The following is a 72,089-nucleotide window of genomic DNA, read 5'->3' as shown; positions in this document are numbered from 1 at the left end:
ATCTACAATCATTAACAGATACATATGGCGGTAACGTGAACGCTATTGGTCTTACAACCTCACACTGACTGTCTCACTCACGGTGTCTAAATATATTACCATTTAAGTGTAGTGTTTGTACAGCTAAAGGGAAAAACAGCTGACATGAAATTAAATGTGCCGATTGCAGGACAAAGAACTGTCATTGGTTTAAATGTGTGTTTTTTTTTAAATTAATTGTCAATACATTCCAACCGTTTAAAAAAAAGTGCGAATAATTATCAGTCAGTCAAGGAGACGCCAATATGCTATTGGTCGATTAAGGTCACCCGGTCTCACTCACGGAGATGCTATTGGCCGGCGTCACACGTCAATCACAGAAATGCCGATATGCTATTGGCCGAACGCCTTTATCTAGCTTGATGGGACAGGATGGAAGGAAGTAGAAAATGAGTGAAAAACGGAATGTTTTGAAGACTTTGCAAACTTTATCTGTTAGACATAGCTTCTAAAATTACTAGCAGCGGTAAAGGAAGAAATAAGAGGATGATGTTTTAGTATCTCCGTGATTTGCACCATGACTGAAAGAGTTACTGTAACACTGTAAGACCAATAGCCTATATGCGTTGCCGTATTAACTCAAGAGGTTAATCTCTGCACCATGTTACGAGTGGTATTACAGTGCCATCTAACGGTTGATTGGCAAAACTGTATATCATGTTAGTCGACGACCTACCGACAAGCTTTAGGACAGCGCCATTCTTGCAGTTCTGTGAGCTGTAGCCAAAGGTGAACTGACGCTCGAACAAGCCATAAGTGTGGTGCCTAGTAAATACAACACACACAACCTCCCCTCCGCCTCCACCCAGCTCAATTCACGTCGGGAAAAACAGCTGACATGAAATTAAGTGTGCCAATTGCAGGACAAAAAATCGTCACAGGTTTAAATGTGTTTTAATCAATAAGATGTCAATACATTCCAACCGTTTAAAAAAAAAGTGCGAATAATTATCAGTCAGTCAAGGAGACGCCAATATGCTATTGGTCGATTAAGGTCACCCGGTCTCACTCACGGAGATGCTATTGGCCGGCGTCACACGTCAATCACAGAAGTGCCGATATGCTATTGGCCGAACGCCTTTATCTAGCTTGATGGCACAACTGGTTGGGATGGAAGGAAGTAGAGAAAACCCTGACTGAAAAAGTTACTTTGACACTGTAAGACCAATAGCATATCTGATTTACCGTATTGACTTCGAGCATTCATCTCTGCTCATCTCTGCTTATCTCAGCACAAGTCACGTCTTTCCAAAGGTAAAAGTCATTTTTCCTTTGTAATTGTTATTTAATTCAACTGTACAGTAGATTATGTCACTCAATATTAATATATGTATACAGCGTGATGATTTTACCTAAGGCTTCTGCGCGCGTTGCACGCATTCACGAATTAACATGGGTTTGGATTGCCCGCTATACGAGCAATTCGAGATACGAGCGTAGCCGCTGAACGGATTAAGTTCGTAACCCGGGGGCCCACTGTATAATATATATATATATATATATATATATATATATATATATATATATATAGATACATAGCACTTACTATACTATTTTGGTACAAATTCTTTATATGAATGTACAATTATGTTTTTACCCAGAGTTCTAAATGCATTAGCTATTTGACATCGGTTTGGATTGTCCGCCATATGGGGAATTCACCTTACGAGCCCAACCGCGGAACGGATTAATCTCGTAACACGGGGGCCCAGTGTATATAGAAATTCCTCCAGTCTGCAAAATTAATGTGCTGAGCAAGATTGTGTGCAGTATGCAGTTCAGTTCATTAAAGCGCTGCTCAATGCAGGACAATTTCTGTCTTAATGGTAGCTCCTGCATACTAATGCTCCAGTACTCAGTCAGTTACACCTGGGCGCATGGATGTATGGTTGCTTTCTATTTAATTGTGTTTACACTTCAATGCACCCAAGTATATGGCAGTTTTACAGGCGGTGATGATTACAATGACGGATTAAAATGACAGACCACATGTACTTTTCCGTCGTTTTTGATATGTCTTCAACATTCGGCGGTCAAGGGACCGACGTACGGTTCGTCAGTGTGGACAAACTACCCACCTCTGATATTTGCAAGTACTGTATGTCCAAACATATTCGAAAACATGTCCGACGGTATTTTAAAATACATTCAAATTTACACTTGACCATGTTTCCAAGTACTATTTCAACATGTTCAAATGTTCTTTTAAATGTGTTCAACTGCACTTGCAGAGAACGTTTAGGTTCAAACAAGTTTACCAATAAAAAAATTCTTCACACCGCATGGGCAGCTGCTTGCTTCTATTGGAGGAACCCCATATGACACAACATAACGGACTTTAGCTCTGCATTTCTAGCTTCAATGCTATTTGTTTGCAAATTACCGGTGATTTATTGAGGCTGGAGTTCACTTCAGCTCAGATAGTCACCTGTTTCCCTGTGTCCCTGCAGTGGATAAGCAAAATAGATCGTAACAAAGACCTAAAACTGCTTTAGAAACATCTTGCAGCATCCCAGTCATCTAAATTTACAAAATGCTTTTCTCATGTGCTCATTACTGAACCCAGATGCCGCCACACACACACTCAATGCAGGTAAGAGGCACCACAAATCTAAAGGGGCCTCGGCAAGGGAGGCCTAATGAGGACCTCTAACAGGTGTTTCTCATTAAAGTGGACCAAGCGAATCTTGTGAAAAGAAAGCACCGAGTGTGAAGAGTGAAGGGGAGGAAAGTGATGAGCTCAAATATTCCCGCATTATTCATTAGTGTCTTACAGGCTGCTGGTAATAATTATTCGCCGTTCATAACATTTTGCATTCCCTTTTACGTTTGTATATGTTTGAAATGTCTTGCTTTTTTCCCCCCATTGCAACTTTTTTTTTTTTTGCGGCTGTAATCTGAATTTGAAATTATGTTTGAGTGTTATGGGTTCATGGTTTGCTTGTCATATACTAAATTATACTATTCTGTCCTATAAGCGTGATGTGCAGTTTGGCAGATGGCCAACACTTTTTCAAAAACAGTCAAAATGTGCTTGCTTGAAGCTGATATTGCTACTCTCACTTTAAGTTTACAGTGAAACTACATGAAATAGACATGCTCTTAAGAGTTGATGCAAACACGGAGCTAATGCTAACACACCATGCAAAACACTTAGGCTAATGAATAATGAATGAGCTACTACCGCATGGAGCGGTATGAACCTTTACATGCATATTCAAATGTAAACTGTGCAGCAACATACAGCCGATAGTAAAAATACACTGGTGGATATATTCTTTTTACTGCAAATAAACTAGTCATATTGTTGCAACTTCTTTGTAGCATTCTTTTCTATGTGCATGTGCTACACTTTATAAGTGTGCATCCAAAGTTGAACATGTACTTCTCAAAGAAGTGGAATTCATTATTCGAGGTGTATAAGCAGGGGTACACATTATTTTGTTCATGGGTTTCTCACATGAGTACCAGGTCATATTATTTTGTACTCAACCCCCCCCCCCTTTTTTTTTTCATTAAAACAGTCTTCTCAATCTTTTCGTGCCGGAAATCGAACATGTAATTTCTTATGTACGCAAGGGTGACCCTGGTTAAGACAGCCTTTACAAAATAAAAGCATATTAATATTGTTTAAAAAAATACATTGTTTGTGAACACTTAACCAATCAATATAAGTAAAATTTGTTTTACAAGATTAAAACCTTGTGAATTAATTTGTTATTATTTTATTTGTATTCATTTTAAATGATTAAAGTATATATCCAAATTTGCTTGTAGTGAGGTAACGCCGGTGACTCGTGACCACTAATGCACGGATGACTTTTTCCTTCTTGTTCCTGTTCTTGCTGACAAAAGCGTAAAATCCAGTGGCGGTCGGTGCATTTCGCACTTAGGCCTTCAGTGATTGGACCCCTCATGCGCACACGTACGCATTACTGGGCTACGCAGGCTATTTTTCAGAGCATTTAAACATCAATAAACCCGCATCAGCAATTAAAATGTATCATTCTACATGCCAAAACTTACAATAAGTAATAATAATTTCAAATTATTTGTCCACAAAGTTTTATGAAGTTCACCAAGAGCAGGCGAGCTTTATCAAGATCGTACGCTAAATTACTAATGGCAATTTAATATCAGTGTCACGTCTGGGCATGGTGAGTTGGGAGGAGGAAGGAAGGGGACACTAAAAATGCTGTAAAACTGAGAAATATGTGGCTCAAAAAAGGAAGTTTTAACAAGGAAATGAGGCAGGACCGAACTGGGAGCAAAACTGGACAAAGTATCACCAGACAGGCGTACCAAATCAAACTAACGAGAATGCAGACAATGACGGCAGACGCAAGTGGAACAGAAACATGAACAAAACCCCACAAACTCACAATAATTAAACCCAACCAAACATGATAATTGAGTATGAGTGACAATTAATGACAAAAACCTATTAACTCACCCAAAACGGCTGTCCCCAAGATATTTCAGTACAAAATCCATTCATCTTTTTTTCCTCAGAAAGACCCTTATGACTTGCTTGTAGAGTTTGTCTTTGCGTTTCATTTCCAATAATAAATCCTTTTGTATTGACAAAGTTGCTGAAAAGTCACGTTGGTCCATTGACTGTTTTTCACATTTTCAGCCATTGTGGGTTTAAAAAAAAACAAAAAACGTCTGCAGGTCTGGCTTCGATCTACACTAACGCTAACGTTAGCTGGTTGAGCAATATGTGTTTTTCTTTATTTAACTACTTCCACTGTTAAACATGGTGGATAAATATAGCACCACCTTCCTGCAGTCTCGTAACCTCATAATTTGGTAACTTAAAACATTTTTAGAGGTGTCCATCCCTCACATATTTGGTCGCTCACCCCAGGGAACAGCGACAGTTCACTGTGTGTACATTACTCTTTTTTTGTGCAATGATTGTCTTGTGGCTTTCTAGATTCATTCTGATTTAGTAACTAAAGTCCTGGTCACTTGGGCAAATTGCAAGACCGTATTTTAATCAAACTGGGAGGAGGCATTAGGACAGACCTATAGGTTCAGCTGGACTTCGTCTCACAGGTAGCCTGGGAAACCCTGTGCTCTCCGCCAAGGCTGCTGCCCATGCGAGCTAGACCCGGATGAAAACGGAGGGATGTTCATTCTGTTGAGAAGCCCATCTGGTCTTTTGTCAACTTGCAGATGCTTTGTGTTTTCCTTTTTGTCTCTTCTAAAAAGTTACAGTATCTTTCACTCACGGCGCTTTCTCTTGATGTCCTTGCTGCCGTCTGTGTCCGTCTTTTCCACAGCAGGAGTAGGTCAAACCTAGAACATGCTGCAATTGATCAAACTGCAAGCAGCAGGACGAGACCGATGTTGTCAAAGAGACGCTGTGAGTGCAAACGTACACAAACACACTTTTAAGTCACAGCTGGCACGATGTGCTTTTCACCCAAGGTTACGCATTTTTCCACTGCAAGTCTACCGTTTCAAATCAATCTGCTGGAGCAATCCATCACCATGGGAACTGTGCTGATTAACCCTCAACACATCAACCTGTGCCCCCAAGAAGCCCTCTCACCCATCACACCTACCTCACTGGCCAGCTAGCCAGCCCTCCCCTACTCCCTCTCTCCAAGGTAGCCTTTTGTTGCACAAGGATGCCTTTGCTCCATTAGCATTAAACTGGACTTTCTTCAAGTGCAAAAGTAGGAGAAAGGAGGAGGGTGGGGCTTTCATTAAACACCTCAAGCACTCGACAGACTCGATTACAGTGATGCATTGATTTGTCAATCGTTCCAGAGTTGCTTACCCAAGGCATCCGGACGTGCCGTGAAACTGGTGTGAACATGGAGGGATTAAATAAGAAACGAGTGGGAAACACAGGGGAGACCGTAAGGAGTGAGCAAAAAAAAAAGGAGAAAGAAAGAAATGTAATTAGGTAGTTGTTAATGAGTGCAGGAAATGCTGAGGAAATGGAAAGCCGTGTATAGTGAGAAATGTGTACAGGGAAGACCAAGTGAATTGGAACACTTTTTTTATGGATTGGATTCTCACCTGCTGTTATGGATTTTAAATAAAACAATTTTTACAATCTTTTGTCACCTTATCAAAAACATGTGTGCTCCCATTTTTGTGGCGGTCATACTGACATATTGCTATCATTTTTTTTATTTTTATTTTTTTTTATTTCTTTATCCGTCAATCTGGGTATTTTGCTGTATTAAAAATGTGGCAGGTAAACAACAAAATCTCATTATTTACTTTTAGCATTTTGCAACTTCCTTGGTGACATTCATACGAAGTTGGGGCAGAGAAAACAAAGTCACTGTCTCTGGTAATGAGGCATTGGTTCTACAACAGACTGTGGAGTATGAATAGATGCCTATTCAACCTGGCAACCAAATATATTTTTCTCCTTCAGTGGTGATGTTGAAAGCATATTTCTAGAGGCATGCCCCTTATATATCTTATGGTGGCACATGCACAAACACAGAGAGAGAACCAGCGCACAGTAAATGAAACCGACACTCTGTCAAAAGTGCAGCCGTGAAATTGAATCATTATCAGCATAATTCTTCTTTGTATGCAATGATAGAGATAGTGAAGTGTAACACTTTTGACAGAAACAATGTTCAATCGATTGCTTATAGTTCATTTCTTCAATGCCCTCCTCAACCAGCAACTGGTCATCTTCCTCTCACTCTTTTATTAGCAGGGAAAGTTCCAGGCCCCTTCCTGACCCAGACTAGAATATGCATTATAGGAAACGGCAGGATGGCTTGAATGCATATATACCCCCCAATAAAACATTGAGTTTCCTCCTACAATTAATATTTCATATTGGGCGCTATATGTTTCCACATATTCCATTCCATTCTGTTCAGCCTTTTAGACACCTCTTGAGGGCAAGTCAGACCATCTCAGTGCAGCTCCCAAGCATGGATAAATTGGGAGGTTTGGTGTTATGAAGGGCATCTGTCTGGAAAACGTCCAGAACAACAACCCCAAATAGGGAAAACTGAGAAGAAGAAATCTTTACCAGCTCACTTTGGGTGAGAGGCAGATTATACCCTGGAGTGAACGTCAGTCAAATGTGACATTGCCCGAAGACCAAGTCAAGGCAAAGAGTCTAAAAGGCAGCTGTGTTAATGCTTTTGGGTATTTGAAAAATCTAAAAATGTGTAAAAGACTCGGCATTAGGCCATTTGTTATGAGAAGGATACTTATTTTGGGGTAAGAAATCCCTCCATTCATCCCCACGGGAACATTTCCTTTGCGGTCTTGATTTCTTCAGCACATGCATACATGCAGCACATCTGTCAAAAGTTGCATGATAATGTGTGTCCAAACTTTTGATTGGTGGTCCAGAGTGAATGAATCATGTGGACAAGAGTAAAAGGCACCCCAAGTGGTGTTTTAAAATGGACATAGCACGTCAATAAACTCCTTTTGCCCCTTTTCTTTGTACGTAATAAACTCAGCAGACACTGACAAAGATCTTCCATCTCGGGCTTTCCCTTATTGTCTCTCTGAAGCTGCCTTTACACAGTCAAATTTGTAGTGAACGCAGCTGATTTACCGGGATTCTACTTGCCGTAAGTGATTAAAACAGGCAATAATACCCGCATTTGTTTCAGGGAGGAGTCTCACCATATCTTTAAAATCAATCCAATTTTGGCTGTGGAAGTAAATGCAGGCGTGATTTATCAACTTGGCAATTGGTTTGCGGTTTTGTGATCCTCAAATCGCACATCAGGAGAGATGAGATGGTGCCCGTGAACTCAGCTTGAGGACACGGACAAGCCAAGAGCTTAGGACTGATGCTGAAAAGGAGCAAACATGCACACACTCACATGCGCACGTACACTCACACACAGAGCAAGATAAAAAAAAGAGAGGAGGCGCTAGAGAAGTGTGTGTGAATAATTTGTCACCGAGATGACAAACTGGGTTCAGTTCCTGGCGTTTATCTTTCTGCATTCTTGCAAGTACCTCCAAAGAGGAGACAGCAGCTGCCGTTGGCATGGGTACTTTTTCCTATCCACTAAACTAATTTATCTTGTGTGTGTGTGTGTGTAAGTGTGTTTAAGTGTGTTTGTGTGTAGGTGTATGGGTGTGTGTGTGTAAGTAGGACCATATATATATATATATTTTATATATATATATATATATATATATATATATATATATATATATATATATATATATATATATATATAATTTAAGAACAATTAATTATATGTGTGCCAGCCTGTTCCTAATTCACTTTGAAAAGCGCCATTCAATATTGTTTAAAAAAAACAAAAAACAAAAAACTAGACAAAAACAAACAAATGTCATTTGTGTGTTTTTGTCTAGTTTTTTGTTTTTTGTTTTTTTGTTTATATATATATATATATATATATATATATATATATATATATATATATATATATATATATATATACGCACATAACAAAAATCTTCAATTTATGTAACAATAATTGGGTTAGGGTTTTTTGTTTTTTTTTGTTTTATATATATATATATATATATATATATATATATATATTTATGGTTATTTATGGTTATATATATATATATATATATATGGTTTACGGTAGAGTCCTTCTACTAACATTGAACATGAAAATGCAATAGTAAACGACTACAGTAATAATTGTAAACTCGCCGTTGGTTCTTTGCAACATTTTTTGTTGCAGAAAGGCTGTGGAATTGCATGATACATTACTTTGAATCGCATAATATGCAGACTAGTTGCATAAAATTAAAAGCTTAGCTCCTTATTTAGGCCCTCTAACCAAAAATGTTGGAAAACAAGAACAAGACAGATAAGATCAGTACAGTGATACCCTAGTATCATTTTTGAGTGTGTATGTGGATGTGCGCGTTTGAAAGATGTCAGAAGCTATTTGGAAGCCCTCAGTGTGGTATGAGTTAATCTGGTATTACACGTCTCTGTGTGATATTCACCGTGCTCCGCTCATTTTAAGGCCTCCAGCGCCGATTATGCCTGCTACTTGCATACACACAAAACAGCGGCAACTGGCACACACGCATGCACACACATACATTTTAGCAGAACATTAAGGCCTCCTTGCCAACAGCAAGCTGTCAAACCACAAGTCCTTCAAGTGGCTAATGATCCATTACACAATCAACAGCGCAGACCAAGAGCGAGATTGATGAAGCACAACAAAACGGGGTTACCCCCCTCCCCTCACAAACTTGACTTCCGTAACAGTAAGAAGTGAGGTGATTGGTGAGGTGGACATTGTAATGGCTTAAACGCTAATCATGATGAGAAAAACAGAAACAAGAAAGATTAAATTAAAAGTTCAACAAAAATGTCACCGTAAAGCAAATGCTGCTGTCATGGATATGTTGTCAACGATGTGGCAGTGACTACCAAAGCCTTTTACACTGAATACTACACTGCAAAAATGTCTAAAAACTGGAAAAAAAAAAAGGGTTTTTTTTGGTTTGTTTTGAGCAAAAAACATCTGCCAATAGGGTAAGACTTTTTTTTCTATCTAGAAAAAGCCCCATTCAAGACGTTTTTCCTAATGGTTTTAACATCAATCTGAGCGCAAAAAATTCAGAAAATGTTGAATTAAGTAAGCTGCAAATCAAATTTAAGTAAATACGGTATTTCTCCGTGTACATGTCAAGCTTGTTTTCCTCATTTTCAACCACCATGTGAAGGGGGTTGACTTATAGCTCTTAACACAAAACAGATCATTTTTTCCACATGTTTGAATAACATTAATTTGAATGCAAAATGGGTAATGTGTCATTTACAAGGCTTAAAATGATTATATATACACCTGTCATTCAATATCGTATGCAAACATTTTAGCGCGTTTGCACAAAACATCGCAAAAATGCACTTTCGTCAAGTGCCGCCTTATTGCCTATTTGTTCCCAACAACGAGGCTGCGTGGAACATTTTACGCATCATGAATAGGAAAAGATGGATTGAATTGTTTCCTTCAGCCCTCGAACGTGTGCTTGAACAAGCCAGCATGGATGTCGGCAGGTGGGGGGAGAAAGAGAAACGGGGAACCATCCACACTCTGATCGTCACACAATAATCGTCACTTGGGTAAAGAACGTCCCAAGTAAGAGGATCGGCAAATCATCTCCGAAGACCTCCATTTCAAATTGGACGGGTCCAAAGATGACCACCTGTGGAAGAGTAACGGGGTCGTGTGCGTAAATGACGAGCAGGAAGGAGAGGACGTCCGGGATTTAAATGGAAGGAGCTAATTGGCGTGTCAGATACTGAAGATGACTTTTAGGGCTTTTCGACAAATTGATATTCAGCTGTCTCCAAAAAAGAAATCATTGAAACTTCAAATCATTTTATTGTTGCAACATTTCAGTTTTGCATTTTGCAAAGTTTCAGCTTTTGCGTCTACGTGCACATTGACTCGCATTTATCTTGTTTCAACCCCCCCCCCAAAAAAAACTGTAGTATGTAATTCGATATACCATGAAGAATTACATCTAAAAGTACCGTAATTTTGTCATTTTAATAACACGCAGCATGTGTTTTAATTGGACAGCCATGATATGTGTAGCCACTAAAGTCAGCGGTAGACTTGTATGTAGGTACGTATTATAAGTATGGGGAGCTGAAAGCAAAACATCTAACAACGATGACCAGGGTTAACCCTCTTTTTTTTCAATAAAATCCAATATTGCGTTTTTGTGTTAGTTTCAAAAGGTTGTACGCTGAAAATGGTTAACGATAAAGGGATGCAGTAAAAGTTGCTTGGTGCATTTTCACTACTGTGATACTTAACCCTGGAGAACCCAAGAACCCTTCTAACAAAAATATCATTAGAAACTGACCCCTTTCACAAAACTTTGTTTTATGTCTGCATATCGACAAGCATGACAAGGACACTTGTTTTCTCTCCAGTGACACAAATTGAGCATTCAACTGGCAAACATGGATGATTTTTTTCTGTAATGACAGATATACAAGTGCTAGCTTTAAACATGTTTAACAATTTACAAGTAGTTGAGAACATATGGACGTCATCTTCGATTGCATGGCTTGTGACTGGCTAGGGACTGTGTGTACATGTGCCTAAATATACAATCAGACGGCATACTAACGTACTGTATTAATCAAGTCTACAACACAGATAGCTATACCTAAGCATGGAAATCCCAATGTGGAGTAAACAATTTTTGCCTGGCAAATGCAGTTGATTATTATTGCAAAAACGTATGTATTTAAATTCATTTGAACAAGTTTTAAATGCGTTCAAACGTATTTACAAAATAGGTTCAAATGTATTGATAACATGCAGAAAGACATCTGAATATTATTTGTAAAACGTTTCTTAGTAAATTTGCAAAGACTTTTCCCCTTACTTCGCTGATACTCATGTATTTGCTATCTATACTGAGCGAGTTACTGTTGCAATGGATCAATCAGTTCAAGTTTAGTGTTCGAGTACAAATGAAGAAAAGGAAACGGGTTCAAAGGGAAAAACATAACTCAAGAGAAATTATCACAGAGTATTGTGTCATCCCACCAATTCTATTGTATGAAATTGAACATCCAACCTTGGGTGTATGTCTGATGATTAAGCTCAGTGTTCATTCTTTCTGCTTTTTATCCCTGCCAAAGGCCGCTTCCGCCTGTCAACTGGCACAGAACCTCCACTTAGTGCTTCAGCACCACCTGCACAGTCAAACTGAGCGACACGGGGATGCGGAAATGCTCCGGCACATACAGATTGATTCAATCAGTTGCAAAGCAGACATGGCGAGCGAGATATTGGCCAGTAATTCAGCTCAGTGACACATTTAGAGTGTAAAACAAGATACAAATCTTATCTTTCCAAAAGGCCTCTATTAAAAGTTCTTATTGCCAAAGCGAGTGAGAAGTTAAAATCACTTGCATGCTTCATGTTTACATTTGTCTTGCCAAGTGTTATTGGTCCCACCTGCTCTTTAAATAGGTTTCATTAATCTGACAGACTGCCAGGGCTCATGAAAAGCCAACCCCAGTGGCCTAAAAAGGGCTCTACGCTGCCCCCTGTTGGCAGACTTGATAGTAGCTAAATTGCATCAAGCTTTATGCCATTGATATGCACTGACGCCAATTCTTGTGTGTTTTGGAACATGAAAATAGAAATAGAAAAAGAAGATAATCCTGAGGATTGGGAACAGAGAAGAGATGATAGAAAATACAGTATATCATTGTGACACACACACACACACACACACACACACACACACACACACACACACACACACACGCACACACACACAGTGTTGGGCAAGTTCCTGCAAAACTGTAATGCATTATTTATTACTGTCATTTCAAAGTAATTATTTCCATTACAATAATACAGTATTTGAGATGTAATACATTACACTACTATTGCATTACTTTTATATTACTCTCACAACCATAACTGGAAATATAGTTTTGCCATTCTAAACATAGCTCATTACATTCATTGCACATCCAATGCAAGGTTGGCTTAGGCCAACACTAAACCAAAACAAATCGTTTCATCTGTATTGTATTGTAAACCTTTAAAGACAAGATAGAAAAATCGTTTTTTTTTTTTTTTGTATTTTAATTTCTTTATACCTTAGCTTCACAGCACAGTGATGCATTGTTCATGCTGAAAGCAAAAACATTTAGTGCATTTCCCAATTTCAATGTTAATATTCAAATTCAAGATCAGTTGGCTAGGTTACAGACATATGTTTCAAAAATAGGTGGTTTCAATCAGGCTAACGTTAGCAGCTAGCCTACATCATTGTTATGGTGTTTAACGAACTGGCTAACATAAGTTTTATATGTTTCATCTTTATACACATTGACTAGAATAATTTATATACTATTATTATTAGCAGTTGTACAGCGAATATTAGCGTTAGCTTACCTTGCCATGTATACTGGTTGCAACAAGGATCTTGCTGACAAGATTTCTGAATGCTGATGAATCCACTGTGGTAGGCGGCAGCATATCTCCTTATGAATCTTCTCACCTCTTGAGGTCAAAGTGTCATCCCTGAGAAAGAGTGCAATCCTCCGCAATCCTCCGCTTATTTTTTTTCCACTAACTTCACGTTACTATGGCCCCACTCTAAGTGGTTTGTCAAATTACTGGGCCTATCCTGTGAAGTAGGCAGCTTTTTTAGGTTATATTTATAGGTTATATTTTTCTTGTCGTTATCTCTTACGAACTCAAAGAATGGTCGTATGTCCATCTTGTGTACATATTGTCCATAATCCACCTGCTGTTTCATCTCAGCTGTAGTAGATCAGCAAGTACATTTTGCCAGAAATTTCTCTTCAGATCTCACGGTGATTTGGATGAATTGGGGGGGGCACCACTTTCAAGCTAAAAATGCGTTTTAATGCATTACTTTACTGTCCTTTGTAATGAGTACAATATGACATTTTTTTTGTCTGTAATACAAACCGGATTCAGTTGAAGTTGGGAAATTGTGTAAATTGTCAATAAAAAACAAAATACAACGATTTGAAAATGCTTCTCAACCCATATTCAATTGAATACACTACAGACAACATATTTAATGTTCAAACTTAATTGTTTTTTGCCAAACAATAATTAACTTAGAATTTCATGGGTGCAACGCATCCAGTAGAAGTTGGGAAAGTACATGTGAAGAAATTGACAATAAAATTGACACACATTATATATATATATATATATATATATATATATATATATATATATATATATATATATATATATATATATATATATATATTGGGTACTTCACAAAATTATTGATTAATTGTAATGCTCGTGTCCTACAGTATGTGGTCAACATCATGCCGGTTTCCTATAAGTGGTTCTGTTTTGATTAACTGATTGAATGTTTAAAAAAAAAAAAAAAAAATGACAGTCAAAATCTCCGACAGTCAATAAAAAGAACATTTTAAAGTGATGCCTTACGTCACTGTGCATGTATGGCTGACATAAAGTGCACACTAACAACCTCATTTTCTGACTGACTGCTCGGTGGAGCAGATAAAACCAGTTGGATCACAGCCTTGGCATGAAAAATAAATGAACGAGGGGGCAGATGGAGGGTTAGAGGGGCTTAAATGAGTGTGGAGTGTTGTCAAGGTGATCCCCTGTTCAACCTTCTACTCCCTCACAAACCCATCTCCACCCCTCGTCTACCCATTAAAGTTGGTGCTTTAACGATTGTGGCATAGACAGTGCTGTATTTGACAAGGTGCTGACTGCCCACTGTGACAACGGTAGTTGCGAAATAACTCACTATCAACCTCACATGCTTGACACGGACCCACTTACAGTAAAAGCTTGATGGGCTCGAATCTTAAAGGGAATATTTTTGCCCAAGGACGTTTTGCTACGGAAGCCAAGTAGGAAATAAAACAAATAAATATAATTATTGAATTGCAACAGTATGCACATTTAAGAAATGCTGGAATTATCACAGCTGCGAGCAAGCAAGTAAACCATAATGAGCATCATGTGGCTCAATAAATTTTTATGGTCAGATTTAATGTGATATTCTGAAGATTGCGATACATAAATAGCAGCAGTCGTACTTACATTCAAGCAGAAACATTCATATGAACTTTGGCTTTTAGTAAAGTTAAAAATATTGTTATCTATGTTACCTATGAATCTGATTTACTTAACCGTTTAAGTCATTTATTTGTGCTTTGTTTGGCTTGATCTGTTTTCTGGCGCCACCTCTGGCCGCTGTTGATATTACAGTTTGTAGTGAGGAAGAACAGTGTGGCTTTAATGCAAGCAGTCACTGTCGGTGACACACGATGTTCTGTTTTTGTGAAATCTGGCCCATGAGTGTCTGTAAATCGTATTTCTTTGTTATCATGTTGTCATTTAGGATATGCCCACAATTTGTTTGTTTGTTGATCCAACAACTTGATAACATTCTACCTAATGTTAGTTCTGCCATTCTATTGCCTTTTTTTTGCTTTTAGCTCACTAGCATTTTCGTCAGATATGTCCTTTTACTGTAAGTTTCTATATGCAAAGATTTTGCACATTTAAGAACCCATTTGCATCTAATTAACGTTCTGTATTGAAATGAATAGCATTTGTGATTCAGTTGTATGATTGATTTAACCAATGCAATTTGTGTACATTTTCTCAGACATATCATTCTTGCATATGGGACTTACCTGAGTAACTGAGTTATGGCGATGTATGATATTGAAGAGAGAAACACAGACAGCCTTTGTTTGGTGTATTTTCTTCGGTCCACATTCAAAATGTTGACGGTGGTGACATGTTATCTACGTTGGGAAATGCTGAAAATTGCATTGCATTCAGTAAACTGAAAAACACAGCTAAATGGGGTGGGAGTCAGAACTCACAATTGAAATCATCAAATACTGTGTTCAAGTAAAGCAAAAATAAAATAGACATCCAAGAAACTCATCCTTGGATCCAGAAGCATTGTCCCTCTTCTCTCATTTTCGAGCACACAAGCAGCACTCCTCTGGGTTTCAAACTCATTTTCATTTCTCTTGTAAGCTCTGCGTTTGTACATATTTGTTCTAAATCCTATTAGGAGGCCTTTGTGATATGAGAAACGCTTGTAAATTGGAAACCATCTTCAGGCAAAATTTGGACATGGGAGGCAATCTTCAAAATCTAATCTCTAGAAGCACAAAAACACCAACAGCACATTTTGGATGTGGTTAATAACAAAACTTAAGTGAAAAAAATATGAATAATGATATTACATAATAGTGCTGGTAGATGTGTTCTTTGTGTAAATCGTTTTGCCCTTTTTTTCTAACATACCCATCTGGTCAAATTTGTGCGAGACACAGTAAATATAGACATTCAAGTGCACAAAGAAAATGGACGAGGATAAAGGATGAGGAGAATTACACTGAAGTTGAAACAAATAAATCGCCAATTCAAATTAGGCTCTGCCAGATGGCTTTAACCCAGGCAAAATGACAATTCCAATGTGGAATTGTATGTGTATTTCATGTTTTTCTTCCGAAATTGGAATGCTAATCAACTGTCTATCACTCCATTCTCCACTCCCATGTGTTTCCCATGAAATAAACAGATTTTTAATTAACCCCTGGAGCATGTATGAGCATCTAAAAATGGAGGCAAGGCTTCTGCCCATGTTTCCTGACATGGTGCCCGGATAAGACAAAAGGCTAAAATAAGCATAATATGTTTGGTTAAGATTAAATAACCGCCATTAACACAGCAGGTGGCACTGTAGATAAAATCATATGAAGGAGGAAGGAAATTATGTGAGTTGAATAGGGGAAAAAATAGTAATAATAAATATTCTGTTTTAATGAGCATCTGTTTTTGCAAATTTCCGTTTATGGGGAAAACTGGGTTAAAAGGACTGTGTAAGCTTTCGATTTTAGACCGTTTTTCATTAAAAAGCAATACATTTATTGTTTATACATTTTAAAAACTTGCAAATAAAAGTGTTGTTTTTGACCAACAGTATGTTTTAAATACGATCGTAGGTCTAGTTATCATTGAATTATATTACATGGGGGGGTGGGACTCCTCTGGAGTCATGGAGTCAGCGGCCATGTCCGTTTTAGCTACGGACAATTGTAAATGCAGCAACTCCTGCTGTCCGTAATGAAAAACACAATGTCCCTTTAAATGACTGCACATTAAAGGGACAGCCCATTGATTAAGACATTTTCAGGGATGAAAATGTATTATCCATCCATTTTCTTAATTGCAGGGCACGTTTAGACGAATAAGCATTCACGCTCACAAAAACTCTTGAGAGCAATTTGTAAATGTTGTATGTATTCTATGAATAATTTGATGACTACATTATTGTTTTCAGATTATTTTTCATGTACAATTAAAAGGTTTGAAAACACATTGGGCCACTTGCTTTCAACAGAAGATTATAATACATATACTGTAGACTCAGGTAACGTTCAGTCACAGCTTAGCCTGTGAATGTCACAACCAAAGGTCTGTGATTGGTCGTTACCCAAGATTTGAGCACAGGAGATGTAATTATCTGTTGAGAGCAAGTAGGATATGTTTTTAGAAGTACTGTACTGTAATTCCCCAAATATAAGACGCACATGCGTATAGGACGCACCCTTAATTTTGGGGTCAAACTCTGGTCATTTCTGTTATTGTGTATAAGAGGCACCGACACTTTGGCAACAATGTAAAAACTATAGCAAAACCATTCATATTTTCCTGTGTTCGTAAGAGTAAACTACATGTTTGTTTTTTATTTTTCATATTGTGAGAGGTCAGTGAATGCCTCTCCCATGTAACTTTGATTGTGCTCCAAGCTGTTGTATTTCCTTTTCCTCACAACGCAGCTCAAGTTCATTTTGACATAAATAACCAAAGTTGTGTACCATCCATGTAAGTCAGTGGTTCTCAAAGGGGATACGGGTACCCTTGGGGGTAACTTGAAGGGGCTCCAGGGGGTACTCGAGAATTTAAATAAAACCAACAAACGTGCTTTAAAAATAACTATTGAAGTAATTAAATGTTTCAGGTAAATATGAGTTCAAAAAAACGAACCTTATGTTCAGTAGGGTATTCAATGTCATTATTTTAAAAAGCCAGATTCTCCCTCATACTAGAATGGTTCGACCCAACTTGTCGCATGCCACCGCCTGTCAAGTTCATTATTTATTTTTATGAACACATCTCTACTATGATGCCAAAAGATGACACTTTAAGTTGTATTTATTGTGTTGTTGTTTTGTATCATTTTTCAGTGGACAAGTATATATTTTATAATTAAGTATTAAATAATTAATTGATGTATTTTTTGTGAACTAATCTCTGCTGTAATACCAAAAGCAGAGTCTTTATATTTAATGTTTTTCTGAGGACAAATATTTATTTATAATGATTTCTTCATGATAACAGGTCTGATGTTTTATGTTGATAAGTTTTTGTGGACAAATACATAATAATAATAACGTGATTTTCTTTTTGATAAGAGATCTCTTCTGTGTTCCAAAAGAGGACACTTTGATTAACCAAAAATCGTTTTCACTGGTTAAGAGGTACTTGACTGAAAAAATATTTCAACGGGGATATGTCATTGAAAAAAAGTTTAGAACCACTGGTTTAAGTTATATACTGTATTTATTGCTGGTTGAGTGTGTTTCAGCTTTCCCACATTGTAAGCTGTCAGTTATCGCAGTACCAGTGTAACGCTGAATAGGCTTGAAGCGGTTGTTTATTCTTTTCCTCGTGATGCAGCTCAAGTTTATTTTGCTATGAATACCAGAAGCTATGCAGCATCTGAGTTTCACCAAGTTTATGATTAAAGTATATGTCAAAAGATAGCAATTAATAAATGAGTCAAATGCAAACAGCTGCTATTCTTGCTAGTATTAATTGAATCAGCTGCAGACATCAGAACTTTTACATAATCCTCATGAGGTTTTACGAATAATCCTGTGCCTGAACAAGGATTGTAAGTATGAATTGAAAGAAAAAAAATAAATCACATTTTTAAGACCGTTTTTAGGACACACCCATACTTTTGGCCTTCATTTTGGGGGAAAAAAGTGTGTCTTATATTTGGGGAATTATGGTATTAATCGTGCATGAAGAATAATTTATATATGCAATGAATTCCAGACAAACATGTTAACTATCTACGACTGAAAATGGCTAAGTAAGAGAAACAACAAACCAATAATGCAAACATGTCGGCATCCGTACATAAGGCGTATCTGATTATAAGGTGCACTGTCGATTTTTAGAGAAAATTAAAGAATTTAATTGCATTTTATAGTCTGGAAAATATGGTAAATTGCATAAAAATGTTTTATAAACAGCACTGATAATTACGGTAAAACAGCATGTAGTAATGATGTTTTTAAATATAGTGTCAAAGATTTGTAAAGTGTTTTGTATTAAAATATGGACATAGATAGAACAAGCATGACACTTGTATCGCTTGTTTTATAGAAATGAAACTACAGTACGGTATGCTCGTTAAAAAAAAAACAAACAAAAAGAAAAATCAAACAACAAAGTACTGTAGTCCATTTGCCCCAGGTCTGATTCATTCATAAAACGATATTTACCACAATATACACTTTATTTTTACTTTCCTGGACTTTCTACCACTTTGTTGTCATTTTGCCAAACCTTTTCTACACTATTTACATTGTTTTAGCTGCATAATTTATTTGGAGAATACCCACAGTTTTTCCTTCATACATACATTTCTTTGTTTTTTGTTTTTTTTTTGTATCATGCTTAATAGTTTGTAGAATAATAACATTTTACTGTTGTAATTTTTTTTTATTTAAAAGTGTGCTCCAACAGACATTATGATTGATGTAATAGATGCTGTGATCGGAGGATTACGATTTCAAAACTTACGCTGCTCAGTGGAGACTTCATTTGTGGTCCTCTCCTGAACTTGTGGCACCCCTCTATACCGAATGCCAATTACAAGGGAGTTCTGAACATAACAATTCATTTGTATGTTTTTTTTTATGTTATATTTGTATTAATTGTTGTAGTTTTTATGTTTCATCTTCCTGTATGCACATCACTTTGTTACAGCTGTGGTTGTTGTTAAAGAGCATGTAAAGGCATTTGAGTTTAGCCAAGCATAATAAGTCATTCGGGAAAAAAAATAAAGCAATTTTTCTAAAAGTACTTTGTTTTACTTCCCTTATTGCCCTTGCACCTATCACAGTGCTGCCTCGAGAACCCGAGCTTTTGATGAATAATGCAAGTAATTAGAGCAACAGATTCTCTTGACAGCAGTAAGTCTTAGAAAGATTAGGCCAAGGAAGTAATAAACAATATACTGCCCTTACAAGCAAACTTGACAATAGTTAAATCTAGATATAAGTCAACATATTTTTGTGCTTAATTTAAGGACGTTGCATGGGAGTCAGAATCACCTTAAGTTTGTAATATTCTTGCTCTTGCCCTTATTATTCTTTTCTGAACAGCCCTTTTTATAGCTTGTCTTTCTCTTGAAATTGGCTTAGCAAAAAAGAAGCCAAAGAAAGAGAAAACCACATGCGGCTTTTGCTTTTAATGCTCGCATGACTGCCTTGTGAAAGGATGGAATTCCTTTTCAGCTTCTTTAAATTTATTAATCACTAGATTGTGAACATAAACATAATCTTGTTTTGCAACTCGTCTGGTACCCCTTCAATAATTATCTTTATTAGAAGCTACGTTGCAAAAATCATATGGAGCCAAATTCGAGCAAACATTTAATCTTTGCTGCCTTCACGGTAGAAAACGCACATATTTTTATATTTATTCACTCGTTTGCATTGTTAATTTCCTGGTCTTTGGATCTTTATATCAGAGTCATTGAGGTCTTTTTGTATCATGTAGTTTCATCACAGACCCAAAGGACACGTACACAGTACTAATACTCTTGTGTGCATGAGTTCTAAGGATATCAAACAATTCACATACCTGTTGATAATTCTTCCATCTGCACAGCAATCACAGGATCAGTGGTGTTATTCACCAGACGCCACTTGACATATAAGCAGAGACCATAAAACACATATTACTCTTATATTTTAAATTTGAGCTTAGTCCAATTCCATGACGCAAACTTGCAATAAATAGGTGCGCTAATAACAGTTTCTCGGCTCCTGCAGCTGGATTTGTGCAACAAGATAGTAATGATAAAGAAGACTGTTATCGACAAGGAGAAAGTGTTGAGGGGGATTGGATTGGGGATTGTAGATTGTTAGGCGGTGATTGGGAAATTGAAAGCTTCACTGACGAGATTGGTTCTGGGACTCACCGGGATGATTGTAACTGTTCTAATAGAAGAGGTGGGTTCGATTGGCAGTCTTTGGGTAGCAAGGCCGAACTTGATGTTGAAATGCGGAAAGCCGACTTTAACTGACTAGCTGCCAGCCATTCCGAATGGCGTGTACAGGTATCGCCGTCAAAGGCAGTGAATGAGCTAAAGAGAGGGACGGTGGAAACGGAGATAAATGTACATTGGGGATCAGGGACGCTAGCATAAATAGAGATATTAGGAGAAGATGATAGAGGTGCTTGGGGAATGTTTTGGATCCCAGCTTGATGATCTAGAAATTATGGCAAGTGCAAAATATGTGGGGAACCACAGTGGGAGTTTTGATTTGTGGATTGTGGGAAATGAAGAGGATCTCTGTGGCTTTGAGGCTGATGTTAAAATGTTTGGACCGGAGATCACCAACCAAATCGAGGGCACCAACCGAGCATGTTTCATAAGATCATGTCATTAGGAAGCTCTGCGATAGCCTAATAATATTCCAGCTCATTTGAATGAGGTATATCGGAATAGGGTTGCATGGAAAACATGCTGCATAGTTGTCCTCGAGCGAGTGGTTCCTCAAAGTGGGGTCCGCGGACTACCCGGGGGTCCGTGGCCTTACTGCAGGGGGTCAGTGAAATAATTTGGGTTATTTTTTTTTTTTTTTAAAGTGCGGTAATTTCATGTTATATTATAATAATTTGTGGAAGTATTCATTATTGTTCAATAAAGCAGTCAATTCAACAAGTTTAATATATTTTTAAAAATATAATAATTTTGAAAATTGTTCAAATGCATTTTGTGTCTACAATTGCTTGCTAATGAGGCAATGGAAAGCAAAGCAAAACTAAAGTGGCATTTTATTTATAATACTTGTTATAAGGAGGTGTGCAATTTGCAATTTTTATTTTCTAAATTTCAGTATATCTGAAAAGTAACAAATATACTTGTCCAATTGAATCTGTTGGTGAATAAAAAGGGCACTTATAAAAATAATTAAAATTTAATAATGCCAATAAATTTTAAATGTTTTTGGATTTTTTTCCTGCAAATATTTGCAATGAGGGTCCTTGGAAAACTTGCTCTCTAAAAGGGGTCTCTGACTCCAAAAGTTTTGAGAACCCATGCCCTAGAGGAAAATCAAAGTATTGGCAACTTAGCGACAACAAGCAAGTTCTGGTTACAAAATGAACAAAGTGGACACTAATGTGCTGGCTTTCATTAGGATATAGCAGTACTAAATGAACCATGCCTTGGTCAGTTATCAAGTTTGAGTGAAAATATGAAAGCAGTGTTTGACCTAAGGATTACTAAAGGAGCATAACCTACTGCTGAATATTAACATCGGCAACACGACTGTACAAATGGTAATTGTATTTCCTCACATTCACTCTATATATATGTAACTCTTTACTAACTTTCTTTCTACCCCTCCAGTGTCACACACTCGCTTCAGTGGACATCAGACTGCTGTTTATTCATTTTCGTAATCCTACATTTTTTTTCAGGTCAAACTTGATATGTCTAGCAAAGTTGGCTTCAGAATCCTTTTAAACCGCGCGTTTTCTTTTTCCACAGTGTGAATGTCAGAGTTGTTGTTGAGCTTACTCTGGACAACTAATTCATCGGAGCACTGTGTATATTGCCACTATTTGAGAAAATCTGAAATTGTATTTGTTCCTGCACACAAACTGTGTACTCAAAGTGAAAATCTAACAGCTAGACGTATGTATTGTTCACTCATTGTAAGTTTCCCCATTAGTCGCTTAGCCCTCATTGCTGACATTGACTAAAGATTGCCGCTAACAATCCCTCCATCATATCACCGTGTGGGACCACTTGACAGCTCAGGAAAATGACAGTGAAAAATACGAGTTTCCCCCACAGGATGTCATGCCAACACATTCAATTATTCATGGCCACACACTCTTTCAAAATCAAAGACAGGAGATGAGGCACATTGTAATTAGTATGCATAGCAAAGATTTTAACTTCTGGAAGTAATAGCCTATCAACAGCATCTATTGTGCATTTCAACAAAATCATAGGAGCCTTATCAACCAAACAATGCTACAGTAAATCAAATATTACAGTCAGCATAAAATTCAGACCCATTCTATGAATAATGCTCTGAATAAAAAGGTTATACTACACTTTACGTTTGGGATATTCTCTTTCTCTATGAATGGTTAGAAACTTTGAGAAAGTGAAGAAAACTGAACTAGATCTTGGCTGTAGTGAAGGACAACATGGTTATTGGCAGAGGTGGGCAACTTACATTATTTTGAAGGTCCGACATTCATCAGAGCCCCGCCTCCTTTCCGTCATCGTCGGACCGTCATTTTTATCAAGCCAGACGAAATTGTAATCCGTCGGTGTATTTTTGCCTAACCTTCTGCCATCGCTAGATATGTCAGGCGTTGGTCTACTTTTGTCTGCACTCATTCTAATTCTCCTTTTTCTGTTTTTGTACTTACACCATGTCTGTGGTTCTACAGTGACACTGCAATAGAAACACAACACAGTAATATAAGTGTAACATGAAAACAAAGCCAGCTAAGGGTTTAACCCTATGCTTTCATACACCATCATATTTATTAACTCACATCTAAAGGGAATTCAGGTGGGGCGAGAGTGCAATTGGAAATCATGTCAACTAGATGGCATTATCATGCTTTAAATGACACTCAAATGGTGGACAACTATTGAAGACTGTTTAACATTTGTCTAAATTTAATGTCACATACAGTACAAGTAAGACAAAATTTTGCTGGGGTTGACTTTACTAAAAATATACAAACAAGTAAATAAATAAATAAATGAATAAATAAGAAGCCAATAAGAGAAAGAATGCAAATTTATTCTGCACCCATTGGTTACTTCAAAGAGTGTCCGCCTTGCTCTCTTCAGCCAGCAATTTATAAAGCAAAATAAAATAAATCTTTTAACACTTAATTCTGAACATTACTTTTAACTTTTGGCCAGCGAGATTGAGTTTTGATTTATGAAACACGGACTAAGAAAGGAAGCGACTACAATAAATCTCTGGTAAAATCAGCTGTGTTACAGCTGTAAATGACAAATAGTGAACTGAACCGACCCAATTTATTCACCCCAAATGAAAATATGTTTCCACTGCATGGTAAAGTAACTACTGTCGCATTGACTGCATGCTGATTGCAGTTAGTCTTATAAAGTTGCAGCAATAGAGCAGATAAACATGCAACATGCATCAGTTGAATTAGATTTCAGGAAGCAAAAAGGCGGGCTCATGAACATCTGACAGACATCTGACGCAAAGTCTATCCCGACAATTACAACAACGAATGAAAAATGCAATTCCGAATCTGCCTTTTTTTTAGCAATATCGTCATTTATCTGTCCATTTGCAAAACAGGCGTACCTGTTGTGTCTGTCCGTCACTGCCGACGAAGTGCCCACCTCTGGTTATTGGCTTCCCATCACCATGTGTTGGGAGGTCAGAGATGTCTTTTTTTTCAAAGATTTCCATTTTGACTATTGCTCATTTGACAATCCAAATGCATTTCACTGCCTGTGCTGGTTGTTTACAGCAAAACATCCCTGGGGAGTATTTATAATAACTTCTGCTCATTGACTGCAGCTCATTCAAAATGAAATAAACACTAATAGGGAAACATTTAATGCCTCCAAGGTAAGTGGAATTCTTCATCTAGCGTGTTTATTGACTGTAGTTGCAATCGTTTCTCCAAACCTCTTGCTCGCGCACAATGTTTGGAACCAAAAAGATGTGACATTTATACTAGCAGCGAGAAACTGAAGACACCATTTTAAAATGAAGCGTTTTTTACTTAGAACTAAACATGAATGCGGTAGAAGCTACAGCAAGAGATGTATAACATTTAAAAGGAAATGCTTGACTGGGTTTGGACTGGAAAAACAACTGACCATGACCTCAACCCTGTGAATCCCCTTTGGCGTTAACTTCACAATAAGTGATCACTGACCTGGATTGCGTTGTGGACCTATCAAAGGAAAGCCCAGAGAGCAATAGATGATTTAAAGAGTGAAGTATTAGCTCCAGAACCTTGGTAAGGCATTATTTATTGGCTAGAAAATAACTACATAGGCAACAATGATATTTACAAGAAAATATAATCATTTTTGAAATTATCGAGTCATTCAAATGGGTTGCCATGCCATGTGTTTAGAGTGAATATGAGGGTCTCCACTCTCCAAGTTCTGCTATAGTCTCTATAGCAGGGGTGACCAACATGGTGCCCGAGGGCACTGGGTAGACTGAGGATCACGAGTAGCCCGCAGACCTGTTCTGCAAATAGTTTAGAAGTGATGGAAGTTTTTGAGTTTCTGGGAATTTTACTAACGACGATGCAATAATGGCATATACATTATATATTGTTAGAAATCACTAATATGTTCAGGGTCTTCATATAAACGGGTAGCCCTTCGCATTACTCAGTACCAAAGAAGTAGCTCTCGATTTCAAAATGGTTGGTGACCTCTGCTCTATAGACATTCACAGGCATACTTTCTGTATGTGATGAGATAAGAACTTATTTAACTTAATTGGTGGAATTCTTCGTGAATTAAAATGTGTTCATCTAAAATTTAGTTTTGCTTGACTTCCGTGAAGTAATCAAAAAATAATAATATTGTGTGCACTGAAATTCATTACAACTTTTGGAAATGGACACTCATGGAGTATGTACTTGCTGATCTGATCTAAGGATTGGAGCATATTTTGATGGATCAGATATTTAAGACAGCTGACAGCTTCAGGGGTCTTACTTAGATAAAGAAGAGAGTGTGGTAACCGTGGCCTGAATGTCTCCTAATAGTCAGCATCAGGTGTTAAACACCTCAGACGCTCCCCTGACTGATGAGTGACAGCTCATAAGCTACAGACCGACTGGGCGGACCCAAAGCCCCTCTGCCCATTCTCCCTTGTCCATCTCCATACCCAGAGAGAGTGCAACATGTCAGGCATGCCTCCTCCCAAACAGAGCTTGTGATTACCCTTTAGTGTGCACAAGATGTAAAGGTAGGCATAATGCATAAAACCCATAGAATGCTATTTTGAAGGGGAAGTCCACTCCATTTTTATTTTCTTTACTAATTGGTTCTGTGCCCACACTTGTCCATCACAGCATTCCAAAGAAAATTGTGTTTGTGAAGCATCTTGAGGCCTTTGCCAGTGAAAAATGGGCCAATACTCTACAAGAGGAAGGCAGAATGCTGGTTGACACATACATGAATGATCTGGGGGTACAAAGCTACTGTATTTGATTATTAATTAAGATATTGGACCAGGGTATGAATAATTTTGAACATAGCATTTTTTTGGTTTTCCATCAATAAAATACCTGTTAGATTTTGCGTTTCTTCAATTGTTTTGATTGATTTGTTTGTCATAACTCATGAAGAAACTTGCATAAATGAAAGGGTTTTGTCAAAAAAATGAAAAAACAAAAAGTCATAAACTTAGTGACAACTGGAAAATTTGGGGTCTTTGATATTGTAATCATCCTGTGTGTGTGTCGGTGCGTGTGCGTGTTTGTGTGTGTATTTTTTTCTTTTTTTTTTTTTCTTTGTCACATGGCAGGCCAATAACAGACCAGCATCTCCGTGAGGAGACGCTGACTAAAAGCAGACCAGCATTGTAGTGACGCGTTGCATGGAGGCATTGAAATAAGTGCAATTACCTAAAAACACCTGCAGATGGAGACAAAACAACGCAAATACAGCCAACCCTTTAGGGTCATAACAGTTGTTTTTGTCGCAAAACCGGAAAAATACCATAAAGAGGGGATGAAAAAACTCAGTATTCCACACCGCAACATGAAAAAAACGTAAGCCAGGGACGCTGTAACACGTGGGTCCACTGTACTTTTAGGCGTCTAGCACAAGTGCTTCATCCATCCATCTAATGTCCTTTTATGCGTTCTATATATTTTCCTTGTAACAGTTTCCTAGAATTCATCTTTTGCTCATGTCTTGCACCACAGGTCTCTTGGTTAGAGAAATGTTTGGTTGCTCTGATTTTACTCTGCCTCATCTTCTATTTCTGCATAAAGCAAAATAACAGATTCACACATTATAATCATTTAAAAAAATGTTTTAGTTTGTTTTTGTGTACCAATATGCAAATTGAAATGCTCAAGTTTTACAGTCAAGCGCATTGAGCTGTCTACAAATATCGTGTCACAAAGCAGTAATGCAACAGGAGAGGGAAAAAAGATCCTTCCAAGGTCATCACTGATTTATGATCCAGTTAGAATGCCGAATTATACATGAGACTGCCAGATTCATTTCTTCATCTGGTCTGCAGGCTACATGGATTTGTGTCAATCAATGGATCGAGACTGAAAGGTGGGACAAATGGTTTGTATTAAAACAGTAAATTGGAAGACTGAAACTGTCCTATAGCCTGTTGGAAGTGCATAATGCACTGAAATTACATAATCTTTCAGGTATGCAGGACATACACACAGTATATATGAACAAAGGTATTGATACGTCACCTATCAAGGGAAAAAAAAAGTGAAAGTACATGTGAAACTGCTAATATATATGCTGGGTGGAAAAGGTGCAGTTGGAAACCTTTGCCGTACAGATTTTCTTAAGGGGTTGAATGACTTGATCACAGATAGTTTTGACTTTGGCATTGATGGAAGGAGGCACTCGCTCACCACACCCAGAGAATTCGGGTAATCAGCCTGACAACCCCCCTAGTCACAGGACTGGTGATGTTTACGACTCTAATACACCTCTCCCCTTAGTGAGTTCTATAAAACAGCTCACACCACTCTCAGAAACTTGTTAAAATTCAGCCTCTCACTCTTTCTTTGTGCCAGCCAGCCAGTCCCTCTGTCTCTTCATTAAGCTCTGCCGCCATCATGGCTGCAGGCTTATTGCACTTAGATTGGCTCCCTGCTCTGTTCCTCACTTAAAGGCGGCTGCAACAGGGGACTTAAAGCGGTCCTGCTCAGGCGGTCAGTGGGCCCTAAAAGTGCACTCTACCTCTCATCCCCTCTGGCTAAGTCTCCAGTGGGCTACTAAGTCCGAGAGGTGCCGCTTAAATAAAAGGTTGTAATTATGTGACCTGCTGTAGCCAAGTGCTCAGAATGTCAACAGCAGGCAGGATGTGTGCTGAGAGAATGCTTTGTGAACCAGCAGCATGTGCTGAAAAGTGGAGGCGATGACAAAAGAGAGTCTTAATATAAAACTTCAATTGCGCATTCAAGAGTGCAACAGTAATAGCGAAACGGCAGCCTCAAAGTCAGAACACACCAAATGGACTTGTCGAAAGATGTGATACAATGTGATAAGTGGTTTCAGGTATGAACTTATTTTTAAGGAGACGCTGTGAACACTGTGAACTAGTTAGGAATATAAAATAAAGGCACAAATGTTGAAACTGTTGGAATATTTTAAATATATGTTGCAACAGACGAGCACATTTTGTTATACAGCATAAATCACATTCATATGTCAGAAGTCGTTGTTGATGCCGGATAATCACAGGTCGTCTTTTCCTTGAACATGTTGTGGAGCCTATAAAAAGCATATAGGTGGGCTTTGAAAAAATGGAATCCATTAGCTATATATTCTTGTACAGTTGCAGTTTGCTTGATCACTGTCATAATTTGCTAATTCTAAGTCTTTGACTCCATTACTGTTCAGGCATTTTACAGGTTTACAGTAGCCCATAACTGAGTGTATAACTGAATATTTCCTTAGACAATTATACGTAAAATCGTACACTACCAGCGATTTGTTTTTTCACAGTTTCTCATTTGTTTTAAAATGTAATAAAACATAATGAAAAATAAATGAAATTTTAAACTCAAAAGTTGCATGTGAATGAATATGTACCTGCGGTGCCTCTTGAGAAGCAACCTGTCCATATAGGAAAGACTACTTTCAGGGAATTCCACCTTGATGGGTACTTTGCTGTCTCCCCATCTTTCTCTTCCAACTTCATAGCGTCTCTCCAGTGGAAAGTCAGCTTGGGCTGCTACACCTGACACTGATACCAGGGTAGAATAAACAAAGATAAAATAGAATAAAACAATGTTCAGAACGAGTCACACAAAAGTAAGATGACAACAACAACTTCTCAATAAGAAAACACCTTTTCATTACGACCTACAATAAGTGAAAAAAAAATAAGCAGGCAGTAGTAAGGCCCGCACAGACTAATAAAAAGATGTATGCAATACAACAGGAACATTACAACCACATGGAAAAAAAAACAACCTAAGATCGAGGAAAGAAAGAAAAACGTTATGATTGCTCTCAACACTTTAGAAGCCCACAGTGGCAGCTTTAAAGTGGACCTGTGTGCCAGAGGCTTGACAAAAATAATTAGGGCTGAAGGGGCTGGCAGTAATTTGCAGAGTAGAGCGGAGAGGGTAAAAGGAGTCTGTCCAAGTTTATTTTTTTTTTTTTTTTTTTTTTGGGGGGGGGGGACAAAAAAACAGCACATAGACACAGAATCTACAATAACACCCCTAATAGCGAATATATAAAATGCAGACATATGGTCGACTGCACACGCGGACCCAATATGAGACGGAAGGCAGTTTGTACACATACACATTCGCATGGCTGTGGGGAATGAGTGCTGCGAAGTGGAGTACAGCCACTTCTCTCATTATCGCAATATGCAACCGCCATGGATTATTTTTCTTACTGCAGCGGTAAGCACTTTCTGCAAGGCCTGAACACATCAGCGTAGTCGAGGCAAGGAAAGGGGTTGCAGGAACACCCGGGACTTGGGGCACAGGAGAAAGAGAGTGGGGGTTGCCGCATGTGTATGAGCAGGATACGACTGCTGTGGATGTTTTGCCATTCTTTCAGAATACAGTAGATGGGGAAAGGGAGTTACCATTTCGTTGTTAGCTCATGAAACTCATGCTGTTATCCATTGTTTTTTGAAAATCACAAAGCTATTAAAAAAACCTGTAAGGTGTAATGGTTGTGAAATGTGAAATGTGAAAAAGAAAATCACCCAAAATATGTTAAACTCTTTAAAGCCATTCCAATGAGACAAAATAGCTCTGCATCGTCTCACCTGTCTTTTACTACACATCATTTATTTTTATAATAGCATGTGTCAGAGTAGTACGATTAAAAACTATAGTAAAGGATGAACCAAATTTTCGGCTACCATTAATTTGCACAAAAAAAAAAAAATGCATTTTGGATTTTTGGCCAGAAGACAATCAAAAACGAAACTATATGTCCTTAAAAGTATGTGTTCATGATGCAAAAAGCAGAGAGTGTCGGTCTGTATTCCACACAAGCACACAGGAGAAGGAGGGGAGGGTCACTTGTTAGGCTGATTTGGAGATGCTGATTTTCATCCCAGCTGCTTCACACTCGGCAATGCGGACCAAACTCTGACATCGGTGGTACAGAGACTGAACAGCCTTAGTCGGGTGTTTCGGTACCCTGTATTCCCAATGCACACCCCATAGAAATCGCTGAGGGACATGCTTGAACGCTTTTTCCAAGTACACAAAACACATGTAGACCAGTTGGGCGAGCTCCCATGCACCCTGTCGAGAGTGCAGAGCTGGTCCACTATTCCACAGCCAAGACGAAAAGCCCACTTCTCCTCCTGAATCTGAGGTTCAACCTCTTGATGGAGCATCCTCTCCAGCACCCCTGATAGACTTTTTTTTTTTTTGGGGGGGGGGGGGCAAATCTGATGATACAACCACAATGTCGAACATGGAACTGCGCGCCTAGGGTGTCCTGATGCTAAGTGCACATATGGACACCTTTATGTTTAAACATGGTGTTATTATGGAAAATCTGTGTCGAGCACAACTGTCCAATAACAAAGCACCGGTCGGGTTCAGTTCAGGGCTCCTCCCAATCACACCTCTCTAGGTCTCTGTCTTTGCCCACATGAGCATTGAAGTCCCCCAGTAGGACAAGTGAGTCCCCAGAGGAAGCGCTCTCCAGCACACCCTCCAAGGACTTAAAAAAGGATGGGTACTCTCTTTGGTGCATAGGCACAAACAATAGTCAGGAACCGTCCCCCCGCCCAAAGGCTACCTTCTCGTCCACCAGGTTGGAGGTGGTCCCCGGTGACCCATTTCCGGTCAAGGTAAAAGAAGATGTGAATTTGTTATATTTCATTAGGATCCAAGGGCAATGCTTAGGCTGGTCCCCTACCTATGACTCGTTTGCTGAGGGTGAGCCTGCCAGGGCCATAAAAGCCCAGATTGCTTAGCTGCCAGAATCATATGGACACAACAAAAAAACCCTACCACGGTAAGGTAACGGGGGCAAAAAATTCCCAGTTGGCCATGGGTCCCAAGTTTGCTAGTGATGTTAAAGAGAGAAGTAAGAAGATGATTTATGTGGAAACGAAGCTGTAGATACTCAAGAAATACGAAGCTAGGCTAGCCTAGGCTACCCTTACTAGGGAATATGGGCCTAAGAAACGCCACTCAAAGGTAAATATATATTTTCTATATTTTTTATTTATGATGTTTTCTGAATATATACATGTATATTATATATACGTAACACTTACTACTACTTCTATTTTGGTACCAATTTTTAATATTTATTTATATCGGTGCATCGCTACAAAATAGTAACGTTGATAACATAATTTTTAGAAGAAAATGTTGTGGTCATTTTATCATTATTATTATTTATTTTGTAATTAATCTTCATCGACTTTACCACAACTCGAGAAGTTCTGATAGTTGCATTTTTTCTCACCTGTTTGCGTTGTGTTGTGTGTGTGTGTTACTGGTTCTACAGAAACATCACACTTTTGGTTTCTCCACTCTCTGAGAGCCTCCTGGAAAGATCGAGCTGACTCCTCCTCATCATACTCTCCACCAAGAAGAGAATTGGAAAAATCCTTTTTAACTTCCTCATTGTGTTCTTTTGAGATAATTTCTGCTCTTGCTTTTTGTCCATAATTCCCAATAAACTGCAAATGAAAAAAACAAGGGAGAGGCACTGAATTAGACAACACTCCAAAATGTGACTTATGCAAATATTCACGAATATACTTTTATAACAATATTGTAAAACACAGGTGTTAAACTCTAGTCCTGGATGGCCATCATCCTGCATTTTTTTTTAATGTTTCTCTCTCTAACATGCCTGATTCAAATAACTAGCTCATCAGCAGGTTGTGCAGGAGCTTGATAATTATCCCAATCATTTGAATCGGGTTTGTTTGAGAGACAAACTTTGAAAACATGCAGGATAACGGCCCTCAATTACTGGAGGTTGAAACGTATGCTGTAAAACATGGATGGAATTTGAACTGATCCAAAAATTATGTTTTATGACAAACAAATCACAAAAGCTATTAGTATGCATACTTTACTGCTTTTAAGTAGCTGAGTAATTATACATTGAAAGAGGAAATATGGATGGGATGGTTAATGAAATTCATTAAGGCTATGCAGCTATAATTGCCAATTTGTGCAGGAAAAACATGTAATGAATTCATCGTTTCAACATTTTATATAACATCTCAATAAATAAAAGACTTGGTGAGAATAACGTGATCACAACAGATTTAGGCAGATTCTCGTTGAAGTAAACATGATTGATGTGTGCACATGCTCAGCTATCAAGTGTTTGCCTTTGCAAAACATCACAGCAACACCAGCATTACTTCTGACCTTGGATAGGCGAGAAGGGGGGTGGTGGGGGGGCAGCATGTCAAAGCATGGATCTAGATGTGTCATTGTTGGGGGAATGAATGTATTTTAACATAATGAAGCAACACCACCAAAAAGATCCACTGCCTTGCTATAAAAAAAATAGAACCATAAAAGACAGGCCAAGCATATTTCACCCTTATCAGTATCTGTGGAATATCCTCAAACAAAAGGTGGATTAGAAAGTCTTACATCAATCTGTATGTCAACATTATTTTTTCTCTGAAATATTAAAATTTAATTCAATACATAAAGAATGTTGGTAAGGTGCAGAAGGTTAGTGGAAAGGTGTAGATCAGCGATTCAAATGAAGAAGGTTCTAATTCAAGAGGAAAGAGCACGGCTTATTACCAATGTCAATCACAACTGATATCAGATGTCACAAGGTGGCGTCCCACTAAACTAAAAAATTCAATGTTTACATTGTGTTTGTGTGAGCTTTACAAAATAATCAAGTTGATAGGAAACGGGGGCATCTTAGTACTGAATGCTTATGTTATATTCTAATAATACTCTAGTAATATTCTATTTGTCACCCTGTCCCTTAATGTCTGTCCTCTTCTCTTGCATTCTTTCCAGCACAAATGACAGGATTAGCAGAGGAGTGAGCGATGCATGCGTCAGCTGCATGTTTAATCCCCTAGCCTTTGCATCCTGCCAATGTACACAGCTGAGCGTGATTGAATAGGGGGAAGGAGGTGTGCTCTTCAAACTGAGGTGGGCATCCATCCCGATATAACAAAGCAACTCAAATGAGAAGTACAACTTACATACACTATGTGACCTGCCTGACGTAGCAGTTAACAATACATATTTGCAAAACTGTACTACACATTACGGCTGCTTGATTATGGCCAAAATAAAATTCACAATAGATTTGGTCAATAATATGATTATTAATCACAATTATTTGTCATGTTTGGTCAACTATATATTGCCCTTTTTTTCAAAGAAGTAGGATATAAACAATGCTTCAAGGCTTGACATTTATACATCATAATAATACATTGAAATAAATAAATAATCATGAAAACAAATTCACCCCCAAAGACATGGCAAAACTTGGCACACAGGGCAACAGTTAACTTACTTGCTGAGTGCAAACCAATGAAAAATATAAGCCTGCTTAGAACCAAGCACATTATTTACATTGTAATCAATTAGCTGTCAAAATGTCATTTTCTGTCATTTCAAACCGGAGTTATTCCTATTTTATCCCAATCGGATTTTTCAAAATGGGTCTCAATTGACAGCTAGCACTGTTTATATTAGGAATCAAGCAGAGACTTTTGTCATGCAACCATATGGGAAACATCCCCCCTGGTGGTAGGATGCAAAAGTGCTTGATTCAACTTGTATTAAAAAATGTGCTTAACTTTTTAAATGCTAATATCGCTAAGATTTGCTTAATTAATCGTGGCAGTCAATATTGTGATTGCGATTAAATTTCAATTAATTGTGCAGCCCTACTCTACATCATACTTTTTTTTTTCAATTCTAGACTTCTGTTCTGTTTCAGGGTTGTCTTAAAACCACCTTCTGTTTTATTTTGATATGATTGTCACAGTCTGCCAGTTCCATTTAGCTATCTTTTTTATCCAACAACCTGTCAGCCCTCATTTCGGCCGAAAGAACGAGATCTCGGATACAAGCGGCCGAAGTGAGTTTCCTCCGCAGGCGGTCCGGGCTCTTCCTTCGAGATAAGGTGAGAACCTCTGTCATCAGGGAGGGGCTGCGTGAAGACCCGCTGTTCCTCTGCGTTGAGAGGAACCAGTTGAGGTGGCTTGGGCGTCTGGTTAGAATACCTCCAAGACACCTCCCTGAAGTGTTCCGGGCATGTCCCACTGGGAGGAGGCCCCGGGGGCAGCCCAGGACACGCTAGAGAGATTATGTCTCTCAGCTGTCCTGGAAAGCCTGGGGATCCTTCTGGAGGAGCTGGACAAAATGGCCGCAGAGAGGTAAGTCTCTGGGCTTCCCTGCTCAGGCTGCTGCCCCTAGTTTCCTCCCACATTTTCCAAAACATGCATGGTAAGTATATTGGACACCAAAAAATGCCCTTAGATGTGTTTGTGTTTGTCTGATGCCCAAAAGTCAGCTGGGATAGGTACCAGCATGCCCACGACCCTTGTTGGTTAGGTTATGCATGGATCATAATGTATTAGGAACCTAGGGTATTGGCAATACTGGTACCAGGATTTATTTGTATAACTCAAACCACAATCTCAAGTATCACAAAGCTCTATCAATAAAATAGGAAGCTCATTTTGTGATCATTGTATTTAATCAAAACTCTTTCTGCCTCATTTGCTCAGAGATGCGATCAGACGTTTCAACCTAAACCGCAATACAAATAATTTGCCAACACACACATCTCAAAAGTAAACAAACATCCCTTTTCTCGCAACAACTATTGACAGTTTATTTGTCATGCACATGAATTAAACTGTGTGTCCTCCAAAAACACTTACATGTATTCAACTCTTAGTGGCATTACAAACGTGTATTGCAGCTTAATTGCACCTGTAGCTGCTATGATGAATAGTGCACCTGTGAAGATTGGCAGGTGTCACATTAGAGATGAATTTTTCTGGCCTATACTGCACTGCACGGCAGGTGAGCGTAAGCCAATTTAGGGATTTTTAATCAAATGCAGGACAAACCATAGTATTATATTAACATTTCTGAGTGAGTTTCGATTGATTGATTGAGCGATTTTCTGTACTTTGATTAAAAAAGGAAATATGCAAATATTTTTCGCTTATTTAAAACGCGGCCCTATGTGGTCCCTCTGTAGAGATAATAAAAACTAATTTCATATTGTGAGACCTAAATTTGAGATGGCTTAGTGGACTTTACTGAAAAGTCAGAAATTAAACATCAGAGGCAACAGCACACCAATAACAGATTTGGTTTAATATTAGACAACTTCATGAAGAAATGCTCAACTGATGTACATATATTTTTGCAAAGCACTAAATTTCAACATTTATGGATAACATACTGTATTTTGACGTTAAAAATATCATTTGTGTCAAACAGCTTTGTTACAGTTTAAACAAAAGTGTGAAAGTGATAAAATGTTTTTCATGCAAATATTATTTCGAGGCATTATTTATAAATACAATCCGTCATTTAAGGTGTTAGCAGGAGTAATAATTATTGTTTCATCTCATCAGAGCAGAGAGGAACACCTCAAAGAGAATAATGATACGGAGCATTACTGCCCCCCTTAGGTGAACTCCAGCAATCCATGAAGAGACTGCACAATGTTTATTGTGGTCTGGCATGCATGTTTAGCATGACACTGGGACTGTAAATGCATTCCTAAGAAAAATCCTGTACATTTCAATTTGCTTTTCAATTTGCTACAAGCACAGAGTTGAAAAAACAAGATGTATGCAACAATCAGGATTCGACAGGAAGCCACAAAGGAAAATTGGCCAGAGAAGGGGATGCAAATTAAGAGGTTCTCTAAATAAGGAATTCAAAGCCTTGCTCAAGCCTACCTCAGCAGTGGCAGGAAAGCAAACTGGCATTGTTTGGTGAGTGGGTTCACGAAGAAAAAATTTACCCTGTTTAATTCCAGATTGCCCTGGTTGAAATCCTCCGCCAGTATAGTTCGATATTTTGCAGGGTGAGGAAATGGAGGTCATTGTGACTGACTGCATTCAGGGTCTCCATGATTTCTTACTGTCGAAAACTAAAAGATTTGAGACTTGGGACTTGAGTAGAAAGACAATTGGACATTTCAGGTGGATTTTTGCCAACTCCACTGTTTAGGCTCCATTTTTACGAACAACTACAATGTAAAAATTGAGCGTTTTTAACATTTTTAAATACTTTAAACAGTATCTGTCGATTAGACGGCAACCATGTAAAATTAGCTTAAATGAAGGATTGCCAACAAAATACACAAAGAAAACATCCGCCCCACATATGATGTATTACTTTTATTTTCAGAAAACGTTATTTGGGTTGGTCTAAACCATCTGCAGTGACTTGTCGTGAAGCCGAATAGGTTTTCCTTTGTAAACACATAGAAACTGACAGATGTTCAATACTGTAACTGAGTCAAGTGGGCTGTATGTGAACTAGAAAAAGGAGGTACGGTTATTTGTCGTGAGAGTGCATTTTGAAGTCATCATTTCTATTCAAAATCTACTTTTATTAAGCAAAGTTTCTAACACCAGCCACTGTAATGACAGAGCCCTGAGGCAAGGACAAGACCAATGCAAACATGCAAGAAAATGGACAACTGATGGAGACGCTTCATCTGTTTCTCTGGCATTCACTTAATGAGGGTGACATTCGGGGTCATACCAGGTTTAATTACAAACAAGCAATCAAGGAGACACAAGTAGACCCACTTGAACAACAATATAGTTCATATTACATATTCTGGTGCATAACACCTTTGCCAGGCAGAATTGTTAAACTTACCAAAACTGCTCTGAAACATATTTTTGAAAAAATAAATACATAAATAACACACACACCCACAAAACACTGATGTTGCAAAAAATGAGGTGTGAAGTAGAGAGGGAACAGTTTTTTCTTTTCTTTTTTTTCACAATCTACAAGGAGGCAATCTCCTGGTAAACAAAGGAGCGATAGAAGAATAAGAGGAAGACTCGGATCAACGCATTGCTTTTGACTTATGAACAAAATTAACCTTGCAACAAGAGCAACACAGGTGAATGTCTGGCTACCATAATGTCAACATTTGTGACTTTGGTCTAACCCTAACTAGATAGGGCCGCTACCTTCAATGGCACTTGCCAATGTTCTCCCCTTAGTAGGATAGGGCCAAAATATACACAACCATGTGTGTGTACATGCATGTGTATGTGTGTGTTGCAAAAATAATTAAAACACTGGACTATACAATTGTACATTGCCTTCTAATGGTGCCATGAAGCTGGCCCTTATTTCGCCTCTTAATGCCTGGGGATAAATTACAGCCACTCTCCCAGGACCAGGCATACTATCAGGCAACAAGCAGCATATCACTACACTCTCCTGTGCTTTGCTAGAGGAAATTAGTTCCTTTTTTGCCTGAATGAGTCTGGAATACTACACAGTGTTCGCTGTTCAGCATACTGCGTGTGTGTGTGAGTTTGTGCGCATTTGTGTGTGTAGGTGTGTGTGCACGCGTGTGTGTGTCTCTCTCAAGTGTGGTCAACAAATAATGAGGAGTGGGGGCTGTTAGGCAGTGGTAACGACAACAAGCCGGTTACCCCAGGCAAATAATTTTGGATGGGGCAAAGAAGCAATACAGTGAACCCTCGCTATTTCGCAGTTCCACTATCGCGGATTCGCCTCATCACGTTTTTTTTTTTTTTTCCACTAGGCGGATTTCCTACACCACAGATTTTTTTCCATTACACGGATTCACGACTTTGCAGATTTTTTTCATTACGTATTTATATTATAAGAGAAATATATCACTTCAGCGACCCCGGGCTGCAGCCGTAGCCCGCCATTTGGGAGTGAACGAATCCACCGTTCGCTACATTCAGAAGGACGAGGTGAACATTGGGAAGACGGCTGCCATCACGTTAGGCAATTCAGCAAAGCAAGTTGTTACGGCTCGTAATTAAACCATCATCCGTGTGGAAGGTGCTTTAGCAATCTGGATAGCATAACATAGTGAAACCCTTTCTTTTGAAGTCTCGCGCAGCTGCGATCATATTAGGAGTGGCCCAGATGTTGATTTATAGTCAAATCTGTACATGATCAAAGTTGATTACAATGGAGAGTTTACACTTGAAATACCATTTTATTCTAAAAGAAATTTAGGTAAGACATTCCCAACGGTTTTTGCTTCTCTGTTTCTGCCTCCTGCCTGTGTGTTGAAAACATTGTGTGCCGGGTGCGTTGTTACATGAGTTACACAGTACGTCCCTGTGGAGAATCTACTCCTGCCCCCAACTTTCCTAGTTTTATAGCCAGTGAGACAGAGCTGGCGAAGTCATAATAATACAGTATAGACAGTGCACATGTCGTCCTGTCCCGAGTTCACTTATAACATAATCAAGACGTATTTTTTACCCATACTTCAGGTATTAGTTTCCACAAATATTTTTTTCCTAAATTTCTTATTGTCTTTTATTGAGGTTTGACTGACAACCCCAGCCATTACTGTAGCTTCTATTTTCTGCAGCTCATAATGCGATCCATATGTGTGTGTGTGTGTGTGTGTGTGTGTGTGTGTGTGTAGGAATGTGATCATATAAAAAGTAACTACAATGTATATTTATATATTAATGAATATGTATTATGTAAAATTTAGAGTATTAAGACTTATTTAGACTTTTGAATTGTGGGAGCTAAGCCAGTCATCGAAGTCATTGAAAGACTTGCATTATTTGCCTCATATTCATCAATAGCTGGCCGCTATCGCTCCCTGATGGTTCTTGGTTGTCAACACAAAAATTTCTATGATGTCCCGTTCATGAGTTGCCATGGAAAGGATTAATGCAAAACCTGGGGGAAATGCATGATAAAACATTGGGTTTCAATATGTCCAAAATGTACAAAATGTCCACTTTTGAATGGGAGTAAATGAGCTCAACATGGGCTAAATTTGACACCTATAAGGTGTATCTTTGAACTTCCCATTTGCAAGCATTTAGAAGGGATAGCAAAAAGGCATATTGAAAGCCATCATGTTTTGACAATCCATGCAATATTATATTATATTATATTATATTATATTATATTATATTATATTATATTATATTATATTATATTATATTATATTTTTTTTGTATGCTTTTCCATTGATATCCAACATCTAAAACATCAAAAAGCCTGCGTTGGGTCAAAATTTCCCCCAGGGGTTAATACTCCGATGGTCTATGCTGCAGCACACGGGTTACACTTGGGTTGCCGGACCATATCTTCTTTGCCACCCTGCATATGAAGGCTTGTTTTTACCATGTGTTTAGCTGCTTTTTCCTCATAAAAGTATGAAACCTGTAACTCTGTAACTGAAAAAAGAAAATTAAAATCATAAATCAGCAAATAAAAATAATTCGGGACTACCAGCAGATGCTTGATTTTCAATTTCGTGAGTCCATGTGCTTACATGTGGCACAAAGTCCAGAATTTGCATTGCGAATACCAATGCGAATCAGTTCATTTCCAGCATTGACCTATATCTTCTTCCTGGTGACTATATTGTTTGCAATTATGCCCAACCCAAAGGGCTATAGCTAGACAGCCCATAAGTTTGCAATTCAGTTTCAACAACAATCGCAATTGCATTTAGCAAAGCACCATGTTACATTCAATCTCACTGTGGGTAAGTCAAGTTACAGGGCAGCATTTTTCTGCAACACAGTAGTGGGTTCTCAAAAGTTACATTTGAAAAAAAAAACTTTCCTACTAAATCTGGTGCCATTGTCTCATCATGTCTTTTATATTTATGTGCCTATTATGCAAAAACTGAGATTAAAAATAGATAAAGGTCAGTTGACTGAGCTATAAGCTAAACTGTTAGAAGTGCAAACACAATCTCACTAGAATAAAAGTGAAGTTATAATAAGAGTGAAACAAAAAAGAAAAAACACCAAGGGACATGAACGAGGGACAAAATCCAATTTCGCATGGGGGGCACAAGTAAGGAAAAAAAAGGTTAAAACAGGAGAAAACATTTATTTGAAGAAGGGACATCTGATATAGGAATGGGAGCGAATAGACAACTAGAAGAAAACGAGATCATAAGATGGAACGTTGCAACAGTGTTCTCGTAGTATTAAAAAAATAATACAAAAAGGAAATAGGGTTCTGAGAGTCAGACACGCTCTATACAGTATGTATTTATGTGTAAAACAATTTCAGCATAAGGATCTATTTGAACAGTGGTGCTATTTTCTCCCTTTTCTTTTTAAACTACCATAACGGCTGTGAGAGGATATAACTGGGAGTGTTGTCTGACACCAACATTTGTTTTGCAAACAAGGGGTCATGGGTTATTTTTGGCCTTTTCAAAATAAAATGCTGGAAGCTATTTTATTGATCATCAGGGAGGCACATTTTTCAGACAAATTGTGTTTTTAATTTATAAAATAATAATGACTATGTTGGGGTCTTTATGGAAAGGTCTTGAGGCAGGGGTGTCTAACTCATTTCGGCACAAGGGCTGCATGGAAGAAAATCTATCCTCAAGTGGGCTGCACAGGTAAAATCATGCTATACTGTAAATGTAAAGTCAATTAGTGTCATCTGGTTGTATCACAAAATAGCATTTTTCCTTAAGTTGCATGAAACAAATGGAAATTTTCAATGATTTTTCATTATTGTTAAAAAAAACAATCTTTATAAAACACATTAAATGGGGATGTCTTCAGGGTGATTTTACCTAACCCTAACTCTGAGCAGTAGCAGGACGACGCGTTCCAATTCATTTGAGTGAAGCGATGAGCAAGCTATTTGGAGCAAGCATGGCTACAGGTCACTTCATCTCAAAAGTTGCAGGGCTCATCTTTGCATTGTTTGTCAAATAAGAATGATTGCATATTGTTACTTTCACTGTGCGAGGAATACTGCAAAGGAGGACTAAGTCGTTTTCGGAAACTCACTTGAGTTGCAGGTGACGGCATCTTGGGGCAACACACTTGTTAACCGCGTCTTCTTAAAAGTAAGATTTTTACCATTTGTACAATTTATTATTAGGCACGAGGAAGCCTGCAGAGGACTGAGTTAGTTGATCTCGAGTACTAGCCTGATTTGCGGCTGACAGCAGCTTGAGATGACGAGCTTGTTAACTGTTTTTTTCTATTTTGTAAGTTGCAGAGCTGGTCTTCGCATTGCTTGCAAAACTAAGATTTTTTTTTTTTTGTGTAACATTTGCTGACATGCACGAAGAAGTGCATGGCAATGCAAGATGCTCCATCAGTATTCTATCATGTAAGTTTTGTTAAATATGTAATAATTAGCAAAAAATTACTTACAACCTGTCACATATATTTTGGATTTCTTTATACCTCTTGGTCTTTCCTGATGTGGGCTTGTCCACAAAGTGGTCCCCGCATCCTGCTTTGCCTTGTGGGTGTCTGGGGACAGCAACATGATTCACATAGAGGGAGATGAGGCGGCGCTAGGGAAACAGGAACAGGAATTGATGTAGTAAATGTCATTAAACATTTGCGTGTATTTGGCAAACAGACAACAAAAGGATCATAAAATAATTTGATGATTTATAAATTACAACTTCTTTAGAACATACATGGGCACACATCAAGGTGTGAGTTTTTCTAATGCATTTTTCCCATAGTATTAGAAAGGTACAAATTTTCATAAATTAATGTGACCCCTTACAACTATGAATAAATATATATATCCAAAACCAGTAGTACTATTAAAAATAGAGGAAGAGGCAAATGTATGATGCTGACATACACTTGTATTTAGTTTAGAAAAGCCATGATAGCAAAACGTCAAAAAAAGTGAGATGAACAATATTATCTGTTGAAGAAACTTTTGTTGTTTGCTTCTTAAATGTTTATTTTCAATTGGAAATAGAGCATCTACTGTATCAGCTCAGAGTCCACAGGAGAGCTGTCTCCATCGTCCAGGACTCCACCCATCCCCAAAACAGACTGTTCCCTCTGTTCCTGTCAGGCCGGAGGTACAGAAGTGTAAAATGCAGAACTAGTAGACGCAGAACTAGTAGACCCAGAAACTCTTCCCCCTCCGCCATCAGACTCCTGGTGCACAATACACCTTAATAATATCACTCAAACATCTCATACAGCTATGACTATGCCAAGACCATCCACTTTATTTTAGAATTTTTGCACTATTTATGTTGCACTATTGTAGGCACATCATATGTATTGCACATCATTTTAGGTATCTGTACTGTATTCTGTATTGTCTGAAGAAACTTGTTTCTATACCGTGTACATGACATGACACTTTGACTTGATAATAGAAAACATGGTGCTACCAATGTAGAGTATATATTTTGGACAGGCAAACAGGTTTGAAAGCACATAGTAGTACGACAAATACATATGAACAACAATAAATACAACAATTAAATGCATGTAAAAACAAATTTGCAAATACACCCAAGCATCCTTTTAAAGTTGAGTTGAAGGCTTGCTAAGCATTCAAAGAGGCCTAATCTGACATGTAACATAACACCTGCCTGCATCAACATACTATACCGCATCATCAAGTGTGTTGTGTTATTAGTAAATACAGTTTGTCAGTAAATATGCAAGAATTTACTTTTTTTATTAGACCAACTTGATTCTCATAGGGAATGCATGATTGCAGAAGGCCATTGTTCGATGTGCATGCAGTCCATTGTCGTAATTTCATTAGGTGAAATGCATATGCATACACAATTTGCTCAACACATTCATGGTGCAAGTGGAAACAAACATGAAGTAAAAAGCAATGTAAAAGATTTTTGTGTCATTTATGTTTTAGATATGAATAGAATCAATGTCTACACAAAGTGGTGCACAGTAGGTGACATCCACTCAGGTTGGAAGCCAGTAAATCAAATTTGTGCATGGGTGACAAGTTCAGTGATGACAAAGATTAAGGCATTATCTAGTTAGTAGATCAAGCTGAGTAAAACATTGCTTTTAACTTGGACTTGGTCCAATGTCTGTTGCAAATGTGTTGTGACTATAGTACAGGCTGAAAATTTGGACATTAATTCACATCAAATTGCTTAAAGTGATAATAGCCACTCGGTTTTCTATAGTTGGCTAATAGTAAATTAACCTGACATCTCCAAAACATGACTGATGGTCCCAGCCCAATTGATAAGGTAAGAAATTCCACTAAATATTCCTGATAAGGCACACAGATTTTGCGAAAACCATTCCTGGTAGCTACTCATCGCCAGAATACCAAAGAGTGAGCAAAGCGGTAATCAGACAAAAGTGTAGCTATTTTGACAAAACTACAAGATAAAACATGTTTTCAGTTAGTTCAAATTAGTTTGTTAGTAGGGAATTCCATGTGTTCATTCATAGTTCAGATGTCTCCGGTGAGAATCTACAATGCAGTCATGAAAATAAAGACTACATATTGAACGAGATGGTGTGTCCAAGCTAGTGTATGTGTGAGTTATGGTTCATGGAAAGATGTGGCATATAATAAATTCCAAGCTGCAAAGAATATTAAGAGAAATGTCCTGTGTGCCAGAATGTGGATGCGATTTGACTCACTCCTTGGGATCGACGATTTGTTCATTGGTCCTTAAGTGACGGACACCCGTTTTGCCAACAAATGACAAACTCGCAAATATTTGTCAAATGCCCAAATCTGGTGGTGAAAATGTGAAAACAGAAGTGTGGGTGAAATACAGTGAAGGGCCATCGGACTGATGATTTTATTTTGGCTTGACTTGGGGGAAAAAAATGAGCGGACTGCCAATGGCAGAAGGTGACCAAGGCATCGACAAAAGTTGAATGACACATTAGAAATACATGTGTTGAATGGCCACCTCTTTGAATGGGGTTGCTAGTCAAATATGTTCACTCAAATGTGGAGTGAATATGTTCCATGTTTTCTTAGGATAGTTTCATTGCCTGGAAATGTAAGAATTTAGGTTTTTGAAAGAATATGCATTTGAAAGACAATAGCACAAATGAAGGCCATGCGGTGACTGATGACTTACCTGTTACAGGTTCATCCTTCAGCACACGGATCTTTAATTTGCCAGCTGATTGCTAGAAATAGAAAACAAGAAGTTTAAGCTTGCAGCAATAAGCTCTCTGGTAAAGATATACTCGTATAATAGTTTAATAGGTTTGTGTGCAAATCTTTTGGGTGGCAGATTAGTTTGTGTCTGTTTTAACAAAGAAAAAAAAGTTACTGTTGTTTCCATCAGCCATTTCAACATCTTGCATGTGCATTAGAAATATATGACATTAAACACTACTACTGTACTACTACAATGGCAGGTCACCATAGGATCAAATTAAGTAGTGTTACCAGGTGTTGATGGTGATGGTGTTCAATACTCAACAGCCATGTGGACTGTCTCTCAAAGAAAAAAAATCAATAAAAACTGGTAGGTACAGAACATTTTTGAGGAAAACTGCATACATTAAAAAAATAGTATGTCAATTCAATCCTCTGTATCATGAAATTAGGGCCAAACAATTATTCTTCAGCCACCCATGAATACAAAGCAAATTGGCCATCTGTTTTATCATCCTGCTTTTGTATGTGAGTCGTGTAGTCTGCAGCTGCCCAATTTAATTAAGGACTATATGATTTAAGGTGTAACTGTGGTGCTGAGAAGGAAAACATACGTGTTAAAGAAAAACTGCATTCAAAGACGTTTTTGGTTTTGCTGCTTGTACTAAAGAACGCTTGTAATAGCTCACGGAACCTATTTGTTGAAACAATATACGCCATACGTGCCAGCAGGGGGCAGAGATGTGCCATGGAAAAGTTGACAGCGAGCGTCTACCGAAATTCATCTCCCGTTCAGTTTGTGTTATACCTTGGTCATATTCTGACAATCTGAGACAGTCCTGCATGTTCCAAAGTTAGTACAGTGGGCCAACGTGTTACGAGATTAATCCGTTCCCCGGTTGGGCACATAAGGCAAATTCACCGTATGGCGGACAATCCAAACCTATATTAAATAGGTAATGTGTTTAGAACCCCAGGTAAAAACATCTAGATTGTACATACATTTTAAAAATTGGTACCAAAATTGTATAGTAAGTGCTACGTACAGTATATATACTCTATATGTATACAATCAGAAAACATCATAAATAAAAAAAAGTACAGAAAGGATTAATTTACCTTTGAGTGGCACTACCCATATTCCCTAGTAAGGGTAGCGTAGGCTAGGTTAGCTTCGTATTTCTTGATTACCTCCAGCTTCGTTTCCATATAAATCACCTTCTTACTTCTCTAACATCACTGGCAATCTTGAGACCCATGGCTAACCCCTTCAACTTTGAATTAAGCAGTAAAATGCACTATAAATACGGTTTTGTAACCACTCACAATCGAACAAAGCTTTACTATTATGAGGCTGGCCAATAGCAGAACAGCATCTCTGTGAGGAGACGCCGACCAATAGCAGATCAGCATTGTAGTGATGCGTTGAATGGAAGCAGTTTGATGGCAATAATAAACGTAAGCTAGGGACGCTGTAACACGGGGGCCCACTGTACCGAGGGAAAGGTCCTTCACTTCATCAGATACTGGCTCTGGGAAATTGTGAGACTGACTCAGCTCTATTAGAATCTGAGCAAGAATATTAAGAGCTCAAGAAATGTAAGTCTTGAAATGCACTGCATTGAATTTAAGTCATTCTATGTAATAAAACAACATCCACATAAAGTTGAATGAGAAATGTGGGTAAAGATGTCAACTTGGCAAAAGGTGCCAATTTTGAAGAATAGCTAAAAATGTATGACATATTTTGGTTTGAATCACGTTTAACTTTAGTAGATGATCCCTTTTGGTTTTCTTTAGATGGCAACATTAATTTGCAATGTAGGAAAAAATGTTAACGTTGTTTGGTGTTATTTTCAAACAAACAACAAACATTTAACTGGTACTGACATCAAACATCTAAAAATGTATGATTGAAATGTTCCAAGAAAACCATTATTTTCATATTTACAATTGGATTTACACAATCAACAAAATACTGAAATTATAACTTAATGAAGTACTCGATTTAGGAGTCATTATTTATGTTTTCAGAGTTGAAAATCACAGGATGAAAATGAAAGAACCAGATGTGAGGCAAGGATTGCAGACCCTTGTATTAAGTTTCATGTGCACTTTGTGCAGTATCTAAAAAGTTGCAACCACTAAATTATTGCAAGAATAGATTCAATATGCATAGAAAATTGGTACCTTAGGGGTTTTCTTGGGTGCTTGTGTCATAGCACTGTTGTTTATGGATACTAATTGTTCTGATTTCCGATGAAAAAGTCCAGATTGCCTGAATGGGGAGAAACAGCAAGCAGGTAAATTGGCAATTTTAGTTTAGGTTATCAATTTTACATGCATTCATGATTTCAATGCACTTTATCTCAGTTGTAGCTATTGTGTTTGTATTTTTAAATTATTTACTATTGAAACATTTCTTAATGGATACCCAAGTACCTTGACTCATCGGTTTAATTGGTTCTCTTAAGCTTCACCTGGCTTAGTCTCTTGGTCAGCTAGAACTCGGCAATCATTTGAGTTCCCCGACCTATGTTTCACAGTGTTGATCTGTAGGTGGTGTTTCATATTCATCTGTACTGTATAATATGCACACAGGTAAACTTGTTCAATTAATCTTGCTTTTGTCAATGTTAAATGTATTGAGTTTGAGTTCAGACATTAGATTTTTATTGTTTGGATTTCTGACTTCATGCAGTGGTTTGATCCAGTTGCCACCAGAAATTAAACAGTCAGTGACGTTATTTCAGGCACAGATCAAGGGGCTATATAGTGAGAGAAGAAACATCCACTTGAGCATCTAATTCACAACAAAGTGCTCTGAAGTGATAGAATCCAGGTGCATTATATGTAAAGACACACCTTCACATTGGATTCACATTAGGCTGCATTGCAGCTCTGGCCTTGCTGTGTGGAGTTTGCATGTTCTCTCCGTGCCCGTATGGGTTTTCTACGGGTACTCTGGTTTCCTCCCACAATCCCGAAAACATGCATGGTGGGTGAATTGGACACTCGGATTGCCCTTAGAATGTTTGCAAGTGTGAGTGCTTGTTTGTCTCTGTGTGCCATGTTCAGGGTGTCCTACACCTACTGCCTGAAGACAGCTGGGATAGGCACCTGCAAGCCTACCACCCTAATAAGGATAAGTGCCTTTAGAAAATTGATGGAAGGAACAGACACATCAAGGGTGCGAGCGAGGGTGGGGGATGGGGTAATGCAGCAAAATGTATTTGATAAGAATTTGACACAATTCATAATATTTTCATCATAGTTTTTCATTATTGGAATGAAAAACATTTATCTTGGAATATTCTACACTACTATCACTAATCACAATAAATCTGCAAAAACAAACCAAATATGAACTCAATACATTTATGTCAATCCAAAAAGCATGATTTTAGAAACGTTATTTATTATATTGATAAACCTGAAGAAATTCGTAAAGTTCTATTACTGCACAAGAGATGCTGCATGAGATTTCTAAATTAAGAAAATCTTTATCTTGGAACAAACTACATCACTACTACACTAAATCTGCAATAACAATGTGAACTCAATAACACTATGTCAATCGAAAGTGTTATGAGTGTTAGCAACAGCTGTGAGACCGGCGTTCTCACTCACATGCCACATATAATTTATTTGATCAATCAATCAATAGTGTTGCGTACAGTATATCTCTTCCATTTTTCAGACCATTTGGCTTCTCATCTGTTCTGTAAATGCTAATAACTTCACACGAACCAAGGAAATGTATTCTTCTGTAGCAAAATATGATGTAGCAGGACTACTAAGTTTGAAAAAAACAAAAAACAATAATAATAAAGAATTCCACAAAGACAAAAAAAAAGGATTCTTTATTTAGACGTAAGTTATTCATGCTCAGCTCATTGAATTATTTATGCTTTTGTGAAGGCTGTTTATTTTTGGTTGAGCTGGCAAGCTGTCACAAAAGTCAAACAATATGTGTGTAAAAGGATGTGTGTTTAAATGTGACGACAGAGTTGCCATCCGTCTGAACTCAGTTGGTGTTTTGTGCTGACACTGAAGGTGGGCGTCAGGTAATCACCCCTGCGCCATCTCCCTGGCAACTGACTGTCGCCAAGGGAGACAGCTGAGGTATATTTCTACTGGTGCAAGGTGACAAGCTGTCCCTTCAGGAGACCCCCCACCCCAACCCCAAAGGAAATAAGGTGTAGGGAATCTTTGTGGTCTTTGCATTAGTAAATACCTCATTATCTAATCCAGACAGATTCACTTACAGCGAGACACCTCAACCCAAAGGATAAAGTTGCTCTTAGCGATTCAACGAAAGACACGTTCACATATTCTGTTTATCTGCCTTCTGAACACATAATTACATACAGAAGTTCAGACTCAAAATATTTGTTTGACTAAGTGCTTTTTTCCTCACAGTGTTAGATCATCCAAATCATTTCCAGAGTTCCCATTTAAAAACTTTCAAAAATGCACTTGAAGCCTATAATGCAAGGTAAACTTCTCCAACTCTCCAATCACTGAAAACATTGACAGTGTGTGTATATTTCAGAGGAGGGCAGTCCATTGGTTCCAGGTATACCGATGGACTGTCCGTCAGTCATGGGAGTGACGGACCCTTATTTTTCCGACAAACTGCCAAATGCAGAGAAATATTTTAAAAACAAACTAACACCTGACAAAATGCTAGATTTTCTCCCCCATTTTCAATTGTTGTCTAAAGTTGAATTCTCTTGGGCAGCAAGTTAATAAATGAGGGGATAACTTGTGGGTGCTGGAGTATAACAATGCTGCAGTTACAATATAATGAACAAGTTTTAAGCAAAGACGAAAGTGTCATTAATATTTGGCTGATTATAGTCAACGAACTGACAATTACAATTCAGGTAAACGCTCAAAAATGACAGGCCAACAAAGATGGGAGGAGATCCATGATGGACTGAAAATGACAGACCGGCAAAAAAAAAAAAATAAATAAAGAAATTGTAAATCTCCAAAGTTCAAGTTGAAACCTCATCCGCCATATAAGCCACAGCAGCAAAAATTGAGCAAAAAAAAAAAGTCAAAAGTCAAAAAAAGTCATAGATAAGCCGCACTGCACCATCCGCAGGTCATAACATCAGAAATTTATGCAAAAAGATTAAATATTACAGTTTTTACATGTTTATGTACTTATTTTTCTATTGTCTGTCAACAGCAACATCCTCTCTTTAGCAGACTGAACATGCCTTCATGTTTACCCCCAAGATATGAAAAGAAAACGATGGCTATTTTCAACATATCAACAAAATACGGCTAAATAGCAGTTCAAAGAATCAATACTATATATATATATATATATATATATATATATATATATAAGAACAGGCAGGAGGAAAACAACTGTTTTAGGACAAGATAAAAGAGAGCAAGGATCCTTCGAAGCCGGAAGTTAAAGCTACATTAAAGCAAGGAGTTGGCCGGGTCCAATCATAGAAGGATGTACTACATTTGCCCCAAGCCATCAGACTGACTTTATTATTGCCTGTGTAGTCGTCACAAAGCGATTACACCACACCTCTCAGCAAACTAAATTTGTACGTCTATTCTTTGTGCCCGAATAACTGAATCCCACTCTAATACAAGGATGAGCCATCCATCTATTCTGGGAGCAGTGTGATCTTGGGGACAAGCGAAGAGGAAAAACAAAGTGGTGCATTACATAGATACGCAACAGCAGCACAGCTTGAGTAGTAATCACAACTTGAGAGTTGCTAGGAAGCTTTGTCAAAAGGTTGCACTCCCTTTGTTCTGAGGTGCACAATGTAGCGAGGGAACTTAAAAAGGATTTAACTCCAACAAACCTTCATGTCATAAAGTAGATTATATATCAGCAATCAGAAAAGAACTCGTGAGATAATTGAGCAACAATACTCATGCTATATGGTTGCATTTGAAATGTCAAATATGAAATCGTTGACAGAACATGCAATAATTGCAGCAGATCTTCAAATACATTTGCTCAAAATAGGTTAGTCTGATGAAATGTGTTTGATCACTGAACTTTACGGTTTCAATTAAAAATGGTATCATTGGCACAGACACAGTAATCAGGACGCATTCACCCAGGTAATGGCAGAGTGAGATGAAGTATAAAAACTATTCTCGTAAATTTTTACTCCGCACCCATGCTATATAGTTGTTTATTTGATAATATTTAAGTCCTTTATCAAAAAAAAAAAAAAAAAACATAACGGTTTGGTACTTTATGTCAGTGTGTTAATACTTTATGTATAGCTAACATAAGGCAACTAGGGTCCGACCAATTAATAAATTGACAGATTTTGGCCCTTAAAACACTGGCCAAAAACTATCCACTAAATTGACAATTATTTTAAATGTGTACCTTTATGTACTTTTATAATTTGCAGTAATTGTATTCAGGTAACACTGGTGCCATTATATATTCCACATAATTCTATTCAATAACCTTGTATCCTTAAATAGTATGTCATGTTGGGATCATTATTTTGACCTGTCATCCGAAACAAAGCAAATCTGAATTTTAATGGCAATGATAAGGTAAGCAATGATATAAGTTAAGCAAAGAATTGACCTGGATAACCTTGGCAATTTTTTAAGAAAAAATAATAACATTCTTATTGTAAAATAAATTAAGTGTTCATTATGAAATATGACATCCATTCAATTATTAATAACACAAACACATATGATGACAAGGATTATTGTCCTTATAACTTGATTAATTGCGCCACACAGAGCTGTGAACAAAATAGGGAAGCTTTTGACAAAATATATGTTGTTGACTCCTGCTATTTGTGGGGAATTCATCCAAGCCCTGCCAGTGATTAGTGAAACTGCGACTGAAATGCATCGGGAGAAAAAAAAATGCTATTTTATTCGTCCTATTTTATTTAAATAATCCGGTGATTAATCGCAATCTGTATTTTTTTCTGACAAAAACTGGCATTGACCTGAAAAAACAAAAAACAAAATCCTTATCACTTCGGGCCCTGAAGGCAATAGTTAAGTCTGTAAAACACATGGTTTAAAAGTGGTGCAGTTCTGCAACTTAACAATAAAACCACAACATGAGACAAAATGTAATGGTTTTATGATTTATGGAGTGCTGTATCAAAATCACACAGGCAGCTGTGTGCACACCATGCATCATGAGGCCACTGAAGCTGTAAATGCTTCAGTATTTCAACATGACAGGAAGCACTGTGTTTACTGTCTGTGCTTATCATCTGTGTAACTGCAACATGGTCGTCTTCCCATTAGGATTGAATGTTGGACCAACATTGTTATGCAGCCTCTTCCAGGTGATTTAGATTTCACTGGTCACTGTCAATGGCAGTTTTGAAATATGTCAAGGTCAACAAAAGTCAAATTATGTGTACCAGTACTACCAAACTTTTCCATCCAAACATTTGGCCTCTTATGCAAAGATAATCCAGCATCAATATAAAGATGACCTACTTGACCTACCTGGAACCGCTATGTAAAAAGTGTATAGTATTTCAGTGTGTCACTTTTGCCACTTACACATTTTCTTCAAACAGCCCCCAGAAAACCCCATAAATACAATTTCTTAAATACCATAGATAAAATACATAATGCAATCATGATTTTGCAAGCGACAAGCTTCTAAATGGAAGCTCAGGACTTGTCTGCATGTAACCCGGGCTATTTAAATCTGAATCATTCGCCCCTCTTCATGTGTAAAAAAAAAAAAAAATAGCCCATCAATATACAGTAGCTCTGTTCGTTGAAAGAAAAAAACATGTGCTACACGAATCTACTGAGTGCGGGTTTATTCACTCACAAGCATGTCAAGCATGGCAGCACTTGTTTCACTAAATTCTGGCCAATAAGAAAGAACGCCCGTCTCTTAAAATCACCAGCGTCAGCATCTTTGGCAGGAAATAGAGAAGAGCGATTCAGTGCTTAACACAAATGCAGATCCAGAGAATTTGGCATATCTCCACTTTAATCAGAGTTTTTGAGACCTTCAGATTTAATTACAAAAAAAATAAATAAATGGGCACCCACAGCAGATTGGGGAAACCGGAAACATTTACCACCCTTTTAAGGCTATGTGTGGACTATGATTCAGTGAGTCAGGCTAACTGAAAAGCAGCATTAGTTTGGTCTTCTTTAACCTTTTCTTCCTTAGCCTGATTTCTTTCTCTCCAAAAATCAATTTGTTTTTACAGGTTAAAACTGGTGAAATAGACAATTTCTCTGCACTTTACCATAGCCTTTTAAGTCCCCAGATCCCTCTCTTTAGCCCTCCTTATTACAGCCCATCAACATGTCAGATTAAATTGTAATGTTATTTTCCTATTACAGGCAAAAATGAATTTTGCTCATAACTTAGCAGTTAATTTGAATATGTATACAGTATCACACTAAAAGTGGGCACATGTTTATCAGCAATTTATTTCAATGTAGTCAGTACCAGCTTGTGTAAATGGCATTTCTCTCCTCAAATATCCAGTGTTTATAACACTGGGAAGAAAATGAAAATGTAAAAATAAAACATTTTAATTACAGCTTCAATTAACAAAAGCAAGGGGAAGTGAGACATTTGGAAGTTATTATAAGAAAAAAAAAGAAATATGCCGTTTATCAGCTGATCAAACGTTTAACACACACAGTTTCTAAAAAAAATTAATAAAATAACAATCAGAGCTCCAAACCAGAATAATAAAATGTTTTCAGTGATACTCAAGTAGCTCCACCGGTCTTGTTAATCATATGAGAAATTCATTTGAACATGCTTGATGTGAGTGGTTTCAAGATAGTGGAAAAATGTCTCCAAGTGATGAAGATGGCTTCACACAGGACATCTACTGTCCAGAACTGATGGCAAGATTAATCAACTTCTCCTGCCATCCATCCCCAAATGTTTTCAACAGGATTTTAATAAGGGCAAAATATAGGATGGCTCAAAACAGTGGTGTTATTCACCCTAAGAAGTCCTTCATCAAGTGAGCATTGTGAACTGTAGCCTTATTCTGTTGAAAAGCCCTGCAATCAGACACACATGAGGACCCTTGGTCATAAGGGATGCCTTCCGCAACAACTAACCAGCCGCGATTTGATGACCCTGAACCATCTGAAATTCCAGTGTTCCACTGAAAGAAATGATCATAATCGGACCCTCCTCCACTATGCGGCTAGAAAATATCTAAGGGTTTACTGTCATGCAGCGCAGGAGGATTCTGACCACCAGGGGTGTAACGAGTCCTTGGATATTGAATATTATTTGTTACACATGCCAATGTACGACATTGGCCAAATTTAAAATAACCACACCAAATAATATGTGGACGTCAATGCAATAGCCTAGCCTTACAAGGCTTACAGTATATTTTAAAGGTTTTCGTCGGAGCAGTGGTTGCCTTCGATTATTATTATCTCAAAATTATTGTCATCACATTACAGAAAAAACATACCAACATCAACATACTGCCTTTAAAAAAAAAGTAATTTACTGATTGAGGTCGCTAAGAAACAGCTCAGGAGTTATGCTGTCATTGGATGATACAGCACAAGTATATATAATAATAAAAAATCCAATATCAGAATAAACAGCTCCAAGGATTGTGAGAAAAGCTCATCAAAGTTACATTTGGCTGAATGATCCCTCCAGAAAGGTCGGGCAGACCTACGCCAGGATTTTCTTTGTGGACTTCAGCTTGGCCTTCAACACCGTCCTCCCGCAATTACTAGAGCACCAGCTGTCCCTGCTGTGGGTGCTGGACTCCACCTGCAAGTGGATTAAGGACTTCCTTTCAAACAGGTCGCAACAGGTGAAGCTGAGGAAGAACATCTCCAGCCCAAGGTTTACCAGCACAGGCTCCCTGCAGGGCTGCGTTCTGTCTCCGCTTTTGTTCTCCCTTTACACCAACAGCTGTGTCTCTCTCCAGCCGTCAGTCAAGCTCCTAAAGTTGGTGGATGACACCAAACTGGTGGGCCTTATCCCCGGGGAGAATGAGTCTACCTACAGGGGCGCGATTAGACGCCTGCTGAGGTGGTGCAGCTCTAACAACCTGGAGCTTAACACTCTTGAAACAGTGGAGATGGTGGTGGATTTCAGGCGGAAGGCAACTCTTCTTCCAAACCATCTGGGAGGGGCCCCTGTTACCATGGTGGAGTCTAGCCGTTTACTTAGCACAACTATCTGCCGGGACCTGAAGTGGAAGCTGCATATCGATCTTCTCACGAAAAAAGCCCAGCAGAGGATGCACTTCTTGAGGCAGCTATGGAAATTTAAGCAGCGAAAGACCATAATGACCCGGTCTATACGGCCATCGTTGAGTCCATCCTCACCTTTTCCATCCTCACCTGGTTTTCTGCGGCTACAGTCCGGGACAAAGCCAAGGTGATCGGGTATGCCCCCCGTATGCCCCCCCAGGTCCCTCCATGAAACCAAGGCTCTGAGGAAAACTAGGAGGATAATGGCAGATCCCTCCCACCTGGGCCACAATATTTTCAACATTGTCCCCCATGGTAGAAGGCTACAGCTGCCCATAACCACCATAGACTCAGCTTCTTCCCCTCAGCAGCCAGACTGATAAATGACTCAGGTGCCCCCCCCCCCCGATAAATGACTCAGGTGTACCCCACCCTCAAGGAAGATGTTTCAGATGTTTCATGACTAATTTGCACTACACCTACCTGTACCCATACTTATTCAGCACAATTATTGCACTTTCCATCCCATCCCACTGTTGACTGTGTGTGTGTGTTTTTTGTGGGGTTTTTTTTGTTTGTTTTGTGGTAATGCCAAAATACTTCTTTTTTTTTTTACATAAATGGCGATTAAACAATCTGGATCTGAATCAGACACTAGTTCTAGTACTCGATTCCAATATAAAGAAATACTTGTACAATATGATTTTAACCCAAGGCTTTGTGGATTTTCAAATCCTGTTGTCTGAGATGCGATTACGGTCCCGAACCGATAAAAACGCCAACCCTGCTTGCCACCATTATTTTCCAGCACTGCCTTTGCACTCTTCAGCATAAACAGCTTCAAAAGTGGAAAATGTGGACTCTTATTCCACTCCGATACCCAAGATACAGAGAAAAGAATGTTGTGACCTGCTCCACTGTGGCATAGTGCATGTTGATACCCATAGTTCCCTGAACCTTAGCTTCACTGCCTGCAGCACTTATGCAACCCCAAAGACTGACACTCCTACCCCACTTAACTGTAAGCAAGACACAGTTCTTTTTGTACTCACTTGGCTGCCATCTAAAGTCAAGTACGTTTTTCTGGGGCTCATCAGACCACGGACATACTAGATGTACTTTATCTTCTTAGTCTCCTAGTCAGCAGAAAACTGAACATTTTCTTGGTCATCATTTTTAGATGAGGTTTCCTTTCTGCAACAATGGTAGCAGGGCTACTGTGTCTCTTTCCAAAAGCAACCCTGTCTATAACTATAGGCAAATCTTTGCTCAACCATGGTGATACTTATTGTGAGAGGAACCTGTCAGGTTAGAGGACCGTTTTGTCTTGTCCACCAACTGCAGTTCAGCATCAACTTAGGTTATCTCGGTTGAGAGCATTTTTTTTTTCAAACTTTCAGAGAGTTCTTTGTCATCAAGTGCCATTTCAACCTCTTTGACAAGTTTGACATAACTTGACAATTCTAACACCAAATTTATTAAACCTCCTCCCCATTCTGATCTGAAAAGTTGTAACACTAACAAGTCACCGGACAAAGGGGAAAATTGGGTCTAATCAGGACACTTCAGTGGGGGGCTCACTTTTATTTGCAGTGGTTAAGAAATTAAAGTCTGTGTCTTAATTATACCAGTGCACAAGTTGTACAGTGTACAATGACTACTTTTGTACTACAGAAACATGTGCTTTCTTCAAAGATATATTAAAAAAAAAAAACATTTTCAAGATGTAATGCTTTGGAATTAGAAGACTAAAGCGCTAACGTTCTGTATGTCATGTTTGTTTTGTTTTTATCTTGCGCACACGCTACAAATTCTGTGTGAGATGATATAGATATGTAAGGGTGAATTACAGCTTTAGTAAGATTCAGTACACCCATGACAGGTATGAGCAGCTTGTTTGTTAGCGTAGCGAGTTGTGCGTCATCTTTTCCAAACACTTCGTTAGACTGGAAGGAAACGCAGCACTTTTACTTCTTTGGCCAAAAACAACGATAAGCAAGAAATGAGCTAGCTCTTACTGTCTTTGGGAACAGAACAGCCAACAAGCGCTTACTCCACCACTTACATCATCAACACAGGACACCTCCTTTTAGTCCAGCACTCACATTAGCAATATCTTGCGCTAAATTCACACGCTCTTTTCATATTCGTCAAATAAAGGATGACTGATAAATTAGCAGGGGATATGAGCTGTAAATCGTCTACCACATTTAACTGTGCTTCAAGCCATGGCACATTTTATGTTTGCACAGTGATCATGGTATTTTTCAAGCTGGCCTCCTTGAAAAGTTTCATCAGTTCATCAGTTATGGTTTGCACGGTTCATTCCGTAATCAGTTTAATTAGTCCATGAAAGTCAGAAGTAAATTCTCCATCATTGTAAAGTGACAGCGTAAACCATCTCCTTCATACCGTCACAAGAATGACAATCTCCGACAGCCAATCCAAGCCGCTTCAGTAAACAAAAGGAAAGACGTGGAATGTGCATGCTTAGCTTTATGAAAGGTGAGCAGAAAAATACAACACAGAGATTGTGTTGTTCCTGCAGTTTGTCTCAACACCTAGCAAGAAGGCGATTACCTATTGCTTCTTCACTATCTTGTTTGTAAGCAATAAGTTGTGCTTAATTCTGTCATATGTGTTTGGGGTTTGTTGTTTTCTTTGGGTTTTGTTCATGTTCCGAATTTCTAGTTTGAAGTTTTGTTTCCCCCCCGCATCTCCTTTTGCTGCCGGTGTCTCATTAGTTTGATCTTGTCCACCTACCTGTTTACCTGCCCTCCTTCTCATCCAATCAGCTTCCCTTGCCTTTCGTCTCTCCCCCAGCTGTGTCATGTCTTCTCATTAAGTATGTAGTCTATTTAAGTTCCCAGTTTGTATTGGCTTCTTGTCGGGTCATTGTTTATTTTCCGCGCTGCCTGGTCCTTGTCGTACGTCTTCCCCCCCGCTGTCCCTTGTATCCATCCTTCCCGTGCTGCCTCACGTTCCTTGTTGCCCCAGTAAGTTGAGTTTAGCGTTTTTTGGTTGTACTTTGTATTTTTTGGTCCTTTGCAACCCTGCTTTCGTTTGTTATTAAATATCCTCTTTTGAGCTTCATCCGAGACTGTCCTGCATCCTTTTGGTTCCACCTTTCCCACGTCCCACACTGCCTCAAGCCGCCATGCCCAAACGTGACAAATTCATGTGCTATTTTCATACTTAATAAAGGATGATGAAAAGTTTCGCCCCCATATCAAAGGCACCTGTTTTGCCTCCTAGCTGAGGACCACATTAAAGTGTGCGTCAAGCCACAGCACACTTGATTTTATTGATTTCTGTAACACAGGCTTACCTGCGTACTAGTTATGTGCCTCCCGTGTAATTATACACACGCTGACTGGTTAGCATGTCTGCCTCACAGTTCAGAGGTCACAGGCTCAATTCCACCTTGCCCTGCATGTGTCTTTCCAGGGCACTCGGGCCTTCTACCACATTCCAAATTTGTGTATAGTAGGTATTGGGACGCTCCAAATTGCCCTTAAGTGCAAATGTGAGTGTGAATCTTTGTCTCTGTGTGCCATACGATTGGCAAGCAACTAGTCCAGTGTGTGCTCCTTCATCTGCCTGAAGACAGCTTTGATAGGCGCCACCAAATCTAGTGAGGATTAAGCGGCTAAAGAAACTGTATCGATATATATTTGAGGTGAGTAATCATTTTTTCGAATCCATTTTCACACCTTGATTGATGTAAATCGGTTGATGCACTTGCACATTTTACATCCATCGCCCAGAAGACAATCAAACTTGACTATCTAGAGGAAGTAAAAGTCGTAACAAGGTTTTCGTAGGTGACCCTGTGGAAGGATCATTTTTACAATAATTGCTAATGCTTATGGCAATTATTCTTTACAATTATATATTCCTCTCTCTCATAAATGTGGGTGTAGCTGTAGTCAGAATTGGCCATTCACCTTCAGTCTCATGATATATGAGAATTAGCACACATCTGACGCAATTGGAATCACCTTTGATTAATCCTGAACAAAGTTTAGATATTTCAGCAAGCTTTGAGTGACATTTTCATAGTCACATCTTCCAGAACAGGTTTTAGCTGAATTTCAGTGTTCAAGGATATCAGCCAAGAGACACACAAATGGTAGAAAAAGGTTTTTAAAAATATATACTTTGGACTTAAAAGTGTTTTTCTGTTCTAAAAACATGAGACGTGAATAATGGGGTGTGTGGATTTCTATAGCCACTGAAATAATCCAGCCATTTAATTTCAATATTTCAATATTCTCACTAGGGTAGCAGAGAGTTGACTGGCGAGAGTGTCCAGGACCAGTTCAATAATGTACCCGTGATTACTTCAACAGATATTTCAATTTAAATTTGTGAATATACAAAAGTAGAATTTGAATAAAAAATGCCTCCATTTTATTAACATTACCCCTAGAAGACATCCAGTAACTTCTTGTATGTAAACTAAATAAACATCTCTCCCACTGTTTCAAGAAATAAAGGCATCGCTAAGAGATGACAGTACATTCACTTATTATTCTGATATTGTTCTGTTGTGTCTTGCCACGCTTCAATTGATACTCACCCCCTTTCACCTTTTTCTCTCCTCATACTGTCTTTTAGCTTTTGCAGTTTCTCTTCCAGCTCATTGCCCTGCTGGGCCAGATACACCGTCTCAAAATGCAGGCCTTGTGGGTTCCTAAGGTAACACACACACGCACACACACTTTTATGAAGCACGTCAATGGTAGTCAATCATACAAATGACGCACTCCATCAGATTAGCAAGCCAGGCTCTCTCATCAATATGTTCAATCTATCCACAGCGCTGATCCCTGTTGCCATGGCTGATCAATATTTTCATCAATTAGTCACAGGATAAGTGTAGCACCAAGCCCAAGCATCAATTCAGTCAATTACTGGCTAGCAAATGAAAAACTACATGTGGGTGTTTGACTACATTTCACAGTAAGTACTAAGGTGCAAGAAAAACTGCTGAATTGCAAACTGCCATAATGTTGGTCACAAAATGAATTGTACATCTAAACAAACAAAAAAAAAGAAAATGTAGACAATGATTCAGATGAACTATTAGCAATTGTCAACATTGAGTCAACTTACCTGGCCCTGAAGTGTGAAGATTTTGTCCTGGAAAGCACCACAAAGTCATTTAAGTTCATGTTTCCTGTATGGCTGGGAGGCCTGCGTCTTATTGTCGCCTTTTGATGAGAATACTTCTGCAATAAGATCCAACAGCATTGTTACTGAAAATATGTTACTTTGAACTAACTTATACAACTGTAAATTGTTAAAAGACTTTTGAGAAATTAGTTAAACGAGACATATTATGTGTAGTTACTGTATATAATAAGACCAGAGAAATCACCAGCAGCACAGCTGAAAACAATGGATTTTATATATTTTAACATGATAGAGAGAGAGAGAGAGAGCATTAAGATACAACAAAGTTCGAATCATTTTTACATTTTTCGACACATTTAGATTTAATTTGAGATTTTAACAAGAATCAATCATTGAGATATGAGTATAGTATATATAGTATATCAAACTTAAATGTTTATCATAGTTAAACATGTCATTATAGTGCATTAACATCAAACTCCATAATGAATGTATTCATTGTCTGCCACCTATCCTGAAGCATATTCTGTAAGCGTTTGGACAAGAGACAAGGTACATCAGAGACTGGTCGTCAATCGAGCCAATAGCTCTGTATTGGTCACCAGTCAATCATATGGCAAGAAGAGACAAGTATTTATCGCTCTCACATTCACATATGGACTATTTTGGAGTCTTGTTCTACAATGCTTCCACGCAAACACGATACGTGTACCTCAGTTAATTCGATTTCATTGCCGGTGTGCAAAGACCATTTCATTGCAGATGTGCAACTGAATTTATTTAATATCCAATCTGTTACAAGTGGGAGGGGGAAAAAAGATCAGCTAAAATAATACCTGAAGATCTGTCACGAATGTTTGGAAACCACACTGCAGTTGAGATATTTGCATTGATAGTCCACGATAGTTAAACAAGAAATCGCTTTGAATAAACAACTTGGCTAGTAGTGCAAGAAGCGCTGAAGAAAGAAAAACGAGTGTCATACTATACGCTAAAGAAAGACTGTTGAATTAAAATAGGTGTACTACTAAAGCTGCCGAGTCACAAAAGGCAACATATTAGATCACTTACACGAATATTAAGTCACTCTATAACATAATATTTAGTCACTGTAAAACATGATGGCAAAGTTAAGTCGTGCCAGCGACGATTTAAAAAACATCAGGTAACTTCTTGGAATAAACTCACATGACGTGTTGCTTTAAGACCGCTGGAGTGACGCTCACTGTTGAAGTAGTCGTACGTCAGTATTAAAAAACATTTACCCGAGTGTTCATTGAAAAAAAAAAAACTCGTGTGTTGCAATATATTATTTACCACAGGCAAGCGCCCCGCAGCAGTGTACTCTCGTTTCCACAGCAACAAAACACGTGACTCCAGCTTTCCTGTCTCGCGATAGTTGCGCAATTGACGAGACCTGACACTTTTATGGAAATGTTCATCCTTATGTTTCCCAGAACCGCTTAAACTCACAATGGTCTCAGGCTTGCTGGTGCCTATCTCAGCTGACTTCGGGCATTAGACAGAGGACACCCTGGACTGGTTGTCAGCCAATTTCAGGTTTTATGAAAATTCTTAATTAATGTAATTATTTGTGTGAGTATTTATTCGAAGCCTTTTTGTGGGCCTGAACGTTCTCAATCTCACTCGGAAAGGCCGTAGCCTCTTGATCATTTTTGTATTGCATGTTTTGATTCCATTACTAGCATAACAAAAATAAATAAATTGGGGTTTGAAGCTCGTAATTTATCAAAGTGGCAGTCATTGAGATGTGTGAGGAATCACAATTTCACATAGACTCTATGAGTAGTACTTCATTGTTGTCATATAAATGCAATTGACAGTTGTAGTTGCTTCGTTTGACTGAGACGAGAATCTCCACCAAAGACAAGCCTTATGGGACCTCTATTACAGCAACCACTCAGAGACTTCCTCCATAAATCAGACTAAAGTTTCTGTTATGGGGTTATGAGTTAAACATGGCAAAGCAATTAGTTGCGACGTTTGCCCGTTCTGATTAATGATCAAATATTTTGTTATAAGGTGGTCGGGGAGTTATAATTTGCAGGAAATACTTCACATTTAAATTTATATCGCAATTACAGAAATTGTGCATTCACACTGACGTTAATTTCTTAAATTTAAATTATGAGTCACCATTATAAGGTTAAATAATGATCACGTGATTTAGTGTCGCAGTAATTAAAGATGGTCATATCAAAATTTGTATCTTTTACAGGTTAAAAAGTACATTCAAAGTTTATTAAATTTTGCGTTGTGTTTCAAAGTCACGGTTTCTTTACCTGAAAGGCATACTGTACACAATCTTGCTTAGCACGTTCATTGTACAGGCCCAAAGTAAAAAGCTATATTTAGGATCAATAAAGAGCTTGTTGTGTTATTTTGCTTTTTAGAAATTATTTGAATGAACCAATGCATACAGTTGAGCAAAGCATTCTGGGATGCCTATACAGAGGTGATGATGTCATTCTACTAACCATTGGGCACGTTGCAAACTAACAGTCTCACTCTGAATGGCTCTTTAGCCAGGAAATCCATTTTTTTTTTTAAACGGCATTATCTAGTGAATTAAGATGAGCAAAACTTTGCTTATTACTTGTAGTGTATGTGGCAGATTATAATTGCTACACACATTTTGGTATATTAACATAGAATTCATTTATTTAGGGGGATGACAGGGAATTTTATAAGGGCCACAGCCCAAACATTCAGCTTGTCAAAGTACTTCTCATATACACTAGTAAATGAAAACCTTAAGGAAATGTTTATTTTATATTTTCTTTCATGTGTTGGGAATTTTGCAGTCCATTTGTGACCAGGCTGTACAGGTAGACCGACTAATAATTAAAAAATAAAAATACTGTGGAGCATATAGAAACCACTAACTCACCCCGCCCACGTAATGGGCAATATTAATAGGACTGGGTGATGATATTATGGAGAATGGTGATATTATGTGATGATGTGACCAGCTCGCTAGCTGTGAGCATATTGGCCAAATGGGAGGCAATGGAAATGTGATTGCAGTCAGAGTCCAGCGTTTCCTTCTAATTTTGGTTTGCAAGTTGTGAACAGAATGCCAGTGAATGAAAACAGAAACTGTAAACTGAACGTAATCGTAATAATGAAAGTGGACATGTCAAGTCATGATGAGTTGGCGTTATCTTCCCAAGATGAAGCTATTTTGACGCTTGTGTGACGGTATCTTAAGAGAACGGGGAGAAAATAAAAAAAACGAAGCTGTTGTGCAGGTATGTCTTCAAAAAACCCAGCAAAACTGTCATATTAGCACCCAAGTGATGAAATGGCCAATATGAAAATGCAAGCACAGTTTGCGTAGCCTAGCCACATAAACATTAGCCAGCAGTATAGTATATAGTAAATAGTCTTTCAACCAACTGACCAGAGCAGCAATCAATCTTATCATCTTAATTTGATCATGAGCAATTAGCAATGATGCCAACACTATTGGTAGGATTATAACTTTTTTTTTTTTTAACATTCATATTGTAATGCATATTCATTCCTTAGTTAGTGTTTAGAAGGTCATCCCTGCCCCGGTTGCCGGCCCGCAAAAAGAATAAGCATGTCTCAGTCTGTATGTGAACCATAGAAGTTTGGTGATCAATGGGACTAGGCCAGTCTCCATGGGTGCATCCCACTTGCAGTTGAGGTAACTCGGGCATCTGGTTAGGATACCTCCTGGACGCCTCTCTGGTGAGGTGTTATAGGCATATCTCACGGGGGAAGAGGCCCAGGGGGTGAACCGGGACACTCTAGAGAGCCTATGTCTCTTTTTGGATGGATGGACGGACAGGAGGGACACAGGACACATGGATGCATGATTACAGCAACCAAAATTTAAAAATTGATGTTAAGGCTCATGCTGTTGCTACTATAATAGTAATGTATTGCCCGTAAGTCCTACTTTTTCCCACCTTTTGTCAGTCTACCCATTTCTAGCGTTCTATGGCTCTCCATGCTCGAGTAAAAACTCTTGCCCTTGCCACAATGGAAGTGTGCATGTGTGACTTATTGAGCGTAGCTGTGGGTGGATGGTCATTCCGGGTTGTGACCCCTCTGCTGGATTCTCTTTCGATTGCTAAGCAGTGACTCTCCACCACTCATTTTTGCTCCCGCTTGCTCTCAGACCGGCCTGTAAAGGATTACGCGCATGCATGGGCATACTGATGAGTGGGAGAAGAGAGAGAGGAGGAAAGGCGGTAGTAAAATGAAGGATGCAAGGTAGAAAATGGGTAATTATGGACCAAAAGGCAAACAAAAAAAAGCAATGGACAAGAAAGAAACGGTACAAGAGTGAAATAAAATGCTAAGCAAGGCTATAATAGCAGAGCGGTTGCCATGAAAGGACATGCAATTCACTGTGAAATGTCAAGGCTATTCGTGCCATTAGGAGGCAATGACGATGGTTTGGTAATGAATGTCATCTGCTCAGTTTAACCTCATTTGGCTGCTTTATGCTACATGTGACACCACACTTCATTACATACAGCTGGTCAAATAGTATTTGGCCAATGAATAGTATATAAGTCTCACGTATTGAGTGTCTATATGGAACTACCAAGGGTATCTCAGTTCAAAAACCTTTGGTGTGGTCCAATCAACCGCTTGGTATACATAATCTTTTTTTTGGGGGGAACAAAAAAAAATTCAGACAACAGACGTTTCCATGGTAACAAATAGTGATGGCACTTTTGGCCCTTTAAAGGAAACCAACCAACCATTCACAAACCCAAAAAGAGCTGTTCAAAATACTGATTTATTTATGTTTTTTCATTGATGTTAAAACGTCAATGTTTTACTCTTAATATAATCACTGGGATTAGTGACACATCGCAATTCATGTCATACAGTGGAACCGCTATAAACACACGTAATCTATCTGGAGTGTAGTTTGTATCCTAAATTTCATATAATGTATCACATTTTACATGTAAATTGCTTAATTTGTTCCAAGCTTGAAAGAAATGCCATACTAGAATTGTATAATATTGTACCTTACCTTTTAAAAACGTGATGTTTGGTAGATGTCAGGCAAATGACAGAGAAAAAAAATGTCTGTAAACAATCATTTTAATTCCACTTGAAATGTATTTAATAATAAAAAACAAATGAAAACATTGAAACTTTAATTTTCATCAGATTTTTTTTGTAGTCCTACTTGTTGCGATGTCCCTTTGCCAGCGTTGTCTTCGGATCGCGCACTCACAAGATCGCCAAAAATGACACTGAATGACGACAAGAAAGTTGTGCACTAGCAAGCTATACTGTACAGGACTGCCAATAAGAGGGCAGGACAATGAATGTGAGGGATTCTGATCAATGAGAGAGCAGGATACTGGTGTTCTTTGGCGTGTTTAATGCGTGGCGGAAATTTCAGGTTTTCTCTTGGAGTATGCAAGTCAATGCTCATATGTTGAATTTTTTCTCATAAGAGGTCAAAAATGTAGCAGGATCTTTACTCATAAAGTGAATGTTTAGTGAACAGAAGCGTTCGTATCTAGGGGTTCCACTTAACAGTACAGCGATGGGGGGGGGGGGGGGGGGGGGTCCTGGGTGAACATCTTACAAAGACTCAAGTCCCATTGTAACCAGTGACGAGCTCTTGGAAAGACTTTTTGTCAGCAACTTCCACTCGTAACTACAAAGTCAATCAAGTAACACCTTCATGAATGCAAAAGCAAGGGGTGTTCAAAAAGGTTAACAATGCTGAAGTCATATATGTACTTGTATATAGTAAAAAAAATAAATGGAAGGAAGGGAGCACTGCTTACAGATGAAATCACTTGTATCCGCTATGTTGCAGTGAAGCACAGGATTAGTAGCAAGCAAACATGTTGACTTGGACATTCTGGTAATCCTTAACCTGATCTGCCCTGCATGTTTTGGAGGTATGGAAGAAACAAGAGCATGTGGTGGAATACACAGAGATAATTACAGAGTACAAAAGGCTCAGACCACTGATCATGTAGGAAGTGTTAATGCCAACATGCTTTGTATGGAATAAAAGTAGGGTTTTTTTGTTTTTGTTTTGTTTTTGTTTTTTTTTCGGGGGGGTTTTCGGAGTGAGGACGGCATAAAGATCTTGTATAAAGGTTTTTGTTTAATAAATAGTATACAGTACATATGATTGTATTTATAATATGATTGTATATATTATTTAGGTGCAGTGTGTGCAATGTTCACTTAATTCATCTATCAATTAAACAATGGGAGACAGAATGCTGTTAAAGAGAGGATGTTGCAGTTGGTAGACGATTTAAAAAAAAAAAAAAACTATATATATATATATATATATATATATATATATATATACAAAAAAAAAATAAAACCTTCATACACCATCTTTTTGCATAAATATCTGATGTTATGACCTGCAGCTTATAGTCCAGTGCGGCTTATCCGTGGCAAAAGATGTTGTTTTTTGGGGGGTTTTTTGGTCAATTTTTGCTGCTGCGGCTTATATACCGGTGCGGCTTATAGTTCGGAAAATACAGTATTTAAATTATTTTATATTTCCTTTTCATTGTATTAATACTTTTTCCTTTGCAAATACTGTAAAATCAACCCTGGTCTACCCCCCAAAAATTACATTTTTAACCTGTTTTGATGAAGCCCCTCATATGTTGGGGGTGTTAGTTTTGAGTTACAAAAAAAATGTATATGAATTATCCTCAGAAATGCCAATTTACAAAAACATCTTTCACTTTCATATTCCGGCTTTACAATAACAAATTCACTTTCATTTCCCAGCAGCCAAAAAGTTCTAACTGTAATCAAAGTGTATGAAAATAAGACTTTAGTAGACAATGCCCAACATTCTATGTATGGACTGTCTGATTCAATTAAAAGATTTTCATTGACTGCGTGACTTTACAACAATGCCCTTGCAATAATGTTTTATTTATTTTTTTCGATTATTATTAGTTGGTGTATGCTTTCACAATAGAAGAAAAGAACACAGGTGAAGTCAGAATAAAATAAGCCCATACATAAGTAACTCCAGAATTAATTCATTTTACTAAATCTTAATTGAGGCAACCAAAAGAACAATAACTGGAAACACTTAGTTGCACATGTTTCAAGCACATGAGCAAAAAACATATTCCAACTGCTGGTTTTAGGATGAATTCGGCAGGATGCTTTAATGATGATAGATGCAGGACAAGCTCTTAAAGTGGCTGTCAAAAAAAAAACATTTGCAGCAGTCTGATTTTATGAGAATCATTATCAACTTTCGGGGTATGCAACATTTTTTTAAAATATCAGCCTTTATCTTAAGGAAATAGCGACAGTCGGAAAATTCCACAGAAGAAAACAAGTTCAGATTATGATTACAGTTATGATGATCCTGTAATATTCAATCATGACTTTATCTTTTAAAAAAACACACCTCCCAAGAAGAGCATTAAGGCTAGCATGTTCACACATTTCCCTAAATTTTATTACATGGGTGAGAGCACTAGAATGCAGAACACGTGTTTTCTTCGGCAGTGGAGTCTGACAGAGACACTTAGTAGACATAGACACTGGAACAGGGGAAGTGCAATGAGTGGAAACATGCGATAAAATGCAAGTAGACCAAAAATGAAAGGGCAATTAAATGTGACAGACCATATGAAAGTGCCATGATCTCAAAGGAAGCCAGTCACTTGGTCGTCCCTGAGAACAAGAGAAAGACATGTAATAAGAGCTCTGGTCTGGTTGCGGGTGAAGGGGAATCAATGAGCTGGATGAAAAAGGCCAAGTGAAAAATGAAGGGGCTGGGTGTGGGTAAAGAGGGATGGGAGACGAGGATGGATGAGTGCAAGAGGTGAGAGAAGGAAAGATGGTGCAGCATCAAAGACAAGGGAGCCACTTCTTCATGGTGTATAGTATTTTGAGCAGGCAGCCTGCGTGAACAGCACAGATGCATGGCGTGAAGATGCACATCTGTCAAAGCCGTTAGAATTGTTACCGTTGCTAATGACGAGCTAGACAGTGATTGCACACACCTGCAAAAAATAAATAGAAAAAGGGGAGGTGGAATTAAATCAAAAGAAAAAAGAAAGTTGTCAAATGCCATCATAAGGACAGAATGAGATTCCGCATGCTGTTGAGGTTTCAGTGAAGAAGACAAAGGCAATGTTCACGCTGCGGGTTTTAATGTTCAATTCTGATTTTTTTGTGAAATCTGATATTTCCCTGAGGTTGTTCACATTCACATATACAGTAAATGCGACCTGGATGTAACCTGTGTTTGAACTACCCCGCATATGCAGAGAACACTGTGACGGCACACACAGCTTAACATTCGTGTTTACGGAAGTACCGCAAATGGATGGCCAAATGGCTGTCGTACCGGACCCACAATATTTTCATTCTGTTACAATTCAAGTGGAAAGATGCGGTGTTTGCCCACAGCAGTTTGTGCCGTGACAGCAACTTGTTCCTCACACATTTGGAGTGAAACACACACACAGAAATACAATTTGTTCTCCCTCCCTCGGAATATTTTCAAACTCCTTCATCTGGTCTACAATTGTTGTTTTGTTTTTTTTTTCAAGCTGCTTCCGCATTTTGTGAATTGCGATGTTTGTAGCTTGTTTGTTACCTAGGAGTCGGATGAATGTGACCTGGCCGTTTATTTTTTATTCGACACCATTCGAGCAAGATAAGATTGTCAGCCATATAAGCCGGGTTTTGACGCACAGATGTGCAGTATTCTTACTTCCAATAATTACTGTAATGGGACGAGCTAGAGGAGTTGGACGTCATTTCGCTGTTATGAGTACCTTTTGCAGCTACAGTAACAACAGCGCGTGTTACCCAAGGTTGTTATGCCATTATTTTCAATAAAAGCAGTATATAGAAGTACAGGTCCATCCTTGTTCACACACAGGAATATTACTTAAGAGTGCACCGGTTAGAGCACACTGAAACGAATTCCATTTGACTCTATTAATTACACACAATCATAAACTTGGTGAAAACGTGGATGTTGCTCAACTTCTTGTATTTATGATAAAATAAACTCTAACTGCGTCGCGAGGAAAAGGAAAAGCAGCAGATTCAAGCGCCTTCATTGTTACACTGGGGAGGCATGCGCTGACCGCTCACAATGAGGGAAATCTGAAATCGGCTTAACGTAACGCAGAATTAGAAATATATAACATACCAATATGAACACCAAAAAAAATAGCGTTTTCAAAATATCAAATTGATTCTGTATTACTTTTGTTTACATTTTTGCCAAAGTGTCCGTGCGTCTTATACACAGTAACATAGAACATACCATAATTTGACCCCAAAATTAAGGGTGTGGCTTATACACAGGTGTGTTTTATATTTGGGGAATTACGGTATTCCATGTTTTTATTCATTCATTCATTTTGAATTTCTCCTGTCAGCAGCAACTGTTTGGTTCATATGCATTTCAAATACACAAGTATATTTTACACCAGGAATTTCTAAACTATTTTGAAACTGAGAGCTACTTCTTTGTAAAGCAAGTGTATCATGTAATGAAAATGTAACATATGTATAGTTGTTCATAAAACTCCTAGAAAATCAAAATGTTCTATCTCTTGTAAACGAGTTGCAGAACAGGCCTGCGGGCTACTCATTGGATTCTTGGGGGATGCTTGGTATGCCTGTTTTACACAGTAAATAGAGATTCTCGTGACAAAGAATTTAAACGGGAAGTCACAGTCGAACTATAGTTACGTCTGCTTCAAAGACAAACTCTATTTTGTGTTTTTTTGATACTCGGTTTTATAAAAAAAATAATAAAAATATTTTTAAAAAGACGTTCTTGCACAACAATGCTTTCGGCAGCTGACTGAAGTCGTGGGCGGGGCCAGAATAGAGGAGAAAAAAGTGTGCAAATAAGCAACCTGGCAAAACAATATTAAATTAAAAAGTATATTTTTTTAATTAAAAAGTTATTTATTTATTTATTTATTTATTTTCCAGTACTGATTGCTTTGCTAGAGCATCCTTATAGTTTTACAATATGGTACGGGAAAGAGCATGTAAAAGATGTGCACTAACCCAGGTCAAACATGACATTTAAAAACAGAGAGAAGAGTTTAAATGATATAATCACAGTAGCATTAGCCTAGTATTATTCTGCCGTGCACTATGAAGACAAACAGCGGCACAAACATGATTTGGAGTCAAAAATAATCTTTCTAATGTTTGTTAAAGAATGTGCGTGGGAGGGAAGAAAATACAACGTGAACACAAATGTGCAGCAGGCATACACATAGACGTAAACAGTTAAATGTCAGTGATGTGTACTACTCTACTCTACTGCCATCTAGAGCTTTGAGCGACATAAAGTATGTGCAGGATTGGGCATCACAGAAATGACATGCGCTACAATAACCGTTTCTTGCCTTTTCAGTGTTTTCAACATGATTCCTTTCACAGACGGATGGGATGGGAGGATACAGGGTTCTGTGCATGTGTGTGTGTGTGTGTGTGTGTGTGTGTGTGTGCGTGTGTGTGTGTGTGTGAGTGTGTTCTCCATGGTCAGACCATTCTGAAAACGTGACGTGCGCCATACATCAGAAATGACACCTAATTTGTCACTTGGTCGTTTGTCACATCCGTATTTACGCCTCAACTAATCTAAAGTGACATGGGGGAAGTGGTCATATGTTGGCATTTTGAAAAATGTCATATGTGGCCATGAGATGCATGACAATTTTTTGTGATTTGATGTTAACATGGCTCTCTTCTGTGTGTGTGTATATATCGAGCTTTTAATCCTTTGACGTGGAACCAATGCAAATATCTTACAACACGTGTCGAGTCTGACAATGTATAGACGCTAGACATTTTTGTGTCGATTCAGTAAAACTGTCATTTCCCACAATGCTGTGAAGAAAGCTGGAAAATGTGGCTTCCACAAAAAGAACTTTGTAAAACCGCTAAAGTTTATATCACACAATCGAGAATATATATGAATACAACAAAAGTAATAAATAAACCCAACGCCTTACAGGCAATGCACACAAAGCACAGTAGCCAGATGCAAGATAATACCTCGCTATTATTCTTTAAAATGGACAATTTTATCAGTGTATAAGCTTATTTGCTTTTGTGCCAGCAGTCAGATGGGGAGATATCACTGGTATGTATCAAGTAAGGACCAAGATTGAGCCTAAACCTGGCCAGACAACAATCTAACCTACAGTACATAGCTTCACAATTCCACTACATCTCGTAAGCCTCCAAACCAATTCTACTTTTTATATTATCCTCATCTAGGTTTGACAAAACAACTAACAATTATTAGTGGATATTGCTAGCTTTATTTCCAAACTGTGAATATGAAAGCTAGTTGTTCAAATTCTACTTTATACAGGGTTATTGAACAGAATGCCGAGCCAAATTGTCTTGTACCTGACTGCTCTCTTGCAACCTCAAATTTATGGTCTGTAAGGTCAGCCGAGAATGACTGTGTTTGCACTTTTAATTTGTATATTCCTGGAAAATCTGAACACCTGGCAAGAGCTACAGGTCTATGTAATCAATGGTTGGTAACCTCTGGGCTATATGTACAGGAAGTACGCTAGCAAATCAGAAATTCTACATAAAATTACAGAACAGACACACCCACCAATACTGAAAAATTGTAAACTCTTCTATTCCAGACCTGTAGTTGGCAATAAAATTCATTGCATAGAAAACTACACTGAGTCTTACTGGGCATTGCATCACCTTAATCGTGTACTACACAGTCTATTTTCCAGAGCATTTAAACATCAGTAAACCCACATCAGCAATTAAAACATCACTACACGTGATATGTGACATTTGAATATAAGTGAAATATAATGACAAAAACATATTAAAAATGAAAAAATAAATAAAATGCTTGCACTCACCAAAACGGCTGTCCCCCAAAACAGTTATTTCAGCACAAAATCCAGTCCTTCCTCAAGAAGGACTTGGTTAATGTTTTTTTTTTTCTCCTTCATCCATTTTGGGTTAAAAAAGTGAGTAGATAGATTTGAATTTTCTGCTAAATGTCCCCCGGCTCTGGCGCTGGTGTTTTCTACACTGTTAGGGTTAGGGTTAACCAAGCCACACCATGCAGCTTGCTTGTTCTGCATAGCGCTGCCTTCCATCCAATTCACCAAATAACATTTCACTTTCAATGTGAGGCCTTCTAGCTGGCCTTACTGTCTCCAACTCGATTGGCTATCGCAACTATCTATCAACTGTATATTCCTGGTCACTTAAAGTGCACAGATGCCCGCACTGTTGATTCTGAAGGCCTCGGACAGATTTCGTACAGCCTGGTGACACAAATTAGCTGAATTCTGATAAGATAAAAACTATAAAACTAAAACACTGGAAGGAGCATAACCAAACGAATATAATATGACAGGAAGTGAACAGAATATGGAGAATAGTTTTATATATTTAGGAAAAATACATTTAAAATAAAATGTATATTTATTATAATTATGGTAATGATTTAAGGTTACGTTACACCAG

General features: G+C 38.2%; 1 protein-coding gene across 4 annotated transcripts; it reads right to left on the bottom strand.

Annotated features, from left to right (window-relative positions):
• Nucleotides 1-28,245: 28,245 nt before the first annotated feature.
• Nucleotides 28,246-71,550, bottom strand: zbbx (zinc finger, B-box domain containing). 4 transcript variants are annotated; one of them, XM_088428457.1, is made up of 10 exons: nt 60,873-60,888; nt 60,744-60,780; nt 59,535-59,650; nt 58,999-59,112; nt 46,398-46,485; nt 44,182-44,233; nt 41,522-41,634; nt 31,570-31,786; nt 28,699-28,852; nt 28,246-28,377 (listed from the first exon to the last, which is right to left on the bottom strand). In XM_088428457.1, the coding sequence occupies exons 3-10, from the start codon at nt 59,591-59,593 to the stop codon at nt 28,308-28,310; spliced, it is 867 nt and encodes a 288-aa protein (XP_088284583.1). In that variant the 5' UTR covers nt 59,594-59,650; nt 60,744-60,780; nt 60,873-60,888; the 3' UTR covers nt 28,246-28,307. The 4 variants fall into 4 exon arrangements, with proteins under 4 accessions (XP_088284583.1, XP_088284585.1, XP_088284584.1 ...); XM_088428459.1 differs by lacking the exons at nt 60,744-60,780; nt 60,873-60,888 and adding an exon at nt 71,474-71,550; XM_088428458.1 differs by lacking the exon at nt 60,744-60,780 and having other exon boundaries at nt 60,873-60,932.
• Nucleotides 71,551-72,089: the final 539 nt, after the last annotated feature.

Source organism: Hippichthys cyanospilos, chromosome 11 (assembly GCF_059441005.1).
Source record: "Hippichthys cyanospilos isolate Australia breed blue-spotted pipefish chromosome 11, RoL_Hcya_1.0, whole genome shotgun sequence".
Lineage (NCBI taxonomy): Eukaryota > Metazoa > Chordata > Actinopteri > Syngnathiformes > Syngnathidae > Hippichthys > Hippichthys cyanospilos.
Note: the sequence above shows the minus strand (reverse complement) of the source record. Positions and strands in the feature narration are given on the sequence as shown.

Bases quoted from the DNA above. Each gene is read 5' to 3' on its own strand.
- zbbx (XM_088428456.1), bottom strand. From the start codon at position 60,445: ATGCAAATATCTCAACTGCAGTGTGGTTTCCAAACATTCGTGACAGAT. The intron at 44,234-46,397 runs GTACCAATTTTC...TTCTATTTCTAG, and splicing joins CACCCAAGAAAACCCCTAAG to CAATCAGCTGGCAAATTAAA. The intron at 28,853-31,569 runs GTGAGAAAAAAT...CCCTGGTATCAG, and splicing joins ACACAACACAACGCAAACAG to TGTCAGGTGTAGCAGCCCAA.